This window comes from Triticum aestivum, chromosome 1B (assembly GCF_018294505.1).
Source record: "Triticum aestivum cultivar Chinese Spring chromosome 1B, IWGSC CS RefSeq v2.1, whole genome shotgun sequence".
Lineage (NCBI taxonomy): Eukaryota > Viridiplantae > Streptophyta > Magnoliopsida > Poales > Poaceae > Triticum > Triticum aestivum.
In genome coordinates this window covers 106,294,447-106,366,535 of record NC_057795.1, presented here as the reverse complement: position 1 = coordinate 106,366,535, position 72,089 = coordinate 106,294,447, and the positions used below count along the sequence as shown (strand labels likewise).

At 44.9% G+C, this 72,089-nt stretch overlaps 2 protein-coding genes and 1 pseudogene across 2 annotated transcripts; all 3 read right to left on the bottom strand.

The window, feature by feature from the left end:
• Positions 1 to 34,193: 34,193 nt before the first annotated feature.
• Positions 34,194 to 50,212, bottom strand: LOC123087628 (peroxidase 2-like; annotated as a pseudogene).
• A 6,690-nt stretch (positions 50,213 to 56,902) lies between these two features.
• Positions 56,903 to 58,202, bottom strand: LOC123087620 (cationic peroxidase 1-like). Its single transcript, XM_044509662.1, has 2 exons — positions 57,940 to 58,202; positions 56,903 to 57,821 (listed from the first exon to the last, which is right to left on the bottom strand). The coding sequence occupies exons 1-2, from the start codon at positions 58,159 to 58,161 to the stop codon at positions 57,000 to 57,002; spliced, it is 1,044 nt and encodes a 347-aa protein (XP_044365597.1). The 5' UTR covers positions 58,162 to 58,202; the 3' UTR covers positions 56,903 to 56,999.
• Positions 58,203 to 62,298: 4,096 nt separating this feature from the next.
• On the bottom strand, positions 62,299 to 63,700 carry LOC123087610 (cationic peroxidase 1). The gene is made up of 2 exons (XM_044509652.1): positions 63,426 to 63,700; positions 62,299 to 63,240 (listed from the first exon to the last, which is right to left on the bottom strand). The coding sequence occupies exons 1-2, from the start codon at positions 63,645 to 63,647 to the stop codon at positions 62,446 to 62,448; spliced, it is 1,017 nt and encodes a 338-aa protein (XP_044365587.1). The 5' UTR covers positions 63,648 to 63,700; the 3' UTR covers positions 62,299 to 62,445.
• Between the last annotated feature and the right edge of the window lie 8,389 nt (positions 63,701 to 72,089).

Below are 72,089 nucleotides of genomic sequence, written 5' to 3'. Positions count from 1 at the left end.
TGATTATTGTGCTGGAGAAGCCCGAGTTCCATACTTGAGAAGCTTCTCCTCGGGTTTGCTTGTTGAGAAAAATTCATTTCCGTCTGTCAGAAGCCTTTACCGAGGTATCTTGCTGAGAAAGGCTGGGTATCATGGGCTGGAAACTGTTCACATATCATGCTAAGGAAAATTGAGGAGCCTTGCATCATAAATTTCTTCCGATAGCATGTGGAAGAATATTGGGTTTCTTACATCCAAAACTTCATACTAATATGCAGACTGAAATCCATACACTCCCCCATAATATTCTGAGGCTGATTATTTGCATGAAAAAAATGGGTTGACTGTCTTCCTTGAGCATATCACATTCTGACTTTATTTCGGATGAAAACATATTTCAAGCATCATGCATTGCTGAGCAAAACTTTGTATATGATCCATACCTCTGTCTGAAAATATACTGTTGAGCTTGTACCTGACTTGTCTTGCTGCTGGCTGGATCATAACTGCTGCGAGGATTTGGTACCGATGGGGACTTGATGCTGATAATCAATCCAATACACCATTGCTATTCTAAGCAGATATTAATGCCATAATGCAGTTGACTGGGTATACCATAATGTTTAGCTGAGCTTCTTCCAAATATTCGAAATCCTAATTACTTCTTCGAGTTCGGTGTCGGTTGAGGAGCAACTCTTTATAGGGAAAAATAATGTAACACCGGGGCCCAAAAAGAAAGAAGCAAAGGAAAACTCAACTAAACAAAAGCACACAAGAACAAACAATTCACACACAATCAATGTCACATATTACTGCTAGTCACACATATGCATGCCTACTTAAGCACACAAATCTCGCGGGATCTTCGGTTCTACAATCTAGCATGCTGTGACGATGTGCACGAGGACGAATAAATGTGTGGAAGAATTCATGTAAACATCGCTACACCAAGTGCTAGCTTAGCCAGGTAGCAATCTTGACTAGCTCGGAGGCGAGGACACACTCGGTAATCATGTAGTGGGACATGAAGATCGCAACCACATTATTATCAAGCGGACAAAAAAATCCGTACTCGTCCAAGAAATAGGATAGCGGGGAAAAACTAAGGCTGCTGACATTGCCCTTTCTTGATAACTAAGATCATTAAGGGTTGCCAACACGACAAAATGAAAGAGCGATTCGGAATAGAAGCATGCCCATCACCGAAATGATAGACGGGACTGAAAGAAAGACATCGGCGCGATACCTGAGCACCATTTGTGCAAACAGTGTCGGGATCACTTGGCATCACTCTGCTGGGACACGAATGGCACCAAACACCGAAAGTAAAAGGAACTGGAGAAATGCAACGGTTGAGCTATAGTGGATCTGAACCGATGCCAGCTACACTCACTAGATAAACCGTTAGCAACAAATAATAATTCTATATGCATGCTATGCAACAAACAAATGCAGCAACCAAATGGAATAAACAAGCCAGACTCTATACTACCAATTTCTACCGGTTTCTACCGCTCGCGCTGACTAGGGCGTCCTACAGCTAGACCTGCTCTGATACCAAGCCTGTGGTACCCCGGCTCAGAGACACCGGAACGCCCTGTATTCCATCCCAGAGATCAAGGAGAAGTCTCTGGAATACGACACTGCTTGACATAGAACAAATCAGCTCTTATTACAAGAATAAGAATACAAGGGTCTGATGTTACAAAGAAGCACATCAACACGGTGACACTATGCCTGCGATACTACACTTGCTCTATACTAGCAGCGGAACAACTCGTAGCAGCGGAAATCTTCTAGCAGTGGAACAACGACGAAGGTAGTGAACTCCACTCCGCAGGGACTCTGGCTGGGACACGATCTAGCTCGCACGAACGGAAACCACGACAAGCAATCAAGCAATCACGGCATCACCTGCAATCTGGCATGACACGCCAGGTTAGTACATTGAATGTACTCTCAAGCTCACAACAACCAAAAACATCAAGGCAAGACAACAACATAACATTAAGCAGGATAATTAAATTAACAGCTACCATGATGAAGCAACTAATAATCACGATATGAACTACTAGAATACTGATAAGCCATCATCTCAGATCTCAAGTACCACATGAACCATCTCACACTTGGCTAACCATCCAATCAATATACCATCTCGATCACCTCGTGACCAAAACAAAACGGTGATCACTCATGGATCACAAACGGAACCACACCGGGTTCAATGGTTACCTCGTAACCGAACGATGATCATTCACATATCACAAACGGAACCACACCGGGTTCAACGGGTTACCTCATAACCGAACGGTGATCATTCACAGATCAAAAATGGAACATCCACATGATCACCTCGTGACCACATCACAAACTGAATGATCCTTCTCAAGATCATCCCAACATCATCATCATCATCATCCTGCCAAACTGTTACAGCTCACAATATTAACATATACATCACCTATAAGTCATTCCGTCATGTGAGTGTTGATCAAACGGTGTGACCTAGTAAGAACTTATGCCCATGACCGAGGACGTGGCTATCGGTAGATTAAACACACACACACACACACACTGCAGAGGTAGCGCACTTTACCCACACCACAGAACCCATGGCCTCGCACTCCCATTCGGGTGGACCAACGACGTTCCGACAAAACCGATCTACTGCCATGACACTCTCCCGGCCACTCCGACTCACTCCCCATTGGGCTAAGTCATGGGTGGCCCTGTGTCTACCAAAGACACGAATGGCCACCGTCGTGGCAAAACAAAACGGTCCCAAATGGGGACAAGAGATCTCAATACCAACTACGGGCACACAAGGTTATGTCTACTTACCGGGCCAGGGTACTGCACGCCCATAACCTTCCCTTGTTGGAGGCACCGGCGAGAGGCACGACAATAGCATCGCATTAGGGCCTTCCCATAAAAGGCAAATGTGGTTGCACTGGAAAAGCCCGGTTCGATGGCACCTGACCAACTTAATGACGGAATTTATCCCCAAAATTATGACTATGATTACTGATACTCCGACATCAACTATCAAACTGCAATCCAAGTCATAGCAATATCCAACAAATAATCTAGAGCATACCATTATCATATTAAAATACTCCAAGGGTAGCATAACATATCTATCATGATGAATCCGAAAACAATAATTCTACTACTCCAATAACAAGAACAAAGCTATCCAGCTAAGATCCACACATAAACATCATCTCCGAAATTAATACTCGAAGCAACAGTAACAGAACATCAACTAGCATCATGAAAATAGTCATACTAACCACTAATAATCCAAAGGCAGCATGACATCCAAAGTAATACTCCAAATTATAATAACAGATATCATCATGAAAATAATATCAACCACTAATACTCCAATGGCAACATGATACTCATCAACTACAACCATAACTCCTAGTAATCCAAACAATAGCATGGCAACAACAAGTTCAAATAGATTAAACCATGTCACTGCATTACAGTGATGCAAATGGAGGGTGTGGCTTGCCTGGGGTGGAAGAAATCACCGGGAGAAAGTGCGAGAAACTCGCGGAAAGAATCGCCAGAAATCTTTCTCTTTCGGACAGGGATGAATAAGGGCAGGGGCAAAATGGTCATTTTCAGAATGACAAAACATGGTGAAAAGGTGACCAATAGAACGGGCTCGACGAAACAAGAAGTTGGCTTTGGAATCACCTGATTTGGAGCTACGGTTGAAAAGATATAGCTATTTTTTTTGCCAGGGGCCTCTTTGTAAAGAAAAACTTCACAATCTGGGCCTAGACAGAAAAACTGAAAGCGCAGTTAGAGAAATACGCTTTCACTGAACTGAAAACGTATTCACGGCTGAAGAAGAAATGAAATGCACTTTCGGTGGAGGAAAACATACTCCGAGGAATACACCTTCACTTATCCACCTTAGCAGCTCGGGTCAACGCGTGAGACTTACAGGCAGGGTCCGCCACTTATCCATGTCGGTGAGTCCGAGTCAATGCCTCAGCGACTGACGAGCGGGGCCCATGGGCAGGTGGGGTCCTCGGGCGCGGTTGTCGTCTTTAACCGCTTGCCCGCCCATGGAGTAGAGGACGTGGCGAGCTCCGACCACGGTTGCCGGTGCTGTAGGCCACCGAATGCGGAGCCCGAACCACCCGCGTGCTCAGGGGAGCAATGCGGTCCCATCCAGACACTATGCAGGTGCACGGGATGGCTCGACTGAGCGAAACACCAGCCATGGTGGATGGAGGCGCCGGGCACCGGAGGGCTTGTGGCCATGGACCACCAGAGGAGGAGGGGGAGGGCTAGGTTGGCTCCGGGGTGGTGGGGGTGGTCTGCTAGAGGTAGAAGAGGGGAGAGAAGAGCTTGGGGAAGCACCAATTTAGGCGAGCCGAAGCGGCGGTCATGGTGATGGTTTGCGGCAAGGAGAGCTTCTGGAGCTCAAAGAAGAGGCTGCGCGGGGCTCTGGGAAGGAGAGGAAGAGGTTTGTGAGCTCGGAGGGCTCGGGGGAGGCCTTAAATAGGTAGAGGGGAGGAGTGCCAAGCTGGCATCGGTGCTGACGCGTGTCCGGTGCCTTGGATGCGTGTGCGCGTGCATGAGCTCGGGGTTAGGCGACGGAGGGTGCAAAGGGGGAGTCTCACGGGGAAGAGGAGGCCAAGGGAGCGCAGGGAGGAAGAAGACGGCGACGAGCAGAGCCAAATCTCCACTATACGTTTTTGGGCACACGGCGGTTTGCATCAGCGAGGAAGCAGATGGAGGGGGAGAGGGGTCCAGGGGAATGACAAGGATGAGATGCAGCCACTGGACATGCTCACGCGCGCGAAGACGACGAGTGGGGAGCGAACGAAGCAGAAACGGCGCCCTGGACGCGGCCACTGCGCACAAAGCACGCGCACAGGCACACCATCTTCGTAGTCACCACGTGAACAGGGGCATTCATTGCTCTACAACACCCAAAACGTTGTCTAGCTGATAGTCCTTCCAAGATAAAGCATTGTTGAGGCCATGGATGGAACTAGGGTGCTATGGTTAAATGGTAACTAAGCTCTGAAGTTTACTGCATCAATCTTGGCAAAGCACTGCTGATCAACAGGAAACTTATTGGGTCAAATGGTGTTGTCTGGGATGATTAAATACGGAAGGACTATGGTCCTGGAGGTTTTGGAGCATAATGGAGCACAAACTAATATAGTTGTTGTGTAACCCCAAAATTGGTCCAGAATCAAGATTTGGATGATGCACTCACTTGTAGTTATGGAATGGGATGCAACTTGGCAAATCCTCATGATATGGACATATAAAGATTCTGTAAAAAGCTCATACCAAATGGACAAGCCAAAACGGTACTTGGTTCACAAACATCATTTTTGTCCAGAAACTTGGAATAATTTTGGTGATCAAATGGCTCATTTAAATGATGCCAAACTGGGTGGAGACATGTTTTATGGATATAAGAATAATCTGGTAATTTATCAGGATTTTTGAAGCATATAAAATACACTTGCTTCACAACCTGAAAATATTGCCAGAACCAAAGATTTGCTCCTGTGCTCACATAGATGATTGGATAGGACTGCAAATGGGTGGAGGGGTTTAATATGAGCACATTAAGGAGTGTGCAAAATTACAACTCATTTGGATATTCCTAGCCAATACTTCCTTCACAATGGCTTTTGTTTGACAGAAACTTTGAAAAATTCCTGAGGAAGATTGGCTAGGCAAATAAATTTGATCTTGTGCATGAGACAATTATTTGGACATATAAGCATGCCCAAGGTGTTTTGGGAGCAATCAAGAAAAGATAGGCGGCACTTCCTTCACAGAAAACCACACTGGCCAGAAATAAAGAATAAATATTGGGGAACTATTTTTGAACTAGCCAAGGAAATGTTTGTGCATATTTGAGCTATATATGACCCAAAGGAATTATGAGAATTATTTGGGATTTTTTGGAAGGACAGAAATATAGGTTGCTTCACAACCTAGGGTAGATAGGGTTATTCCTTTAATGAAAAATGAATTTTCCCTAGAAAAGAATTTTAGGGTTTGGTCAAGGAGTGAATTGACATGATCTTTGCAAGGTTTTGAGAATGATGAGCCACTTGGGAGGGGGAATGAGGATGATTTCCCAGGTGGCAAGGCCACAGAACCACCCCAAAAAGAAAAACGTAGCAAAAACCAGACAAATCAAAAGAAAAAGAAAAGGGCCAAAATCCAGGCTGTTACACCACCTTCTTCTAGAAAACTGAGTATTGGGTATGGGCACTCCCCTTGTCTTTCGCCATGCTTGGGGGAGGTGCCCCGGTATCGTATCATCTACATTATCTTTTGCCTTTACTTTCTTAATTCGATCCATGGTTATCTTTTGCTATTAGATGAATAAAAGTTTAGTTTGATCCTTTCTTTTTGTGAGTTTGCTTAGTGATCAATCCTTGTAATCGTGTGTGAGATATATAATAAAGTTTAGTTTGAGTTTTGCCTTCTTTACTTTTCTTGATTCAATAGAAAGAAAGGAAATAAAAGAAAAAAATATCATATGCTAATCTTATGGTAAGTGATGACATTACATAAGGAAAAGTATAAGTAGAAAACTTTATTGTAGATTGACAAAGATAGCATTGGTCAATGATGTAACTCATGAAAGAATTAATAAGGAAAGAGAAGATTCACATATAAATATACTATCATGGAAATCTTTTATGATTGTGAGCACCCATCAAAATATTATATGCCAAAATTGTTGATGTTGGACAAGGAAGACAACTTAATGATTTATGTTTGTAAATATTCACATAGAAGTTATATTATCATAGATCCGTCAACATGTGGTGCTTGCCCCTATCTTTGCTAGCCAAAAATCCGCACTAAGTAGAGATACTACTTGTGCATCCAAAACCCTTAAACCCAAATCTCGTTTGAGTGTCCACCATACCTACTGATACATCTCCAACGTATCTATAATTTATGAAGCATTCATGCTATTTTATTATCCGTTTTGAATGATTACGGGCTTTATTATACACTTTTATATTACTTTTGGGACTAACCTATTAACCAGAGGCCCAGCCCATATTGTTGTTTTGTTGCCTGTTTCAGTATTTCGAAGAAAAGGAATATCAAACGGAGTCCAAACGGAATGAAACCTTCGGCAGCGTTATTTTTGGGAAGAATATCACCTAGGAGACTTGGAGTTCATGTCAGAAGAACCTCGAGGAGGCCAGGAGATAGGAGGGCACACCCCCCTGTCTCGTGGGCCCCTCGAGGATCTCCCGACCGACTTCTTTCGCCTATATAAGCCTACATACCCTTAAAACATTGAATATCAAGATAGATCGGGAGTTCCGCCGCCGCAAGCCTCTGTAGCCACCAAAAACCTCTCGGGATCCCTTCCCGGCACCCTGCCGGAGGGGGGATCCTTCACCGGTGGCCATCTTCATCATCCCGGGGCTATCCATGACGAGGAGGGAGTAGTTCACCCTCGAGGCTGAGGGTATGTACCAGTAGCTATGTGTTTGATCTCTCTCTCTCTCTCTCTCTCTCTCTCTCGTGTTCCCTCTATGGCACGATCTTGATGTATCCCGAGCTTTGCTATTATAGTTGGATCTTATGATGTTTCTCCCCCTCTACTCTCTTGTGATGAACTGAGTTTTCCCTTTGAAGTTATCTTATCGGATTGAGTCTTTTATGAGAACACTTGATGTATGTCTTGCCGTGCTTATCTGTGGTGACAATGGGATATCATGTGCCACTTGATGTATGTTTTGGTGACCAACTTGCGGGTTCTGCCCATGAACCTATGCATAGGGGTTGGCACACGTTCTTGACTCTCCGGTAGAAACTTTGGGGCACTCTTTGAAGTACTTTGTGTTGGTTGAATAGATGAATCTGAGATTGTGTGATGCATATCATATAATCATGCGCACGGATACTTGAGGTGACAATGGAGTATCTAGGTGACATTAGGGGTTTGGTTGATTTGTGTCTTAAGGTGTTATTCTAGTACGAACTCTTGAATAGATTGATCCGAAAGAATAACTTTGAGGTGGTTTTGTACCCTACCATAATCTCTTTGTTTGTTCTCCGCTATTAGTTGCTTTGGAGTGACTCTTTGTTGCATGTTGAGGGATTGTTATATGATCTATCTATGTTATTATTGTTGAGAGAACTTGCACTAGTGAAAGTATGAACCTTAAGCCTTGTTTCCTAGCATTGCAATACCGTTTACGCTCACTTTTATCATTAGTTACCTTGCTGTTTTTATAATTTCAGATTACAAATACCTTTATCTACTATCCATATTGCACTTGTATCACCATCTCTTCGCCGAACTAGTGCACCTATACAATTTACCATTGTATTGGGTGTGTTGGGGACACAAGAGACTCTTTGTTATTTGGTTGCAGGGTTGTTTGAGAGAGGCCATATTCATCCTACGCCTCCTACGGATTGATAAGCCTTAGGTCATCCACTTGAGGGAAATTTGCTACTGTCCTACAAAACTGTGCACTTGCAGGCCCAACAACGTCTACAAGAAGAAGGTTGCGCAGTAGACATCAAGCTCTTTTCTAGCGTCGTTGCCGGGGAGGCAAGGTAAACGACACTCACACCCCGTCAACTAAGCTCTTTTCTAGCGCCGTTGCCAGGGAGGTGAGTGCTTGAAGGTATATCTTTAGATCTTGCAATCGAATCTTTTTGTTTCTTGTTTTATCACTAGTTTAGTTTATAAAAGAAAACTAAAAAATGGAATTGAGTTTGTCTCATACGCTTCATCTTTTTAATATCTTTCGTGAGTATGATGAAAACCAAAATTGTGCTCAAGTGCTAGAAGAAGAATGCATTAGAATGTTTGGTACTAGATCTTTGTATGGTGAGAGTGATTGCAATGTTGTTAGTATGAATTCCTAGAATATTGATGATGCTAATTATATGCAAAGCCACAAGCTTGGGGAAGCTATGTTTGATGATTATGATATTTTTTGTCCCCCAAGTTTTGATGAGCACATTTATTATGATGAAAGCATGCCTCCTATTTATGATGATTATATTGATGAAAGTGGGTTTGGAAGAGTGTCAACTTTCGGAAGTAGTGATCCCACTATTTTGGAGGATGTTGAATCTTATTGTGATGAATATGAAAGTGGATTTGGAAGAGTGTCAACTTTATTTAGTGATGATTCCACTATTTCGGAAGAGGTTCCAATTGATTATGAGAACTAAGATGCTATCTATGATGATTATTGCGATGACTTGTATGCTATTAAGAATAATCATAACCATGAAACTTGTCATCATGATTTTAGTTTTCAATTGGATTATGCCTCACATGATAATTATTTTGTTGAGTTTGCTCCCACTACTATTCATGAGAAGAATTTTGCTTATGTGGAGAGTAGTAATTTTTCTATGCTTGTAGATCATGAAAAGAATGATTTAGGTGCTGGTTATATTGTTGAATTCATTCATGATGCTACTGAAAATTATTATGAGGGAGGAATATATGCTAGTAGGAATTGCAATAATATCAAGTTTCCTCCCTATGTGCTTAAAATCTTGAAGCTATGCTTGTTTTACCTTCCTATGCTAGTTGATTATTGTTCCCATAAGTTGTTTGCTCATAAAATCCCTATTCATAGGAAGTGGGTTAGGCTTAAATGTGCTAGTTCTATGCTTCATGATGCTCCCGTTATGTTTCAATTCTTATCTTCTATGTGAGCATAATTGTCATCATCATGCCTAGCTAGAAATGCATTAAAGAAAAGCGCTTGTTGGGAGACAACCCAATATTTATCCTTACTGTTTTTGTGTGTCCACATGATTATGATACTGTAGTAATCATATTTTATAGCTTTTGTTTCAATAAAGTGCCAAGTAGAACCTTTGGGAAGACTTGGGTGAAGTTTATGTGATCTTGCTGTAAAAAAACAGAAACTTTTGCGCTCACGAGATTAGCTGCCATTTTTTTACTGGGAGTGCTTTTAGGTTGATTCTTTTTGCATATGATTAATAGACAAATTACTCAGGCCCAGAAATTTATTTCAGAATTTTTTGAGTTCCAGAAGTATACGTTTGATACAGATTACTTCAGACTATTCTGTTTTTGACAGATTCTGTTTTCTATGTGTTGTTTGCTTATTTTGATGAATCTATGGCCAGTATGTAAGGGTATGAACCATAGAGAAGTTGGAATACAGTAGGTTTAACACCAATATGAATTTAGAATGAGTTCATTACAGTACCTAAGTGGTGTTTTTATTATCTTATACTAACAGAGCTTACGAGTTTTGTTTTGAGTTTTGTGTGGTTGAAGTTTTCAAGTTTTGGGTAAAAAGATTGAAAGTGCAACTATCCCTAGGTGGTTTTGGTAATTCATAACAACATATATCTCATTGAGCTAATGCTATTCCAAGACATATATTTCAGGAAAGCTCAATGAATGGCATGGCATGGATGATGAAAGTGGACCCCTCAAAATATTAAGGACAAAGGATTGGCTCAAGCTCAAAAGCTCAAGACTCTTCATTTTATATTTCAGTGATCCAAGATCACATTGAGTCTATAGGAAAAGCCAATACTATCAAGGAGGGATGAGGTGTTGCTTAATGAGCCTCTTGCTTCATGTGCTTAGTGATATGCTCCAAAACCCTCAACTATTTTCTCACATCCACATATGACCTAAACCTAAAGCCAAAATCGGTCTCACCAATTCTTTCTATCTGGCACCACCGAGTTCAGATGTCATAGCCACTGCCACAAACCCTAGGCAAATCGGTCTCACTGATAGGGATCTCGGTCTCACCGAGATGGGATTGTAATCTCTCTGTTTCCCTTCATAACGTTTCGGTCTAACCGAAGTGAGCGATCGGTCCCACCGAGATTGCAATGTAAACTCTCTGTTTCCCTTTGTAACATTTCGGTCTCACCGAAAAGAGCAAATCGGTCCCACCGAGTTTACCTGACCAACTCTCTGGTTAGCTAATTACCAAAATAGGTCCTACCGAGTTTGTGTAATCGGTCTCACCGAGATTACATTATGCCCTAACCCTAATCATATCGGTCTCACTGAGTTGCGTTTCGGTCCCACCGAAAATCCTAACGGTCACTAGGTTTACTAAATCGGTCTGACCGGGTTTATTGATTCGGTCCCACCGAGATTGGTAAATTGTGTGTAACGGTTAGATTTTGTGTGGAGGCTATATATACCCCTCCACCTCCTCTTCATTCGTGGAGAGAGCCATCAGAACAAACCTACACTTCCAACTTACCAGTTCTGAGAGAGAACCACCTACTCATGTGTTGAGCCCAAGATATTCCATTCCTACCATATGAATCTTGATCTCTAGCCTTCCCCAAGTTGCTTTCCACTCAAATCTTCTTTCCACCAGATCCAAATCCTATGAGAGAGAGTTGAGTGTTGGGGAGACTATCATTTGAAGCACAAGAGCAAGGAGTTCATCATCAACGCACCATTTGCTACTTCTTGGAGAGTGGTGTCTCCTAGATTGGCTAGGTGTCACTTGGGAGCCTCCGACAAAGATTGTGGAGTTGAACCAAGGAGTTTGTAAGGGCAAGGAGATCGCCTACTTCATGAAGATCTACCGCTAGTGAGGCAAGTCCTTCGTGGGCGACGACCATGGTGGGATAGACAAGGTTTCTTCTTCGTGGACCCTTCATGGGTGGAGCCCTCCATGGACTCGCGCAACTGTTACCCTTCATGGGTTGAAGTCTCTATCAACGTGGATGTACGATAGCACCACCTATCGGAACCACGCCAAAAACATCCGTGTCTCCAACTGCGTTTGAATCCTCCAAATCCTTCCCTTTACTTTCTTGCAAGTTGCATGCTTTAATTTCCGCTGCCTATATACTCTTTGCATGCTTGCTTGATTTGTGTGATGATTGCTTGACTTGTCCAAAGATGCTAAAATCTGCCAAACTCTAAAATTGGGAAAAGGTTAAGTTTTTAATTGGTCAAGTAGTCTAATCACCCCCCCTCTAGACATACTTCAAGGTCCTACAAGTGGTATCAGAGCCTTGGTCTCCATTTGCTTTGATTTCCATAGTTTTTGGTGGTCATAGCCTTGGTTTCACAACCTAGGAGAGTATGGCGTCTAGCGAGGGAAATTATCACCGTAGAGGTCCTTACTTTGATGGAACTAATTTTGCTAGTTGGAAGCATAAGATGAAAATGCATATTCTCGGACATAACCCCGCCGTTTGGGCTATTATTTGTATTGGCTTGCAAGGTGACGTCTTTGATGGGAGAGAGCCGAACCATGAAGCTAATGCGGAAGAATTGAAGATGCTGCAATACAACGCTCAAGCTTGTGATATCATCTTCAATGGATTGTGCCCTGAAGAATTCAACAAAATCAGCCGTCTTGAGAATGCAAAGGAAATTTGGGACACTTTGATTGATATGCATGAAGGTACCAACTCCGTCAAGGAATCCAATTGGATGTGCTCCAAAGTCAGCTTGACAAGTTCAAAATGAAGGATGGTGAAGGTGTCGCTGAAATGTACTCTAGGCTTTCTCTTATCACAAATGAGATTGCCGGCTTAGGGAGTGAAGAAATGATCAACAGATTCATCATCAAGAAGATCCTAAGAGCATTGGATGGAAAATATGATACCGTGTGCACATTGATTCAAATGATGCCCAATTACAAGAATCTCAAGCCAACAGAGGTCATTGGTAGAATTGTTGCTCATGAGATGTCACTCAAGGATAAGGAGGAACTTCACAACAAGTAAAGTGGTGCTTACAAAGCCTCATGTGAAGCCCCCACATCATCAAGTGAGAAACAAACCTTCAATGAAGAATTGAGCTTAATGGTGAAAAATTTCAAGAAATTCTACAAGAGTAGAAGCAAAGAAAGAAGCTCTAAGTCAAGGTCCTACAATGACAAAAGATCTTCCAGTCGAGAGCGCAACTGCTACAATTGTGGGAGACCCGGACACTATTCCAATGAGTGCACGACACCCTACAAAAGAAGAGAAGATTCTCCAAAAAGAAGAAGTAGAAGAGAAGGATCACCACCAAGAGAGAGAAGGAGTAGAGATGATCGTTATGAACGAAGACCCTCATGGAGAAGCAAAGATTCGGAAAGGAAGGACAAGTCATCAAAGAACTACACAAAACGAAGACATCAAGCCCATGTTGGTGAATGGGTATCCGGTTCCGAATCTGAACATCACTCCGAAAGAAGCTATCACTCCGACTCTGAACATACTCAAGATGAAGGTGTTGCCGGTCTAGTACTTGTGATGAAGGAATTGGAAGATGCTTCATGGCCAAAGGTCCAAAGGTAACACACCCTGAGTATGTTGATTTCAATAGTGATGAAGATGACTTGATAGGTGATGACGATTTACTTATTGACAACTCTAGTGATGAATACTATGATGAAACGTCAATTAATCATGCTAAAGAAGATAAAACGAATGACAATGATAAGGAGAAGATTGAGCCTCTAACTAAAGAACTAAACACTCTTAAGTTAGCTCATGAAACTATCTTCGAAAATCATCGAGAACTTTTAAGGGCTCATGAGAAGTTACACTTTGAAAAGCTCAATCTTGAGCAAGAGCATGAGTTCTTAAAGGCAATCAATGATGATCTTCGCAAGAAAATTTCTTCTTATATTGCCAAGCGTTTACTCTTATCTACTTACATGCCTCAAGTCAAGTCTAGTAACAAGAACAAGAAAGATTCTTCCTCTAGTAGTAACAATAACTATGCTAAATCCAATATTGTTGATTCTAGTAGTTCTCTTGATTCCACTAATGATTCTCTTAGCCAAGTTACACTTGAGCAAGAAAATAGCTTATTGAAGGGAATTATAGAGAAAGGTGTATACAAGAGCCTTGTCGGGAGTAAGCAATTCGAGGAAATTGTACGCAAGCAAGGAAGGCACCGGAAGAATCAAGGTGTTGGTTTTGAACGAAAGTTCAATGCCAATGGAGTTGAGTGGGAAGAAGATCAATACCCCAAGACGAAGTTTGTTCCTCAACAAGAGAAGTATGATCCTACTTCTTTCAAGGGAACACAAGCTCAAGATGATCTTCCACCACAAGACCATAAAGGCAAGGACAAGCTTCAAGAGGAGATTGATGCATTTGAAGAAGCACCTAAGGCCTTGGTCAAGTGGGTTCCCAAGACTATGTCAAGTTCTACTTCATCAAGTACAACTACAACTCCAAGGATTCACATCAAGATGATGTGGATCCCAAAGAACAAGAACTAGACAGTTCTTGAGGGTGACTCCACCAACATTCTTCACTCATATCTTTATGGCAAGAACAAGTGCAATCAACCTCCACATCTTGCACTAGTTCAAGGAGTCACAGACCCTCATGTTGGTAAGGCAAGGGACAAGGTAACCAAATGATTTCATGGACATCATCTTGTGTGTGCATCACTCTATGTCTATGGATATTCTTGTTTTGTTCCTTGTGGGACTAACCCGTGTAGGTATCGAAAGTGCAACTCACTCCAAAGGATTGCTCCAAAAGATCTACATCAACATTGAGCATCCACATCTTCAACACCTACATGAAGTCATCATCGACAAAACCCAAGGTTAGTTCATCCCTCTAAGGGGGGATCTCACATCTAGGGGGAGCTTAACTCTAAGAATTGAGTCAAAGCAACTCTAATGATGTGAACACATCAATGCATTATGTAAAAGTGGTAACCCCACTTGAGCTTAACCGATGAGTATGACCTATGATCAAATGTTCTCATTTGACTCCTAAGTCAACATACTCATATATAGATGACCTAGTCATCGCCAATTGTTTGATAGATGCTAGAATTGGTTGTGCATGCTTTGCCACATATTTAATTTGTCACTTTATTGTGTGAGCATGCTGGTTGCATATTTTACTCATTTGAGGACATCCACCTGTTGTTTGATTGATTGGTTTCCTTTTCTTTGACCAAGTGGATGGACAAGAATGCCTAAGAACCTTCTCTAGCTATCTATGCTTTTCTCGTCTCAAACTCTATTCATGCTACATCACAAAATTTGATCAAGTCAGATTCGAACCACTCTGTGTGAGGAGCACTTGGAGTCCCCGATTCGTCATAGACTTAAACTTCCAAAACTTCTTTGTGATTCTCGGTCTGATCGATTCCTCCATTTGGTCCCACCGAGATCACTAAGTCGATCTAAGCTTTCCATCTCGGTGCAACCGATATGAACTTTTCGGTCACACCGAGTTGCAGTAACTGTTAACAGTTATGCATCCCGGTGCCACCGAGTTATTCAACTCGGTCACACCGACAGTGTCGGGCTATATATAGACACGGGCAAAAATTTGGAAATTCCTCCACACCCCTTCGCCCGTGCGTAGCTCGCTCTGCCTACTAGGTCTACGGATCGTCGGCTTCGTCGCCAGCCGCCTCCTGTCGCTGGTCTCCGCCGCCGTCAACAGATTTCTTCTCCGCCGTTGCCTCCGTAGCGAGTTCACCACCGAACTAGGGTATGAACTCAATCACAGTGCTTTCCTCATCTGATTCTCAGCACATTGTGTTCGTAATGCATCTTGCCACGATTGAAACACTCCTATCCAGCCAATGTGATCCTTAGAATAGATGTGATTCGAAAATTTAGGGTTAGGTTTTCGGCGAAACCATCTCGGACCCACCGAGTTGAAAAACTCGGTCCCACCAATTTGGCTAACGCCATTGCACTAGTAAGTCTCGGTCTGACCGAGAATTACAAATCGGTGTGACCGATTTTAGAACTTTGTGAAACCCTAGCAGTCTCGGTGCCACCAAACTGTGACTCGGTCTGACCGAGATCACTAGTTTAGGTTCCAAAACTGCTTCGGTATCACCGAGCTTGAAAATCGGTAGATCCGAAATGCTTTCTGTGGAAACTAAAACTAAGTTTTTAAATCATTCTTTTGCAAAATCTCTGCATTTTGTGATGCTCATCCACTCTGTCTCAACTATAATTATTCACAGGGTCAGCAGTCAGTGATTTGCAGCATGTCAGACCTTAGTGACAGTCAGAACAGGGAAGAAGAGCAGATTCACATGAGTGAGGGCACTAGTCCCTCAAGTACTTCAGATGAAGGGAGCAGAAGCACTCCAAGCAACTTGCCCAAAGCAGCCACAAGAGCTAGAAGGAAGAGAACCTCAGACTCAGAGGATGAGGACTATGTGGCAGCAGAAGATGAGGCTACTTCCAAGAAGGTAGTGCTCAAGAAGGTGCTCAGTTCAACTGCAGTAAAGCCAGGCATGAAGATCAAAAGGCCAGCAGGGAGACAGCCAATGTCTAAAGCCAGAGGATTAACTCAAGTACCTGAGATGCTTGAAGATCCAGTTGTAGAAGGAAAGAAAAGGAAGGAAAGGGTCAAGAAGACCATGGCCAGAGTTGTTGGTCAACCTTCCATGATGGAAGAGGAAGAATAGGTTGCTGCACCAGCACCAAAGGCATAGAAGCTTATGTGTGATGCAATAAAGTCAGGGGCTGCAACATCAAAGCCCAAAGAAGCACCCAAAGCTGCCCCAAGCCCAAAATTGCACCAAAGAGAAACACCAGGAGTATACCAGCAGCTGAGAAGAACAAGGCCCCAATGCCTGAGGCTGCTGCTGAGGAAGATGAAGAAGGGCGGGTCCTAAGAAAGCTCAAACCCAAGATTCCAGACCACAATGATGCTCATCCTGTGGCTGAGAACATGAAGATCATGAAAGACTCAGGGTTGAGGCTATGGAGATTGTCTGATCCATATGCCACCAGGAGAAGGACTGCTGTAGATTACAGGTTCCACACCAAGGAGCAACAGGACTTCTATGAGACAATCTTGTTGGACAAGAAGCCTATAGTGTGTGATATGAGATGGGTCGACTGGACCTACATAAAGGAAAATGAAGAACACTATCCTGGAGTGCAAGACAGTTTCATTGCCTGTGGAGTTGCAGACTTTGTTGGGCAGAAGCTCACCAACTAGAATGATGAACTTATTATGCAATTCTACTCCACAGCACACTTCTATCCAGATGGCAGGATAGTTTGGATGTCTGAAGGAACAAGATATCAGTCAACCATAGAGGAATGGGCAAATCTAATCAATGCCCCAAAAGAGAGTGAAGATGATTTGGATATATATGCCAAGAAGAAGATGTGACACAATTCTATGTCACATATGTACAAAGAGATCCCAGATAAAGCCCTTGAGACTTTCTCATTTGGGTCAGTCCATTTTCTTCTGTCAGGGTTGCCTACGATCAACTGGATCTTAAGGCACACTCTTTTGCCCAAATCAGGTGACCACAACATGATAAGAGGGCATGCAATTAACATGCTTCACATTTTTTATGTGCCCCAAAAATTCAAGGTCATGAGCCTTATGGTAGAAACCATTAAGAGGACTGCAGCAGATCAGAAGAGAAGTTGTGGATATGCCCCACAGATTCAGGAGTTGATTAACTCAAAGATGGGCACATGAAAGTATCAGTTGGATAAGGAACATTTTCCTCTCTATCCAGACTTTGAGGACAATCAAGTTGTCATGAATGAGAATGATCCATCATCAGTGCAAGCTCAAGAGAAGAAAGAGAAAGCAAGGAAAGAGAAGGCTGCCAAGATGCCAACTCAAGAGGAGGCATCTAAGTATTTCTTGAAGACCAAACAAGAGCAGCTTGGTTACTTGATAGCATCAACACTGAGGATTGAGAAGGGGTTGGCCACCCTAACTCAAAACCAGGAGAGCCTGGAAAGAATCATGGAACAAAAATTCTATGATCTTGATGTCAAAGTAACTGAGATTCAGTCAGTTGTGGAACAGCTGCAGGATGACATGCAGGAGAGGAACGGCAAGACAACCACAGATGCATTTGCCAGAGTGCCTAGAGCTCAGAGGTCAGCTACAGTGCCTGTGTCAGACACAAGAGCTACATCATCTGCACCAGCTACAGCTCCTACAGCTCCAAGGCAACCAGCTCCAGCACCAACTCCTCCAGCTCCCTCTACATCAACTGAAGCCTTCATTCTTGGAGTTATCCGGACACCACCACCCACTGAATACCAAGCCCGAGAGACGATCTAGTACTATGCATTTTCTATGAACTTTTTGGTAACTTGTTGCCAAAGGGGGAGAAAAATGTATAGATCATAGGCTTCGAGAGAGAGAGATTTGCTGTTTTTTTGTTCTCTCTTGTCTTCTTGGTTAAACTTGTTTTCTTTTGATTGCTTGAGATACTATGCATTACCTGTGAGACATTGTTGATCATGTGTTTGATCATAAGCTACACTTATGCTTGATTATATGTTATTATCTTACTTATCCTTATATGATCATTCACTTTGCTTGGTGATGAGTGCATGTATTCAATCTTTATCATTTTGAGCGCTCCACCAAGATGTATGTGACATGGAAGAGTAACCCATGAGCCTAATTCCTTGTGCATTTGCAGTCCAAAGAAAATCTTAAACTATGCACAAATTTAGGGGCAGCTCTTGCTTATCACATACTTCTCAAAGCGACGATGGTTTTCAATCTTATTATCATATGTCAAAGCTTTGATCTATATGTTGCCATCAATTACCAAAAAGGGGGAGATTGAAAGTGCAACTATCCCTAGGTGGTTTTGGTAATTCATAACAACATATAGCTCATTGAGCTAATGCTATTCCAAGACATATATTTCAGGAAAGCTCAATGAATGGCATGGCATGGATGATGAAAGTGGATCCCTCAAAATATCAAGGACAAAGGATTGGCTCAAGCTCAAAAGCTCAAGACTCTTCATTTTATATTTTAGTGATCCAAGATCACATTGAGTCTATAGGAAAAGCCAATACTATCAAGGAGGGATGAGGTGTTGCTTAATGATCCTCTTGCTTCATGTGCTTAGTGATATGCTCCAAAACCCTCAACTATTTTCTCACATCCACATATGACCTAAACCTAAAGCCAAAATCGGTCTCACCGATTCTTTCTATCTGGCGCCACCAAGTTCAGATGTCATAGCCACTGCCACAAACCCTAGGCAAATCGGTCTCACCGATAGGGATCTTGGTCTCACCAAGATGGGATTGTAATCTCTCTGTTTCCCTTTGTAACGTTTCGGTCTAACCAAAGTGAGCGATCGGTCCCACCGAGATTGCAATATAAACTCTCTGTTTCCCTTTTGTAACATTTCGGTCTCACCAAAAAGAGCAAATCGGTCCCACCAAGTTTACCTGACCAACTCTCTGGTTAGCTAATTACCAAAATCGGTCCTACCGAGTTTGTGTAATCGGTCTCACCGAGATTACGTTATGCCCTAACCCTAACCATATCGGTCTCACCGAGTTGCGTTTCGGTCCCACCGAAAATCCTAACGGTCACTAGTTTTACTAAATCAGTCTGACCGAATTTATTGATTCGGTCCCACCGAGATTGGTAAATTGTGTGTAACGGTTAGATTTTGTGTGGAGGCTATATATACCCCTCCACCTCCTCTTCATTCATGGAGAGAGCCATCAGAACAAACCTACACTTCCAACTTACCAGTTCTGAGAGAGAACCACCTACTCATGTGTTGAGGCCAAGATATTCCATTCCTACCAAATGAATCTTGATCTCTAGCCTTCCCCAAGTTGCTTTCCACTCAAATCTTCTTTCCACCAGATCCAAATCCTATGAGAGAGAGTTGAGTGTTGGGGAGACTATCATTTGAAGCACAAGAGCAAGGAGTTCATCATCAATGCACCATTTGTTACTTCTTGGAGAGTGGTGTCTCCTAGATTGGCTAGGTGTCACTTGGGAGCCTCCGACAAAGATTGTGGAGTTGAACCAAGGAGTTTGTAAGGGCAAGGAGATCGCCTACTTCGTGAAGATCTACCGCTAGTGAGGCAAGTCCTTCATGGGCGACGGCCATGGTGGGATAGACAAGGTTGCTTCTTCGTGGACCCTTCATGGGTGGAGCCCTCCGTGGACTCGCGCAACCGTTACCCTTCGTGGGTTGAAGTCTCCATCAACGTGGATGTACGATAGCACCACCTATCGGAACCACGCCAAAAACATCCGTGTCTCCAACTGCGTTTGAATCCTCCAAACCCTTCCCTTTACTTTCTTGCAAGTTGCATGCTTTAATTTCCGCTGCCTATATACTCTTTGCATGCTTGCTTGATTTGTGTGACGATTGCTTGACTTGTCCAAAGATGCTAAAATCTGTCAAACTCTAAAATTGGGAAAAGGTTAAGTTTTTAATTGGTCAAGTAGTCTAATCACCCCCTCTCTAGACATACTTCAAGGTCCTACAAAGATTCGATGGACTATGGAATAAGGAGTGGCAAGAGCCTAAGCTTGGGGATTCCCAAGGCACCCCATGGTAATATCCAAGGACAACCAAGAGCCTAAGCTTGGGGATGCTCCGGAAGGCATCCCCTCTTTCGTCTTCGTTCATCGGTAACTTTACTTGGAGCTATATTTTTATTCACCACATGATATGTGTTTTGCTTGGAGCGTCATTTTATTTTGTTAGTATTTGCTTTCTGTTATTTAGAATAATGTTTTGCATCTTTATTTTCAATAAAAATGTCAAGGATAGCCTTTACCATGCTTATTTTGCTAGTATACATGTTGCTGTTTGAAAACAGAAAGTTTACCGCTATTGCAAAAATTCCCTAGAAAATTCAGAGAGTGATATAATGTTGAATCTTTTTGCATATTGAGATCTGATAAATCTTATACATCGTAGTATTTTTCTTATAATTTTTGGAGTGAGGGAAGTATTGATACTCTTGCATTCTTTACAGACTGTACTATTTTGGCAGATTGCTGTTATGTTTGCATTGTTTGCGTATGTTTGCTTGTTTAATGATTCTATTTTAGGATAGGAGTATTAAATATGCAGAGGCATTGAGTATGCAATGTTGAACAATTATTTTAGTGATTTGTTACAGTAAAAAATGATAAGGTTTTGCATTGGTTTATACTAACCTATCTCACGAGTTCCTGTTGAGTTTGTTGTGAATGAAGCTTTTGATAAAAAGAGAAACCATGATATGAGAGGAATTAAGGAGACACAAAAGCTCAAGCTTGGGGATGCCCAAGGCACCCCAAGATAATATTTCAAGAAGTCTCAAGCATCTAAGCTTGGGGATGCCCCGGTAGGCATCCCACCTTTCTTCTTCAACAACTATCGGTTAGTATCGGTTGAGCCTAAGTTTTTGCTTCTTCACATGAGTTGTTCTATTCTTGCAATATCATTTTATTTTGTTTTGCTTGCTGCTTGAATACAATACCAAGATTTGAAATTCCTTAATGTTAGAGAGTCTTCACATAGTTGCACAATTATTTAGCTACTCATTGATCTTCACTTATATCTTTTTGGAGTAGTTTTTCATTTACTCTTGTGCTTCAGTTATATCCTATGAGTAAATGGTTGAATGAGTTGAATGTCATAAATCGTAAATTATATATGTCTCTTTTGCTTATCCCATGGGGAGTAATGATTTCACATCTAAGAAGTATAGGTTGTAAATTTATTGACGGTTAGCAAGCATTGTATTGGTCATTTGAACAATTCATGAAAGAATATTGAAGGAAGAGAGATTTCACATATAAATATACTATCTTAGACATCTTTTATAATTGTGAGCACTCATTAAGTATGACATGCTAAATAGTTGATGTTGTACAAGGAAGACAACGTAATGGGTTATGTTTTCTCGCATCTCAGTTAAAGTATATTGTCATGGATCATTCAAACATGTTGAGCTTGCCTTTCCCCCTCATGCTAGCCAAAAATTCCTAGCACCAAGTAGAGATACTACTTGTGCTTCCAAATATCCTTAAACCCAGTTTTGCCATGAGAGTCCACCATACCTACCTATGGATTGAGTAAGATCCTTCAAGTAAGTTGTCATCGGTGCAAAAAGGGCAATAAAAATTGCTTCTAAAAGTGTGAGATCATTTAGTGTAAGGGAAAATTGAGCATTGTACGAACTTGTGATGGTGAAGAATAAAAGCGACAGACTGCATAATAAAGGTTACCATCACAATAACATGACATTCTCTTGCACTAAGGGGTTGAGCATACAAACAAAAAGTGCATGGCAACCTCTGCTTCCCTTTGCGAAGGGCCTATATTTTACTTTCATGTATTTACTTTTATGCAAGAGTCAAAGTTTTCTCTCTCTATTCATTTTATTTTTCTCCTTTGGCAAGCATCACGTGGCAAGGAAAGATCTAGGCACATATGTCCAGTTGAATATGGGTGGCATGAGTTATTATTGTTGACATCACCCTTGAGGTGAGTGTGTTGGGAGGCGAAACTATAAGCCCCTATCTTTCTATGTGTCCGGTTGAAACATTTTGCTTATGTGTACGCGGTGAGTGTTAGCAATCATAGAAGACTAAATGATGGTTGAGTATGTGAACTTGCCTAAAGGCTCCGATACGCGACCCTTCCTGAAAAGACGATGAATTGTAGTTGCAAAGTTGACTGAGAACATAGTTTGTCAGTTTCCAATAGAGTATATGCTTTATACTTCGATGTTGTGATGAATTGTCACTTGTTCATGAGAAGTCTATGATAAAAGTTTTATGTTAAAGTTTGTTGTTGTTATAATAAGTCACATGGTGCTGCTATGTCTGTATTTTTGTTTTTATCGACACCTCTCTCTCTCTAAGCATGTGGACATGTTTTTCGATTTCGGTTTTCACTTGAGGACAAGCGAGGTCTAAGCTTGGGGGAGTTGATACGTCCATTTTTCATCATGTTTCCTACTATTATTTATGTTGTTTTATTGCATAATAATGCTTTTTGGAGTAATTCTAATGTCTTTTCTCTCATAATATGCAAGGTATGCACCAAGGGGAAGAATTCCGACAACTGGAAATCTGGACCTGAAAAAGCTACGTCAAGCTACCTATTCTGCACAACTCCAAATGAGCTGAAACTTCCGGAGGATTTTTTATGGAATATTTAATAAATATTGGAGCAAATAAGTACCAAAGGGGGTCCACCAGGTGGGCACAATCCACCTGGGTGCACCAGGAGGCCCAGGCGCGCCCTGGTGGGTGCTGCCCTCCTCGGCCCACCTCCGGTGCCCATCTTCTGGTATATAAGTCATTTTGACCTAGAAAAAATCAGAGGAGGACATTCGGGACGAAGCGCCGCCGCCTCGAGGTGGAACTTGGGCAGGAGCAGTTTTGCCCTCCAGCGGAGTGATTTCGCCGGGGGAACTTCCCTCCCGGAGGGGGAAATCATCGTCATCATCATCACCAACAACTCTCCCATCTTGGGGAGAGCTATCTTCATCAACATCTTCACAACACCAACTCCTCTCAAACCCTCATCTCTTGTGTCCAATCTTTGTATCAAAACTATAGATTGGTGCTTGTGGGTGACTAGTAGTGTTGATTACATCTTGTAGTTGATTACTATATGGTTTATTTGGTGGAAGATTATACATTCAGATCCATTATGCTATTTAATACCCCTCTGATCTTGAGCATGTTTATAATTTGTGAGTAGTTACATTCATTCTTGAGGTCACGGGAGAAATCATGTTGCAAGTAATCATGTGAACTTGATATGTGTTCGATATTTTGATGGTATGTATGTTGTCATTCTCTTAGTGGTGTCATGTGAACGTCGACTACATGACACTTCACCATATTTGGGCCTAAGGGAATGCATTGTGGAGTATTTATTAGATGGTGGGTTACAAGAGTGACAGAAGCTTAAACCCCAGTTTATGCGCTATTCTGTAAGGGACCGATTGGATCCAAAAGTTTAATGCTATGGTTAGAACTTATTCTTAATACTTTTCTCGTAGTTGCGGATGCTTGCGAGAGGGTTAATCATAAGTAGGAGGCTTGTTCAAGTAAGAACAACACCTAAGCACCGGTCCACCCACATATCAAATTATCAATGTACCGAACACGAATCAAGCTAACATGATGAAAGTGACTAGATGAAATTCCCGTGTACCTTCAAGAACACTTTACTTATCATAAAAAACCGTTTTGGCCTGTCCTTTGCCTCAAAAGGATTGGGCTACCTTGCTGCACTTTTGTTACTACTATTGTTACTTGCTCGTTACAAATTATCTTGCTATCAAACTACTCCGCTACTTACAATTTTAGCACTTGAAGACATTACCTTGCAGAAAACCACTTGTCATTTCCTTATGCTCCTCGTTGGGTTCGACACTCTTACTTATCGAAAAGGCTACAATTAACCTATACTTGTGGGTCATCAGTACGGCGGTAGCATTATAAGATGATCCCTTCACTAAATTTCAAGGTAAATGTGTTCTCCATGAGTATGCACCGTTGCTACAGTTCGTTGTTTTGAGACACCACGTGATGATCGGGTGTGATAGACTCTATGTTCACATACAATGGGTGTAAGAAAGTTTTACACATGCAGAATACTTGGGTTAAACTTGACGAGCCTAGCATGTACAGACATGGCCTCGGAACACTACAGACCGAAAGGCCGAATGTGAATCATATAGTAGATATGATCAACATAGAGATGTTCACCATTGATGACTACCCCATCTCACGTGATGATCAGACATGGGTTAGTTGATTTGGATCACGTATCACTTAGATGACTTGAGGGATGTCTATTTAAGTGGGAGTTCTTTATTAATTTGATCAATTAAACTTAATTTATCATGAACTTAGACCTGATAGTATTTGCAAATTTATGTTATAGGTCAATAGCTCACGATGTAGCTCCCCTATTTTTGATATATTCCTAGAGAAAACTAAGTTGAAATATGATAGTAGCAATAATGCGGACTGGGTTCGTGATACGAGGATTATCCTCATTGCTACACAAAAGAATTATGTCCTTGATGCACCGCTAGGTGCAGACCTATTGCAGGAGCATATACAGACGTTATGAACATTTGGCAAGCTCGATATGATGAATACTTAATAGTTTAGTGCACCATGCTTTACGTCTTAGAACCGAGACTTCAAAAATGTTTTGAACACAACGAGGCATATGAGATGTTCTAAGAGCTGAAATTGGTATTTCAGACTCATGCCCGTGTCGGGAGGTATGAGACCTCTGACAAGTACTTTGCCTACAAGATGGAGGAGAATAGCTCAGCCAGTGAGCATGTGCTCAGAATATCTGGGTACTACAATTGCTTGAATCAAGTGGGAGTTAATCTTCTAGATAAGATAGTGATTGACAGAGTTCTCTAGTCACTATCACCAAGCTACTAGAATTTCGTGATGAACTATAATATGCAAGGGATGACAAAACTGATTCCCGAGCTCTTCGCGATGCTGAAATTGGTGAAGGTAGAAATCAAGAAAGAGCTTCAAGTGCTGATGGTTAACAACACCACTAGTTTCAAGAAAAAAGGCAAGGGAAAGAAAGGGAACTTCAAGAAGAATGGAAGAAAGTTGTCGCTCCTGGGAAGAAGCCCAAAGCTAGACCCAAGCCTGAAACTGAGTGCCTCTACTGCAAAGGGAATGGTCACTAGAAGCGGACCTGCCCCAAATACTTGGCGGATAAGAAGGATGGTAAAGTGAACAAAGGTATATTTGATATACATATTATTGATGTGTACCTTACTAGTATTCGTAGTAGCCCTTGGGTATTTGATACTGGTTCAGTTGCTAAGATTAGTAACTTGAAATGGGAGTTATAGAATAAACATAGACTAGTTAAGGGCAAGGTGACAATGCGTGTTGGAAATGATTCCAAGGTTGATACGATCACCAACACACACTCCCTCTACCTTCAGGATTAGTATTGAACCTAAATAAATGTTATTTGGTGTTTGCGTTGAGCATGAATATGATTTGATCATGTTTATTGCAATACGATTATTCAATTAAGTTAGAGAATAATTGTTGTTTTGTTTACATGAATAAAACCTTCTATGGTCATACACCCAATGTAAATGGTTTATGGAATCTCGACTGTAGTGATACACATATTCATAATATTGATGCCAAAAGATGCAAAGTTAATAATGATAGTGCAACATATTTTTGGCACTACCGTTTAGGTCATATTGTTGTAAAATGCATGAAGAAACTCCATGCGGATGGACTTTTGGAATCACTCGGTTATGAATCAATTGATACTTGCGAACCATGCCTCATGGGCAAGATGACTAAAACTTCGTTCTTCGGAACAATGGAGCGAGCTAATGACTTATTGGAAATAATACATATCGATGTATGCGGTCCGATGAGTGTTGAGGCAAGCGGCGGGTATCGTTATTTTCTGACCTTCACAGATGATTTGAGTAGGTATATGGGTATATCTACTTGATGAAGCACAAGTCTAAAACATTTGAAAAGTTCAAGGAATTTCTGAGTGAAGTGGAGAATCATCGTAACAAGAAAATAAAGTTTTGATGATCTGATCGTGGAGGCGAATATTTGAGTTACGAGTTTGGCCTTCATTTAAAACAATGTGGAATAGTTTCACAGCACACGCCACCTGGAGCACCACAACGTAACGGTGTGTCCGAACATCGTAACTGTACTTTATTAGATATGGTGCGTTCTATGATGTCTCTTACCAATTTACCATTATTGTTTTGGGATTATGCATTAGAGATAGATGCATTCACATTAAATAGGGCACCATCTAAATCCGTTGAGACGACACCATATGAACTGTGGTTTGGCAAAAAACCTAAGATGTCGTTTGTTAAAGTTTGGGGATGAGACGTTTATGTCAAAAGGCTTCAGCCTGATCAGCTCAATTCCAAATCGGAGAAGTGCGTCGTCATAGGATACCCTAAGGAAACAATTGGGTATACCTTCTACCACAGATCCGAAGGCAAGATCTTTGTTGCCAAGAATGGATCCTTTCTAGAGAAGGAGTTTCTCTCGAAAGAAGTGAGTGGGAGGAAAGTAGAACTTGATGAGGTGACTGTACCTTCTCTCGAATTGGAAAGTAGCACATCAGAGAAAACCGTACCCGTGATGCCTACACCAACTAGAGATGAAGCTAATGATGATGATCATAAAACTTCAGATCTAGTTACTACTGGACCACGTAGGTCGACCAGAACACGTTCCGCACCAGAGTGGTACAATAATCCTGTCCTGGAAGTCATGTTGTTAGACAATAGCGAACCTACGAACTATGAAGAAGTTATGATGAGCCCAGATTCCAGAAAATGGCTTGAGGCCATGAAATTCGAGATAGGATCCATGTAGGAGAACAAAGTGTGGACTTTGGTGGATTTGCCCGATGATCGGCAAGCCATAAAAATAAATTGATCTTTAAGATGAAGAAGGACGTTGATGGTAATATAACTATCTATAAACCTCGACTTGTCGCAAAAGTTTTCTGACAAGTTCAAGGGGTTGACTATGATGAGACTTTCTCACCCATAGCGATGCTTAAGCCCGTCCGAATCATGTTAGCAATTGCCGCATTTTATGAAATTTGGCAAATGGATGTCAGAACTGCATTCCTTAATGGAACCTTAAAGAAGAGTTGTATATGATGCAACCAGAAGTTTTTGTCGATCCTAAAGGTGCTACCAAAGTGTGCAAGCTCTAGTGATCCATCTATGGACTAGTGCAAGCATCTCGGAGTTGGAATATACGCTTTGATGAGGTGATCAAAGCATATGGTTTTATACAGACTTATGGTGAAGCCTGTATTTACAAGAAAGTGAGTGGGAGCTGTGTAGCATTTCTGATATTATATGTGGATGAAATATTATTGATTGGAAATGATATAGAATTTCTAGATAGCATAAAAGGATACTTGAATAAGAATTTTTCAATGAAATACCTTGGTGAAGCTGCTTATGTATTGGGCATCAAGATCTATAGAGATAGATCAAGACGCTTAATAGGACTTTCACAAAGCACATACCTTGATAAAGTTTAGAAGAAGTTCAAAATGGACCAGTCGAAGAAAGGGTTCTTGCCTGTGTTACAAGGTGTGAAGTTGAGTAAGCGTCAAAGCCCGACCATGGAAAAAGATAGAGAGAGAATGAAAATCATTCCCTATGCCTCAGCCATAGGTTCTATAAAGTATGACATGCTGTATACCAGACCTATTGTGTGCCTTGCCATGAGTTTGTCAAGGGGGTACAGTGGTGATCCAGGAGTATATCACTGGACATCGATCAAAATTATCCTTAGTTACCTAAGAAGGACTAAGGAGATATTTCTCGGTTATGGAGGTGATAAAGAGTTTTTCGTAAAGGGGTACGTCGATGCAAGCTTTAACACCGATTCGGATGACTCTGAGTCTCGATCTAGATACATATTGAAAATGGGAGCAATTAGCTGGAGTAGCTCCATACAGAGCATTGTAGACATAGAAATTTGCAAAATACATACAGATCTGAATATGGCAGACCCGTTGACTAAACTTCTCTCACAAGAAAAATATGATCACACCTTAGTACTCTTTGGGTGTTAATCACATGATGATGTGAACTAGATTGTTAACTCTAGTAAACTCTTTGGGTGTTGATCACATGGCGATGTGAACTATGGGTGTTAATCACATGGCAATGTGAACTAGATTATTGACTCTAGTGCAAGTGGGAGACTGAAGGAAATATGGCTTAGAGGCAATAATAAAGTTGTTATTTTATATTTCCTTATTCATGATAAAGTTTTATTATTCATGCTAGAATTGTATTGATTGGAAACTTAAATACATGTATGAATACATAAAATAACAACTTTATTATTGTTAAAGTTTCCTAACCATGGACATGTGTTGTCATTTGATAACGGGATCACATCATTAGGAGAAAGATGTGATGTACAAGACCCATCTGTTAGCTTAGCATTATGATCGTTCAGTTTATTGCTATTGCTTTCTTCTTGTCAAATACATATTCCTTCGACTATGAGATTATGCTACTCCTGGATACTGAGGAATGACTTGTGTGCTATCAAACGTCACAACGTAACTGGGTGATTGTAAAGATGCTCTACAACTATCTCTGAAGGTGTTTGTTGAGTTGGCATAGATCGAGATTTGGATTTGTCACTCCGAGTATCGGAGAGGTATGTCTAGGCCCTCTCGGTAATACACATCATAAGCTTGCAAGCAAACGACTAAGGAGTTAGTCATGAGGTGATGTATTACGGAATGAGTAAAGAGACTTTTCGATAATGAGATTGAACTAGGTATGAAGATACTGACAACCGAATCTCGGGCAAGTAACATACCGATGGACAAAGGGAATTACATATGTTGTCATAAAAGTTCGACCGATAAAGATCTTCGTAGAATATGTAGGAGCCAATATGGGCATCTAGGTTCCGCTATTGGTTATTGACCGGAGAGGTGTCTCGGTCATGTCTACATAGTTCTCGAACCCGTAGGGTCTGCACGCTTAATGTTCGATGACGATTTAGTATTAAATGAGTTATGTGATTTGGTGACCGAATGTTGTTCGGGAGTCCCGGATGAGATCACGGATATGACGAGGAGTATCGAAATGGTCGAGAGGTAAAGATTGATATATAGGACGATAGTATTCGGACACCGAAAGTGTTTCGGGGGTATCGGGTACTTATCGGGTTACCGGAAGGGTTCCGGGCACCCCCGGCAAAAGATATGGGCCTTATGAGCCAAGAGGGGAACACACCATCCCCAAGGGGCTGGTGAGCCCCCATATGGGCCGGCCTAAGGAGGGGAAGGAAAGGGGAGAAGGGAAAGGAAAGTGTGGATTAGGTTCCCACTTCCTTCCCTCTCCCCCCTCTTTCCTTCTCCCCCGGTTATATATGGCAGGGGGCGCAGCTTGGGAGGGACTCCAAGTAGGATTCCTCCTACTTGGGCGCCTCCTATGGCTGCTCCTCCCTCCCTCCCACCTATATATATGTGAGAGGGGGGCGCCTAGCACAGACCAGGCTATTGCATAGCCATGTGCGGCGCCCCTCCACCGTTTACACACCCGGTCATATTTTCATAGTGCTTAGGCGAAGCCCTGCGGAGATCACTTCACCATCACCGTCACCACGTCGTCGTGATGACGGAACTCATCTACTACCGCGACGTTTTGCTGGGTCAAGAAGGCGAGGGATGTCATCGAGCTGAACGTGTGCAGAACGAGAAGGTGTTGTGCGTTCGGTTCTTCATCGTTTGGAGCGCGAAGAAGTTCGACTACATCAACCGCATTGTAAAACGCTTTCGCTTATGGTCTACGAGGGTACGTAGACCCCCCCCCCCCCCCCCCCCCGCGTTGCTATGCATCTCCATGGATAGATCATTGCGTGTGCGTAGATTTTTTTTTTGTTTTCCATACAAAGATTCCCAACAGATAACTCCAAAGGTAAGGTACTTGGCCTTGGTAAGGTGGTCATATCCAATGATAGCTCCATTCAAAATGTTATGCTCATTAAATCTCATAGTTATAATTTTCTTTCTATATCTAGACTAGCCGACTTTGATTTCAATGTTCTATTTACCGAAGTTGATTGCCAAATGTTTCGTCGAGACAATCATAATATGGTCTGGCCCACACAATGGTTCATGCGTGCGTCGCTCGGCTATTTGATGCAAAACACGTCAAATAGGAGCTCCCGTTATGAGTTAGCTTTTCTTTAAACCTATTTTTCCGAATTTTTTAATAGTGGTCTTAAGCTCTTTTGTTCCTATTTATTTCCTTTTTCAGTTTCTGATTTTATTTTCATGTTTCTTATTTTTGTTATTTTTTTCATGTCTCCTTATTTTATTTTGATAAAGATCCAAATATTTTAAAATGTGTGAACACTTTCTGAATGACATGTATGGATTTTTTTTTCAAAATTTAAAATTACACATTTGTTTGTTTTAATTTTTACATTCCATCGTTGCGCCAGAGTACCGAGGCGCGCTTGCTACAAGGACCACAAATGGGCTGGCCCAGTATGGGGTCCGTCTGAGCATTGCGATGCTAACTTTTTTCAAAATAGTTTTTCCCGGTATTTACTCATTCATTTTTATTTAGTCCGCATATTAGCTTTGGTCAAAGTCAAGCTTTGTAAATTTTGACCAAGTTATAAACAAAAATATTAAGATATACAATAACAAATCAATACCATTAGATTTATTACTGAATGCACTTTAACATCATATATATATTTGTTATGATAAATATTTATATTGTTTTTTATAAACTTAGTCAAACTTTACAAAGTTTGACTTCAGTCAACTCTAATACGCAGAGTAAATAAAAACGGAGGGAATACAATGATCTTCGCGTCATTTTTTTCTTCTTTGTTATATTTTCTTTCTATTTTTGTATTTCTACTTTGATTTTTTCATGTTTCTCATTTCTGTTACTTTTGTCAGGTTTCTTTAATATATTTTGGACAAATATGCAAATATTTTTGAAATGTGTGAACACATTTTAAATGACATTTATGATTCTTCCAAATTTTAAAATTACACAAAGTTTTTAAAAAGCATAAACACTTCTTAGATTTAGAAAATATTTCCTATAAATGTGCCGACACTTCCCTATAAACGCAGGTGGTTTGGCTCGAATCAGGAGACCACCTATTCGACACTCACCAAATAGTAGAGGAAACATCTTTTTTTTAGGGGTAGTAGAGGAAAGGCCTGAACCACGTTATATCACATGGGCCGGTCATGGCGCGATCCATTGAGATGCTTAGTTTCCTGGAAAATATACTTAGATTGACAGGTCCAAAAAATATAGTACAAATAGAAAAATATACAGAAAACTAAACCAATATTCACCTACATACATATGAATGTTCATACCTGTGAAAAAGAAATGTTCACCATGTATTTGACATGTATATATAAAATTATATTAGTGCATTGAAAAATTCATGTGCTTTAGAAAAAAGGTTCGTAGATTATAAAAGTTGTTCATACAACGCGGAAAAAAATATTGAAAAGGAAGAGAATTTTTTTTAGAAAATGTCTTAACATAAAATGGGAGGGAAAATTAAAAAGAATTGAAAAGTAAATGAAAACCCATAGTGCTCGGCCCAGGACACACACATTCCACGTGTTTGTCCAATATTTTGACACCTTGAGCGTAAAATAGGAATCACCTTGAGCGTCGAAATCACTAGTTAAGGGGTACCCCTTACAAAACTCACTCTCACTTTCTCTATGCTGACAAGTGGTGCACTGCATGTGTGCCACTAGTCGCAACTTGTTTTTTTTCTTTTCTTGTATATTCATTTTTAATTATTTTTTAATCATGCGTGCAAATCACAATCTGTTTTCACCCTTGAATTTCTTGCAGTGAGATATTCGAAGATAGATCCCATGTTAATAGGTTTCAACAAAAAATCATGAAAAAACGAAAAATCAGAAAAATAAAACAATAAAAAATAAAAAGAAACTGGAGAAGACTAAAAACCGAGAAAACCATGAAGAACAGTTGTGCTTTTTAACCTTTTCGTTTCTAGCACAGTTGTGCTTTTTATATCATAAGAATAGTGTAACTAGCTATGATACATAGGCGGCCGGTGGGGGGGGGGGGGGGGGGGGGGGGAGGGGGGCTCTCCATTTTCAGAAACCATCTGATTTTTATATGCCATTTGACGAAACTCATCCTAGTTCTGTCAAGTTTTCAATGAGATGGACCGCAGGTAATATTGATAAAAGTACAAGGTTGTATGTTAGAAAATCATAACAGCCAAAAACTGAATGAGCTAAGGTACAATTTTTTTTAGAACGAAGACGCTGGGCGCGTTCGGCTTTAAATTAATAAAGCCCACAACTAGGCAGCGTATCTGACATAGACTCGAAACATACGGACGAGCGCGGAGGCTCACGACCGGCGCCAACACATAGTTCACGGCAGTTTTGGACCGGACCAAACGAAGTTCGCATCTAAATGATTACATGGCACGAAGCCAGAGCTCAGAGCACGCAGGCTCGCGCGAGCACGTCAAAAGGGCCACTATCCAGGCGCGGATGTGGCGAGAGGCTCCCTAGCCAAAACGTAGACTTGACGCAGACGGTCTTGGGCATGCTTCAGCTTCTCAGCATCCTTGCGCCTCGCCAACGGACTCCACTGCTGCAGGAAAATGTTGCATTTATAGATGATGTTAGCCGGGTGCGTTGGGAAGATTCCTTCAATCGCTAGCTTGTTCCTGGTTAGCCAGAGAGACCAAGCCAAGGCTCCGAGACAACTCCACAGCACGCGGTTGTTGCCACCTTTAGTGGCCGCGACGATGGCCACAAGATCAGTGGCAGAACGCGGGTTCCAGGAAGTGTTAGCTGCAGTGCGGACCGCGCTCCAAGCGAAGCAAGCTAACGGACAGCGGAAGAAAACGTGGTTCGCATCCTCCATGACATTACAAACCACACATAGACCGGACGACGGACCGTTGCGTTTAGCCACATTAGCCGAAGTGGGCAGTCTGTTGCGAAACAGCTGCCAAAAGAACACCTTAATTTTAAGCGGGAGGCGAGCAGTCCATAGACCGTTCGGCACTAAACAGGCCTGGCACTCGCACAACTTCCGGTACAAAGACTTGACCGAAAACTTGCCGGAAGGGGTCAGAGACCAGTGCATGGTGGCATCGGACGATGAAAGCGAAACCGGCGCGATGAGGCTAAGCAGCTCCGCAAGGTGAGCTTGTTCGGTGCCCGAAAGCTCGCGCCGGAAGCAGATCGCTGGTGGAGAGGAGGCAAGCGCCGAAGCAACGCTCATCTCTGGGTTGACCGCCTGAACGTAGAGATCCTGGAATTCCGACCAAAGGGATTGGGATCCCACCCAGTGGTCCAACCAAAACCGGGCCGACCGACCATTGCCGATGGAGAACTTGGCTCCCAGGCGAAGGCCGGCCGCACCGCTTGGAGGTCATTCCAGAAGGGGGAACCTCTCGCCACTCCTTCGAAAAAATTCCCAGGGAGGGTGTAAAGTAAAAGGTTTTTGCTGCAAGTATGCTATACTCTAGCTTATGAAAATCTGGCCCGCAGAAACTGGGTGCACTTCCCCGCCAAAAAAACAGACAATGCGTCATGCGTGCATTGATACGTTACCCTCTACTAGGGCATTGGGTTGTTATTTATGTTTGATTAAATTTCTTTGGTTGGTAATTTCATGCATTTTTGTTGAACCAAAGATGAAATCATAATGTGGTTAACAAAAGAAGTAGACCAGCTCCAGTCCAGGAACGGCGACAGAGCTGTGTGGTTGTTTGATAGTCCATGAACTTCAATGTAATTTTTATTACGTTTGAAGTGAGTTATATTTCAGTGTATCTTTATAATAAATCTGACCCCTTTTAGGAAAGAAAGTACATAGGTAATCTCTGGTTAAAAAATAGTACATATGCAATTAGAATGAAACCGATATAACAAGGATTAAACCAACTAAGTCCACCGGCTATGCCCAGGGTACTTTTGTTTAAGTATCATCATGCATGCAGCTCCGCCGATTCTAGCTCGCGTTGTTGGTGGCGAAGCAGACCTTTCTGACTTCGCCGGGGTCGGTCCCAGTGAGCACCTTAATGCCTCCCATCTTCACCAAAGCCGCCGCAAACCTGACCATCCACGCGATAGGGTTGGCGGCGTTGTCGGCCATCATGGCCGCTGTCTTGTTGCCGGTCGTCGGCGTCTCATCCAGTAGCGTCTGGTCTGACGTGAACAACATTTGCCCAGAGGCCACGTTTTTGTAGAACTGGTTGCTCAGCTTGTTCGGGTCCGTCACACGGTTGTTGCTCACGGAGATGAACCCCCGCCGTTCCTCGGAGGCGGGCACACCTTCTTTAGCGCCGCCGCAAAGGTGGCGTTCATACTGGAGTCGACAGTGGGGTACAACCGTGGGGTGACGAAGTTGCAGTGCGTGAGGCCGAAGGAGTGCGCGCCGGAGAGGACCACTAGGTCCTCAGCGTTGAGGCCCTTGGCGGTGAAGCTATCAAGAAGTTCTTGGAGCTGAAACGCGGGGATGGGATGCCCTGGAAGACCTCGTCGGCGATTGACTGGAAGCCGTCCAGGCGCCCGGATGGCATGTGGAAGGTGAACCCGCCTGAGGCACAGGTGGAGTCACGTGCCGCAAAGGCCAGGATGTCGGCACAGGAGACAACACCCGGGCAGACGGCCTCCACGGCGTCCTTGATCTTGTTCACGGCATCGTATCCGCATAGGGGGATTGTTGTTTTCTCAGTCTCTGGCTTGCTGGTCGTCGGGTCCAGCAGAATGGAGGCATCGCAACCCTGTAAAAGGTCATTTAATTTTAAATATACGTTTCCAATTTGTGCATATTTATGTTAGGAAAAGTAGACGGAACAAATATATTGCATAAACATGAAAAATCAAGAAAAGTCTGATTGTACTATTTCCACCTAGACAGTTTTATTCTATTCTTGAATGTTAGTAGTTGTTAGACTAAGTATATATTAGATATACGTGTTGTAACATAACTTGTATTTGTACTCAGCTTCGGTACTACTCCGAGACACTGTAGCTTGCTTGCGAGCTTGCCAGGCGATCAAGTTAGGCCCAAAGAACACACCATGTCCCCCCGTGGATCGTCAATCATCAGGACTACCAGCCCAATCGACATCAGAAAATGCTGAGATCAGTCTAGAACGTGCAGGCTGAAGATGGAGACCATATGAACCAGTGTGACGAACATAGCGCAAGATGCGCTTAACAGCTGACCAGTGAGAATCACGTGGTGCATGAAGATACTGGCACACACAGTTAACTGCAAATGATATGTCTGGTCGAGTAATGAGCAAGTACTACAGACCACCCACAATGTTGCGGTACTCAGTGGCATCCTCAGGAGAGAGCATGTCACCAGCAAGAGCTGTCAGTTTGTCTGCGGCAGACATGGGAGTCGTAGCAGACTTGCACTGCAACATACCTGCACGACGCAGGAGATCCTGAGAGTACTTCTTTTGAGTAAGAGTCAAGCCACTATCAGAATGAAGAACCTCTAGGCCCAGAAAATAATGCAGTCTCCCAAGATCCTTAGCAGCAAACTCAGCACCAAGAGAGGACACAAGCCGATCCGTAGCAGAAGCAGATGAACTGACAAGGATGATGTCATCAACATAGACCAGAATGTACATAGTCACCTTAGGTCACTGAATAATAAACAGAGACGTGTCTGCTGTAGAAGGAGCAAACCCATGTGCACGAAGAGCAGCGCCAAGACGGGCATGCCACACACGCGGGGCCTGCTTCAAACCATAGAGAGCTTTGACAAGGCGACACAAATGATGTGGCTGAGAAGGATCGGCAAAACCTGGCGGCTGACGCATAAAAACCTCTTCTTTCAAAACTCCATGGAGAAAGGCATTATGAACGTCAAGCTGTCGAAGCGACCATCCGCGAGTAACGGCCAAAGAGAGAAGAACACGAGTAGTAGTTGGTTTAATAACAGGACTGAATGTGTCTTCGTAATCAATGCCGTACCGTTGTTTAAATCCCTTGGCAACCAGGCGTGCCTTGTACCTCTCAATGGAGCCATCAGCATGCTTCTTCATCTTGAATACCCATTTAGAGTCAATGATATTGACATCAGATGGAGGTGGAACAAGATGCCAAGTGTTGTTTCTCTGAAGAGCATGAATCTCCTGCTCCATCGCAACACGCCAATGTGGGATGCCAAGCGCTGCTCGAAAATGTCGTGGTTCAGTCGTAGGATCAGCCTCAGCATGCGCCACACAGGCCGCAAGCCATGCGACAGTGCCGTCAGTGCGCTTCTTTGGTTGGAAGATGCCACTTTTGCTGGGAGTATGGGGACGCATGACGACAGGCGGAGATGGCGCTGGAGCTGCCACACCAGAGGAGCCACTGCCCATCAGTGGCGAGGAGGACGCGCCGGCGAGCGAGTCAACAAGCGCATCCGGTGGCACGGTCAGGGTCGGCGAAGACAGACCGGGCGTGACCGGCGTTGACGGACCAGGCGACGATGACTCGATGACCTGCGAGACCCCCGGCCTAGGGGATAGACCCGCAGGTCCAGCCGGCCCGGCCGACAGCTCCGCAGGTTCGACCGGCCCAGGCGACAGTGAGGCCGCTGGCCCAGGCGACTCGGGCACCCCATTGGATCCACGTGCATGGGACATGCAGCGTGATCGACGTCGGGGTCAGGCGGGGTAGTGGCGGGGCAGCCTCGTCGAGCACCTCATCCGGCGTAGCAGCAGCTGGCGCAGGTGTGGTTGTTGTTGGAAATATGCCCTAGAGGCAATAATAAAATGGTTATTATTATATTTCTTTGTTCATGGTAATAGTCTATTATTCATGCTATAATTGTGTTATCCGGAAATCGTAATACACGTGTGAATACATAGACCACAACGTGTCCCTAGTGAGCCTCTAGTTGACTAGCTCGTTGATCAACAGATAGTCATGGTTTCCTGACTATGGGCATTGGATGTCATTGATAACGGGATCACATCATTAGGAGAACGATGTGATGGACAAGACCCAATCCTAAGCATAGCTCAAAGATCGTGTAGTTTGTTTAGCTAGAGCTTTTCCAAATGTCAAGTATCATTTCCTTAGACCATGAGATTGTGCAACTCCCGGATACCGTAGGAGTGCTTTGGGTGTGCCAAACGTCATAACGTAACTGGGTGACTATAAAGGTGCACTACGGGTATCTCCGAAAGTGTCTGTTGGGTTGGCACGAATCGAGACTGGGATTTGTCACTCTGTATGACGGAGAGGTATCTCTGGGCCCACTTGGTAATGCATCATCATAATGAGCTCAATGTTACCAAGTGTCTGGTCACGGGATCATGCATTACGGTACGAGTAAAGTGACTTGCCGGGTAACGAGATTAAACGAGGTATTGGGATACCGACGATCGAGTCTCGGGCAAGTAACGTACCGATTGATAAAGGGAATTGTTACGGGGTTGCTTAAATCCTCGACATCGTGGTTCATCTGATGAGATCATCGAGGAGCATGTGGGAGCCAACATGAGTATCCAGATCCCGCTATTGGTTATTGACCGGAGAGGCGTCTCGGTCATGTCTGCATGTCTCCCGAACCCGTAGGGTCTACACACTTAAGGTTCGGTGACGCTAGGGTTGTAGAGATATGAGTATGCAGTAAACCGAAAGTTGTTAGGAGTCCCGTATGAGATCCCAGACGTCACGAGGAGTTCCTGAATGGTCTGGAGGTAAAGAATTATATATAGGAAGTCAGGTTTCGGCCATCGGGAAAGTTTCGGGGGTCACCGGTATTGTACCGGGACCACCGGAAGGGTCCTGGGGGTCCACCGGGTGGGGCCACCTATCTCGGAGGGCCCCATGAGCTGAAGTGGGAGGGGAACCAGCCCCTGGTGGGCTGGTGCGCCCCCCCTTGGGCCCTCCTGCGCCTAGGGTTGGAAACCCAAAGGTGGGGGGCGCCTCCACTTGCCTTGGGGGCAAGGCACTCCCTTGGCCGCCCCCCAGGAGATCCCATCTCCTAGGGCCGGCGCCCCCCCAAGGGGACCTATATAAAGAGGGGGGAGGGAAGGAGGGCAGCCGCACCTTTGCACTTGGCACCTCCCTTTCCCCTTTGCTACACCTCTCCCTCCCGCAGACGCTTGGCGAAGCCCTGCCGGGATCCCTGCTGCATCCACCACCACGTCGTCGTGCTGCTGGATCTTCATCAACCTCTCCTTCCCCCTTGCTGGATCAAGAAGAAGGAGACGTCTCGCTGACCGTACGTGTGTTCAACGCGGAGGTGCCGTCCGTTCGGCGCTAGGATCTCTGGTGATTTGGATCATGACGAGTACGACTCCCTCAACCCCGTTCTTTTGAACGCTTCCGCTCGATCTACAAGGGTATGTAGATGCACTCCTCTCTCTCGTTGCTAGATAAACTCATAGATTGATCTTGGTGAAACCGGTAGGAATTTTTTTGTTTTCTGCAACGTTCGCCAACAGCTGTATCATCATCCAGAAGCTCAAATCGAGCGCCTCGTCCAGTCCCTGCACCATGGTTAGGCAACAACAGAGAAGAATATGCAGCATCCACAAATTGATCAGGCAAAACTGGAAAAGAGTGCAACTCGGTGACGGGAGTATCTATGGGTGATGTGAGCGTGGAAAACGGGAAGACAGTCTCATCGAACACAACATCACGAGAAATATAAACACGATTTGTCGGAATGTGAAGACACTTGTAACCTTTATGGAGAGGACTGTACCCAAGAAACACACATTGTTTGGATCAATACTCAAGTTTATGCTTATTGTACGGACGAAGATGCGGCCAACACGCACAGCCGAACACTTTGAGGAGGGAGTAATCTGGAGTTTCATTAAGCAACACTTCTAGCGGAGACATCATGTGAAGACGTCGTGTGGGAATCTTGTTTATCAAAGCAGTAACAAAAGCATTGCTACAGAACCGAAACGGGACAGAGGCATATGCAAGAAGTGTCAGGATAGTTTCAAGTATGTGACGGTGCTTGCGTTCAGCTGCACCATTCTGTTGATGTGTATGAGGACAAGACACATGGTGTGAGATGCCAAGCTTCTGAAAGAAGGTGTTAAGGTTACGATACTCACCCCCCCAGTCTGACTAAACCTGGATAATTTTGTGCTTAAGCAATCGTTCAACATGTGCTTGAAATTGCATAAAGACATGAAACACATCAGATTTGCGCTTAATAAGATAAATCCAAGTAAAAAGACTGAAAGCATCGATGAAACTGACATAATAGTTGTGACCACTAACAGAAGTTTGGGCATAGCCCCACACGTCTGAAAACACAAGTTCAAGAGGAGCCGTGACAACACGACTTGATACAGAAAAAGGCAACTGATGACTCTTGCCTTGTTGGCAGGCATCACACACTAGAAACTCCTTATTACTCGACTCAAACAGAAAGATGATGACGATGAAGCACATGGCACACAATGGGAGTAGCGGGGTGGCCAAGGCGAGAGTGCCACTGCGACGATGACACCCGAACACCACTGAAAACTTGAGAGACTCATGGCACATCAAGCGCGTATAAGCCGTCGCGAGCTCGACCACTAAGAAAAAACGTCCCTCGTGTCCCGGTCCTTAAAAAAATGGAAAGGGTGAAACTCAACAAACACATTGTTGTCACGAGTTAATTTAGGAACCGAGAGTAAACTACGTGTGACTGAAGGAACACGAAGGACATCAAGCAGACACAAGGTTTTAGTGGTACGTGAAAGGAGAGATGCCTGACCAACATGTGAGATGGGCATACCTGATCCATTGGCCATGCGGACCTGATCGTGACCGGTGTAGGGCTGGCGAGTGGCCAGCTTGTCAAGCTGGCTCATTAAATGGTCTGTAGCGCCAGTGTCCATGTACCAGGCAGGATCCACCAAGTATGAAGGAGTGAACCCGGGATCCGGTGTAGCTAGAGCAGCTTGCTTCTCATTGCCCTTCCCATTGTTCCCAATGCCAAGAAAATCTCGTTTAAAGCGACGATGGTAGCGAGACGCCAAGTGCCCCTCAATGCCGCAGAATTGGCACTCAACCCCACCACCACATGCATCCCAGTGGAGCCGCTTGCGGCCAGCCGTCAGAGGTGGAGCGGGCGGACGGGGCTGGTTGCCCGAGGTCGGCGACACTTTCTGCTTGGCACCGCGGGCGCCCCCGCGAAGAGTAGCGTTCGCAGAAGGACCCTCAGTGTAGACACCAACGAAGCGACGAGCAGCGAGCCTCTGTTCAGTGTTGAGGAGACGTGCATAGAGATCGTGAGGCGGCATCGGCGTGTCACGCCCATTGATGTTTTCAATGAGAGAATCATAGTCCTCATCAAGCCCATTGAGAATGAATGAAGTGAACTCCTCATCACAGAGAGGCTTCCCAATGGATGACAATGTATGAGCCAGGGTTTTGACCTTGTTGAAGAAGGCCGTGACGGAGAGCTCATTTTTCTTGACCTCACCCAACTGATTACGGATGGCAGAAGAACGAGCCAGCGACTGTGAGGAGAAGCTGGAGTCGAGTGTGGCCCATGCGTCCCTCAACGCCGCGGCAAAGACCACCATGCCGGCCACGAAGGGAGTGAGCGAGGATTGAATGGCAGCCAGAATAGCCTGATCCTGAGCAATCCACCGACGATGAGCAGGGTTGGACACCATGATCGAGGGCACCGGAACCATGGCCGGAGGACACGGCAAAGTACCATCAACATACCCCTCAAGATAGTGACTACACATCAGTGGCAACACCTGAGCGCGCCACAGGAGATAGTTATCGGCAGAGAGTTTCACGGTCACCAGATGAGCGAAGTGAAACGGTCCTGGTTCAGCCACCGATGCGGAGAGCTGCGAGTCGTACGTCGGAGGAGCACTATATGGGATCAGCGCATCGGCATGGAGGCGCACGGTAGTGTTGGTGATGACCGTAAAGCGCCGTAGGAGATACACCGTAGGGCTGCAGGGGCGGCGTGACGTACGTCCCAGAAGCGGCGTAGGGCGCTCCATACGGCGCATCGTAGGGCACCGCGGAGGACAAAGCAGACAACACCAACGATGGCGCGATGTACGGCGCGGGATACGGCCCGCCGTAGGGCACCTGGACGGGGGCACCACGGGGGCCTTTAGCGGGCGGCGCATCGCGAGACTGAGGCCCGCCATAGGGCAGTTGCGCAGAGGCGCCGTAGAGCTGCGGCGCGAGAGACGCATCACGGGACAGCTGCGCGTTGGCGCCGTAGGTTGCTGCCAGGAACGCATCGCGGGGGCCTGATGCATGCACGCTGTAGGGCATCTGTGTAGAGGCGACGTAGGGCAGCTGTGTAGAGTTTGCCGCCAGAGAAGCATCACGCAAGATCGATGCATCATTGGCAAGCGATGGATGGATCGGGGGCGATCGGGGCGCTGGAGGACGCGAGCCCGATGCAGCCGGACGAGCCCAGGCGAGCGGGGTTGATGCCATGAACGGCGATTCCGTCGTCAGGGTTGACGGAGGCGGCACGGCCGCGGAGGCCGACGCGGCGGCGGCAGAGGAGGCGGAAGCACGGCGCAGATCGAACGCGTCGTCTGATACCATGTTAAACATATTAGGATTTGGAACAATGCTCGATACCATTGGTGGGTACGACTGTCATATATTTATAAGAGGGAACCGTATAAATATAGGTTATGTTATAACACGTATATCTAATATATACTTAGTCTAACATTTCATGCCCGAACGAAGCACATTGAAGTTGACTATCATTTTGTGAGGGAACGTGTTGCTCAGAAGCTCCTTTAGATTAAGTTTGTTTCTTCTAAGGATCAGCTTGCTGATATTTTCATTAAACCCTTGCCCTTGCTTTCTTTTGAAGGATATCGTTGCAATATTAACCTTCTGAGTGTTTCAGGACATCGTTAAGATTGAGGAAGCGTTGAGGCCCTTGGCGGTGAAGCTATCAAGAAGTTCTTGGAGCTGAAACGCGGGGATGGGATGCCCTGGAAGACCTCGTCGGCGATTGACTGGAAGTCGTCCAGGCGCCCGGATGGCATGTGGAAGGTGAACCCGCCTGAGGCACAGGTGGAGTCACGTGCCGCAAAGGCCAGGATGTCGGCACAGGAGACAACACCCGGGCAGACGGCCTCCACGGCGTCCTTGATCTTGTTCACGGCATCGTATCCGCGTAGGGGGATTGTTGTTTTCTCAGTCTCTGGCTTGCTGGTCGTCGGGTCCAGCAGAATGGAGGCATCGCAACCCTGTAAAAGGTCATTTAATTTTAAATATACGTTTCCAATTTGTGCATATTTATGTTAGGAAAAGTAGACGGAACAAATATATTGCATAAACATGAAAAATCAAGAAAAGTCTGATTGTACTATTTCCACCTAGACAGTTTTATTCTATTCTTGAATGTTAGTAGTTGTTAGACTAAGTATATATTAGATATACGTGTTGTAACATAACTTGTATTTGTACTCAGCTTCGGTACTACTCCGAGACACCGTAGCTTGCTTGCGAGCTTGCCAGGCGATCAAGTTAGGCCCAAAGAACACACCATGTCCCCCCGTGGATCGTCAATCATCAGGACTACCAGCCCAATCGACATCAGAAAATGCTGAGATCAGTCTAGAACGTGCAGGCTGAAGATGGAGACCATATGAACCAGTGTGACGAACATAGCGCAAGATGCGCTTAACAGCTGACCAGTGAGAATCACGTGGTGCATGAAGATACTGGCACACACGGTTAACTGCAAATGATATGTCTGGTCGAGTAATGAGCAAGTACTACAGACCACCCACAATGTTGCGGTACTCAGTGGCATCCTCAGGAGAGAGCATGTCACCAGCAAGAGCTGTCAGTTTGTCTGCGGCAGACATGGGAGTCGTAGCAGACTTGCACTGCAACATACCTGCACGACGCAGGAGATCCTGAGAGTACTTCTTTTGAGTAAGAGTCAAGCCACTATCAGAATGAAGAACCTCTAGGCCCAGAAAATAATGCAGTCTCCCAAGATCCTTAGCAGCAAACTCAGCACCAAGAGAGGACACAAGCCGATCCGTAGCAGAAGCAGATGGACTGACAAGGATGATGTCATCAACATAGACCAGAATGTACATAGTCACCTTAGGTCACTGAATAATAAACAGAGACGTGTCTGCTGTAGAAGGAGCAAACCCATGTGCACGAAGAGCAGCGCCAAGACGGGCATGCCACACACGCGGGGCCTGCTTCAAACCATAGAGAGCTTTGACAAGGCGACACAAATGATGTGGCTGAGAAGGATCGGCAAAACCTGGCGGCTGACGCATAAAAACCTCTTCTTTCAAAACTCCATGGAGAAAGGCATTATGAACGTCAAGCTGTCGAAGCGACCATCCGCGAGTAACGGCCAAAGAGAGAAGAACACGAGTAGTAGTTGGTTTAATAACAGGACTGAATGTGTCTTCGTAATCAATGCCGTACCGTTGTTTAAATCCCTTGGCAACCAGGCGTGCCTTGTACCTCTCAATGGAGCCATCAGCATGCTTCTTCATCTTGAATACCCATTTAGAGTCAATGATATTGACATCAGATGGAGGTGGAACAAGATGCCAAGTGTTGTTTCTCTGAAGAGCATGAATCTCCTGCTCCATCGCAACACGCCAATGTGGGATGCCAAGCGCTGCTCGAAAATGTCGTGGTTCAGTCGTAGGATCAGCCTCAGCATGCGCCACACAGGCCGCAAGCCATGCGACAGTGCCGTCAGTGCGCTTCTTTGGTTGGAAGATGCCACTTTTGCTGGGAGTATGGGACGCATGACGACAGGCGGAGATGGCGCTGGAGCTGCCACACCAGAGGAGCCACTGCCCATCAGTGGCGAGGAGGACGCGCCGGCGAGCGAGTCAACAAGCGCATCCGGTGGCACGGTCAGGGTCGGCGAAGACAGACCGGGCGTGACCGGCGTTGACGGACCAGGCGACGATGACTCGATGACCTGCGAGACCCCCGGCCCAGGGGATAGACCCGCAGGTCCAGCCGGCCCGGCCGACAGCTCCGCAGGTTCGACCGGCCCAGGCGACAGTGAGGCCGCTGGCCCAGGCGACTCGGGCACCCCATTGGATCCACGTGCATGGGACATGCACGCGTGATCGACGTCGGGGTCAGGCGGGGTAGTGGCGGGGCAGCCTCGTCGAGCGCCTCATCCGGCATAGCAGCAGCTGGCGCAGGTGTGGTTGTTGTTGGAAATATGCCCTAGAGGCAATAATAAAATGGTTATTATTATATTTCTTTGTTCATGGTAATAGTCTATTATTCATGCTATAATTGTGTTATCCGGAAATCGTAATACACGTGTGAATACATAGACCACAACGTGTCCCTAGTGAGCCTCTAGTTGACTAGCTCGTTGATCAACAGATAGTCATGGTTTCCTGACTATGGGCATTGGATGTCATTGATAACGGGATCACATCATTAGGAGAACGATGTGATGGACAAGACCCAATCCTAAGCATAGCTCAAAGATCGTGTAGTTTGTTTAGCTAGAGCTTTTCCAAATGTCAAGTATCATTTCCTTAGACCATGAGATTGTGCAACTCCCGGATACCGTAGGAGTGCTTTGGGTGTGCCAAACGTCATAACGTAACTGGGTGACTATAAAGGTGCACTACGGGTATCTCCGAAAGTGTCTGTTGGGTTGGCACGAATCGAGACTGGGATTTGTCACTCTGTATGACGGAGAGGTATCTCTGGGCCCACTTGGTAATGCATCATCATAATGAGCTCAATGTTACCAAGTGTCTGGTCACGGGATCATGCATTACGGTACGAGTAAAGTGACTTGCCGGTAACGAGATTAAACGAGGTATTGGGATACCGACGATCGAGTCTCGGGCAAGTAACGTACCGATTGATAAAGGGAATTGTTACGGGGTTGCTTAAATCCTCGACATCGTGGTTCATCTGATGAGATCATCGAGGAGCATGTGGGAGCCAACATGAGTATCCAGATCCCGCTATTGGTTATTGACCGGAGAGGCGTCTCGGTCATGTCTGCATGTCTCCCGAACCCGTAGGGTCTACACACTTAAGGTTCGGTGACGCTAGGGTTGTAGAGATATGAGTATGCAGTAAACCGAAAGTTGTTAGGAGTCCCGTATGAGATCCCGGACGTCACGAGGAGTTCCTGAATGGTCTGGAGGTAAAGAATTATATATAGGAAGTCAGGTTTCGGCCATCGGGAAAGTTTCGGGGGTCACCGGTATTGTACCGGGACCACCGGAAGGGTCCTGGGGGTCCACCGGGTGGGGCCACCTATCTCGGAGGGCCCCATGAGCTGAAGTGGGAGGGGAACCAGCCCCTGGTGGGCTGGTGCGCCCCCCCTTGGGCCCTCCTGCGCCTAGGGTTGGAAACCCAAAGGTGGGGGGCGCCTCCACTTGCCTTGGGGGCAAGGCACTCCCTTGGCCGCCCCCCCAGGAGATCCCATCTCCTAGGGCCGGCGCCCCCCCAAGGGGACCTATATAAAGAGGGGGGAGGGAAGGAGGGCAGCCGCACCTTTGCACTTGGCACCTCCCTTTCCCCTTTGCTACACCTCTCCCTCCCGCAGACGCTTGGCGAAGCCCTGCCGGGATCCCTGCTGCATCCACCACCACGTCGTCGTGCTGCTGGATCTTCATCAACCTCTCCTTCCCCCTTGCTGGATCAAGAAGAAGGAGACGTCTCGCTGACCGTACGTGTGTTCAACGCGGAGGTGCCGTCCGTTCGGCGCTAGGATCTCCGGTGATTTGGATCATGACGAGTACGACTCCCTCAACCCCGTTCTTTTGAACGCTTCCGCTCGATCTACAAGGGTATGTAGATGCACTCCTCTCTCTCGTTGCTAGATAAACTCATAGATTGATCTTGGTGAAACCGGTAGGAATTTTTTTGTTTTCTGCAACGTTCGCCAACAGCTGTATCATCATCCAGAAGCTCAAATCGAGCGCCTCGTCCAGTCCCTGCACCATGGTTAGGCAACAACAGAGAAGAATATGCAGCATCCACAAATTGATCAGGCAAAACTGGAAAAGAGTGCAACTCGGTGACGGGAGTATCTATGGGTGATGTGAGCGTGGAAAACGGGAAGACAGTCTCATCGAACACAACATCACGAGAAATATAAACACGATTTGTCGGAATGTGAAGACACTTGTAACCTTTATGGAGAGGACTGTACCCAAGAAACACACATTGTTTGGATCAATACTCAAGTTTATGCTTATTGTACGGACGAAGATGCGGCCAACACGCACAGCCGAACACTTTGAGGAGGGAGTAATCTGGAGTTTCATTAAGCAACACTTCTAGCGGAGACTTCATGTGAAGACGTCGTGTGGGAATCTTGTTTATCAAAGCAGTAACAAAAGCATTGCTACAGAACCGAAACGGGACAGAGGCATGTGCAAGAAGTGTCAGGATAGTTTCAAGTATGTGACGGTGCTTGCGTTCAGCTGCACCATTCTGTTGATGTGTATGAGGACAAGACACATGGTGTGAGATGCCAAGCTTCTGAAAGAAGGTGTTAAGGTTACGATACTCACCCCCCCCCCCCCAGTCTGACTAAACCTGGATAATTTTGTGCTTAAGCAATCGTTCAACATGTGCTTGAAATTGCATAAAGACATGAAACACATCAGATTTGCGCTTAATAAGATAAATCCAAGTAAAAAGACTGAAAGCATCGATGAAACTGACATAATAGTTGTGACCACTAACAGAAGTTTGGGCATAGCCCCACACGTCTGAAAACACAAGTTCAAGAGGAGCCGTGACAACACGACTTGATACAGAAAAAGGCAACTGATGACTCTTGCCTTGTTGGCAGGCATCACACACTAGAAACTCCTTATTACTCGACTCAAACAGAAAGATGATGACGATGAAGCACATGGCACACAATGGGAGTAGCGGGGTGGCCAAGGCGAGAGTGCCACTGCGACGATGACACCCGAACACCACTGAAAACTTGAGAGACTCATGGCACATCAAGCGCGTATAAGCCGTCGCGAGCTCGACCACTAAGAAAAAACGTCCCTCGTGTCCCGGTCCTTAAAAAAAATGGAAAGGGTGAAACTCAACAAACACATTGTTGTCACGAGTTAATTTAGGAACCGAGAGTAAACTACGTGTGACTGAAGGAACACGAAGGACATCAAGCAGACACAAGGTTTTAGTGGTACGTGAAAGGAGAGATGCCTGACCAACATGTGAGATGGGCATACCTGATCCATTGGCCATGCGGACCTGATCGTGACCGGTGTAGGGCTGGCGAGTGGCCAGCTTGTCAAGCTGGCTCATTAAATGGTCTGTAGCGCCAGTGTCCATGTACCAGGCAGGATCCACCAAGTATGAAGGAGTGAACCCGGGATCCGGTGTAGCTAGAGCAGCTTGCTTCTCATTGCCCTTCCCATTGTTCCCAATGCCAAGAAAATCTCGTTTAAAGCGACGATGGTAGCGAGACGCCAAGTGCCCCTCAATGCCGCAGAATTGGCACTCAACCCCACCACCACATGCATCCCAGTGGAGCCGCTTGCGGCCAGCCGTCAGAGGTGGAGCGGGCGGACGGGGCTGGTTGCCCGAGGTCGGCGACACTTTCTGCTTGGCACCGCGGGCGCCCCCGCGAAGAGTAGCGTTCGCAGAAGGACCCTCAGTGTAGACACCAACGAAGCGACGAGCAGCGAGCCTCTGTTCAGTGTTGAGGAGACGTGCATAGAGATCGTGAGGCGGCATCGGCGTGTCACGCCCATTGATGTTTCAATGAGAGAATCATAGTCCTCATCAAGCCCATTGAGAATGAATGAAGTGAACTCCTCATCACAGAGAGGCTTCCCAATGGATGACAATGTATGAGCCAGGGTTTTGACCTTGTTGAAGAAGGCCGTGACGGAGAGCTCATTTTTCTTGACCTCACCCAACTGATTACGGATGGCAGAAGAACGAGCCAGCGACTGTGAGGAGAAGCTGGAGTCGAGTGTGGCCCATGCGTTCCTCAACGCCGCGGCAAAGACCACCATGCCGGCCACGAAGGGAGTGAGCGAGGATTGAATGGCAGCCAGAATAGCCTGATCCTGAGCAATCCACCGACGATGAGCAGGGTTGGACACCATGATCGAGGGCACCGGAACCATGGCCGGAGGACACGGCAAAGTACCATCAACATACCCCTCAAGATAGTGACTACACATCAGTGGCAACACCTGAGCGCGCCACAGGAGATAGTTATCGGCAGAGAGTTTCACGGTCACCAGATGAGCGAAGTGAAACGGTCCTGGTTCAGCCACCGATGCGGAGAGCTGCGAGTCGTACGTCGGAGGAGCACTATATGGGATCAGCGCATCGGCATGGAGGCGCACGGTAGTGTTGGTGATGACCGTAAAGCGCCGTAGGAGATACACCGTAGGGCTGCAGGGGCGGCGTGACGTACGTCCCAGAAGCGGCGTAGGGCGCTCCATACGGCGCATCGTAGGGCACCGCGGAGGACAAAGCAGACAACACCAACGATGGCGCGATGTACGGCGCGGGATACGGCCCGCCGTAGGGCACCTGGACGGGGGCACCACGGGGGCCTTTAGCGGGCGGCGCATCGCGAGACTGAGGCCCGCCATAGGGCAGTTGCGCAGAGGCGCCGTAGAGCTGCGGCGCGAGAGACGCATCACGGGACAGCTGCGCGTTGGCGCCGTAGGTTGCTGCCAGGAACGCATCGCGGGGGCCTGATGCATGCACGCTGTAGGGCATCTGTGTAGAGGCGACGTAGGGCAGCTGTGTAGAGTTTGCCGCCAGAGAAGCATCACGCAAGATCGATGCATCATTGGCAAGCGATGGATGGATCGGGGGCGATCGGGGCGCTGGAGGACGCGAGCCCGATGCAGCCGGACGAGCCCAGGCGAGCGGGGTTGATGCCATGAACGGCGATTCCGTCGTCAGGGTTAACGGAGGCGGCACGGCCGCGGAGGCCGACGCGGCGGCGGCAGAGGAGGCGGAAGCACGGCGCAGATCGAACGCGTCGTCTGATACCATGTTAAACATATTAGGATTTGGAACAATGCTCGATACCATTGGTGGGTACGACTGTCATATATTTATAAGAGGGAACCGTATAAATATAGGTTATGTTATAACACGTATATCTAATATATACTTAGTCTAACATTTCATGCCCGAACGAAGCACATTGAAGTTGACTATCATTTTGTGAGGGAACGTGTTGCTCAGAAGCTCCTTTAGATTAAGTTTGTTTCTTCTAAGGATCAGCTTGCTGATATTTTCATTAAACCCTTGCCCTTGCTTTCTTTTGAAGGATATCGTTGCAATCTTAACCTTCTGAGTGTTTCAGGACATCGTTAAGATTGAGGAAGGGTGTTAGACTAAGTATATATTAGATATACGTATTGTAACATAACCTGTATTTGTACGGTTCCCTCTTATAAATATATGGCAGCCGTATCCATCAGGGGTATCGAGCATTGTTCCAAACCCTAATATGTTTAACAGTAGTTAAAATCAGAAATTTCAATGCATGCTTTCCAGATGGTCTCCCATATGCATGATTGTATAGAATCAACATGTCATGTCTGAAATTTATTTAGATTTCAAATGAAATCCAAAGTGTTTCAAACTGCCGTGGCATGTGTTTCGATAAAGGTACATACCCTGACCAAGCAATCGTGGAAGAAGAGGCGAACAAAGGCGGCGCCCATGGTGGGGTCGTTGCGGATCATGCCTTGGACAACGTTCCTCACCGTGTCCTCGGCTTTTGGGCACGACGAGTTGTAGAAACCGTGCTGCAGCCCGGCGGGCCCAGCGGTCATCGACACAGAGCTCAGCGCAGCGGCCATGAACGCCATGAGCACCACAACCTTGCTTGGTGCCGTCGCCATCGCCTTGTTCACGTACTATTTGCGTGTGTGTTTAAGGAAAGACACTTGCAGGGAGTGCTCGATGGTGACAATACTGTGGTCTCGACGAGTATTTATAGGTCACGAATAATCATGATAAGACGTGGACGAACACGTATACATGACCATATTAGCTGGTGTGTCCACTGGGTACAAAGAATATGTTCGAATGATTAGGAGGTTACCGTACCACACAGGTAGTTGAATTATTTGCAGCTATAGACGCGTTGACAATGCAACATGACATGGTACTTCTCCATGGAGGATTAGGAAAATCACAACTATACATTCTTTTTTGAAAGAACACAACTATACAGTTAATATGGATGATTAGTTTGTTACAGCATGTGGACTTTTTTTTTTGGCGGGGACACCATGTTGACTCTTGCGGTTGAACTATGTTTATATGATACTCAAACGTGCTACAAAGCCTAGCTAGGTTGGCTGGAGAATAATCCTAGCTAGGTTGATGAGTTTGGGGATAATTCCAGCTTAGTTAATGACTTTGTTTACACCCCCACTGGCAGTTAGGGATAACACATTGCGTCTTCTCAGTGATTGAAGTCTGTCCCTCAGTTTGGCATGCAAAGGATAATCACCGACTTTCACTTCTTTTAAACCGGGGTCACGAAGACAATGAACTCCACATAAAATAGAGACACTCTCTATGGACATTCTCTCCCGATAATCAAGGCAGTGTTTGTTCGTTGACACGAACGTCAACTTGAATTAAAGGGTGGTTAGCAGAGCATATAAAAAAGGCACATCAACTCCTGCATTCAAGCCAGCAGCGCACTTACAAAATCAATTAAGGATCCTGAACAAAAACAATGAGTGAACCTGGTTCATCTCACATAGGAACGTTCGTGGAGACCAACGAACAAAAGCCAGCTTAATTTGGCGGTGGTGGTGGAGACCAACGAACGTTGGGGTTGAGGTTGAGTCGAGTAGATCCCAACGAATAAAGCAAAAACTAAATAACAAAAAGCAGGGGCGTCACGACCGGCGCATGGACCTAGGCCGCGTTCGGATTCCCACTGCTCCGCGGTTCCGCGCCGGAGCGGAGCGGCAATCCAGGTATAATTTTCAGAGTTGACTAAAGGCCGCTCCGCGCGCTCCGCTCCGCGGAGGACTGCCGAACAGGCGCCTAACCCCGGTCTCGTGCGTTGAAGACTAGCGCGACTGGGGCCTTACCCACTGCGCTGCTTGTGTGCTTGAGTAATGTGAGTGTATTAGCGTATATAAGAATCAAATCTGGGCGGCGTTTTTTGAAAGAAAAAAATGAATAGTCTTCTTCACTTATAGGTGGTATAGTGGGTAATTTAGGGCAACTTTGAGGGCAATTTTTATGACGGACGACTAGAAATAATAGCCCTTTTATTATTAGGGGTAGATTTGTTTTGTTGGAAAATAGTGGAACATTTTTATCAATGTATACGAGCACATACATAAATGTTGGTAATTTTTTTAAACCGTGACCAGATTTGTGAAAATACATGCTTTTTTGCATAGAGAACATTATCCAAATATTAAATTAGTACGTATATATGAGGTACATGGACATTTTCCCTTTTGGCAATATGGATTTTTCATTTTATAAATAATAGTTGCAATAAACAAATATATTAAATACATATTTCAGGACGGCGGTTTGGGACATCTAGGTGCTGAGGCTTCTTGCCTAGATGTGTTTAAATTTTGCATGCATACCTGCATTAGTACTTCCCTATTTGCTTGCATGACGTTACTGCTATGGAAGGTAATAGCTTTTGTCTAATTAATACCTGTCATTATTTGTCCCTTCTTGATAAAAAATTATAATTAATTATTTATCGTACATTTTGGTATGTATGGTAGATGCAAGATAATTAATTAAAAAAATAATACGCAACATTTTTAGCACGTACACCAACATGTACACATTTTTATCAGATATAACAGCAACACGTATATATTTTTATTGGGTATAATATCAATACATACATACTTTCATTAGGTATAATACCAACAAGTGCATATTTTTATTAGGTATAATACTCACTAATTGGTATCACGGTCTAATAAAATGTACATGTGCGCATCTCGGGTACATGCACCGCTTATTAAAATGTGTGAAATTTGTGGGTACATACAAATTAAATTCGCATCGAGTTATATATATTTATGTGAATATTTTCATTGGGTATAACAGTAACGCGTACATATTCATGTGTATATTAACATCAAGGTATGTATATTCATGTGTATATTCACATCGAGGTATGTATATATATGTGTATATTTCTATTGAATATAACACTAACACATACTTATTAAAATGTATGACATTTATGTGTATATTTTCATTGTGTATAAAACAACACATACATATTTTTGTTAGGTATAATACCCACTAACTGATATCATGGTCAAATAACATGTACACATGGTTATATCTTGGGTAAATGCACGTATATACAAATCCAAGTACGAGTGTTCAGATTGTTTTTTTGTAAAGAAATCATTCCATTTAGGAATACTAGTGCTTGCAAACGAAATATGAAAAACTATTATTTTGTTCAATTTATGCCATGCACTAATGAATATGAATTACCATAACAGACCTAGGTGCCCAGGCACCTAGGTGTCCCAAACAATTTACCTATATATATATATATATACTAGAACAATGCCCGTGCGTTGCAAAGGATATAAATAATAACACGATTGTGTAAATAAATGTTCATCAAATTCTGACCATGAATTATCTTATATTTTGATAAGGAATTTGGTAAGTAAATTAAAATGGAGTTGGTTCAGAAGGTAAGTAAATTAACGGAATTCTGTAAATAAATATTCATCAAATTCTGACCATGAATTATCTTACATTTTGATGAGGAATTTGGTAAGTAAAAAATTAAAGTGCAATTGGTTCAGAAGGTAAGTAAATTAAGGTGATTGATTATCATATACATGAAAGGTTGGACGAAAGGGGTGGGAAGAAAAGTGAAATGGGAACCTTACGTTCTTTTTAAGTAGTATAAATGTTCATCAAATTCTGACCATGAATTATCTTATATTTTGATAAGGAATTTGGTAAGTAAATTAAAATGGAGTTGGTTCAGAAGGTAAGTAAATTAACGCAATTCTGTAAATAAATGTTCATCAAATTCTGACCATGAATTATCTTATATTTTGATGAGGAATTTGGTAAGTGAAAAATTAAAGTGCAATTGATTCAGAAGATAAGTAAATTAAGGTGATTGATTATCATATACATGAAAGGTTGGACAAAAGGGGTGAGAAGAAAGGTGAAATAGGAACCTTACGTTCTTTTTAGGTAGTATAAGTAGAAAGTAGTAGAGAGTAGTAGAGATTATGAAGATTATTGAGCCATACTAGTATTTGTAAAACCAGCACTCACGCGCCCCGCGAATCTGTGCCGGCGCAATTAAAAGCGATCACTCACATGCCCCGCTTCACGCTTTCCCTCGCTCGGTCACTTTGGTTCGTTACGTACTTCGGTAGACAATTGACATCTAATCAATTGACCTTGTCTAAACAAAAAGCTAACCGGTTGACCAATAACTACTGACCTTTGACCGGTTGACTCTAAAAAATAATCACGGGTTCAAAAAAAGTTCATGAATTTAAAAAATTTCAAAAAAAAATTTATTGAATTTAAAAAAAATCGTGAGTTTAAATAAGAATCACGAATTTAAAAAAATCATGAATTTGGAAAAAGTTAAAACTGTAAAAAATAATTAAATTCTAAAAACTTCACAAATTTTAGAAAGAGTTCATGGGTTTGAAAAATTTAAGAATAAGAAGTTCACAAATTTGAAAAAATGTTGACGAACTTGAAAAAGATTTTTTTTATGAAAAAGAAAATAAAAAAGATAAAACGAAAAAGACCAAAACCTGCATAAAATGTAGAGAAACTGTTGAGTATATTGATTATTAGAAAAGACGCGATAAAATAAAATTTGTTCCTGCCTTGTCTTGTACTCCAAGTTAGTCATTGTACTCATATATATATATGCGCATGAGGCTCAACCAATACATAATCGATTCCACCAATCTCTCTCTATCCCTTCTATCATGGTATCAGATTAACCGATCCAACCCTAGCCGTCGCTCGTAGCTTCCGCCCCGCGCGCCGCCCCTGTGGCGGTCGGCCTCCATGACCGCCGCCGGGGGCCGCATCGTCCGTACCTAGGGTTCGTCCGCAGGCCATGTTGGCTAGCTGCCCTAGAGAGTTTTTTTCCCGAGCCCTTGCTCCGGGTTTTCTCTTTCCCGCCGGTCATCTTGATCGGCGTTTTCTTTTTCGTTTTTTGACCTAAGATTGGTTTGCGACGCCCGCGCCTCTACTCCGACATCGGCGTCGACTCTACACCGTCCACTTCATCATCAACCGCGCAGCCAGGTTGGACGCGCCGCCCAAGGGACGCCTTCGTGCATCGCTACCAGCCGCTCGTCCGTGCGGTCTCCATCGCCGGTCCGTCTTCGCCATCATTGCCCGGGACATCATCGACCACGTCTCCAACGTATCTATAATTTTTATTGTTCCATATTATTATAGTATCAATCTTGGATGTTTAATATACCTTTACAAGTAACTTTATATATTTTTTGGGACTAACCTACTAACTCAGTTCCAAGTGTCAGTTGCTGTTTTTTGCTTGTTTTTTACTTTGCAGAATATCAATACCAAACAAAATCCAAATGCCACAAAACTTTTTAGAGATTTTTTTCTTGCAATAAGAGACCCTGGAAGCTTCAGGAAGGAACGAGAAGACAGAGGAGTGGCCCACTAGGCACCAGGGCATGCCACAGTCCCCTTGCGTGCCCTGGTACCTAGTGGGGACCACAAGCCTCTGTTTGACCTAACTCCGCCTTTGTAAATACTCTAAAATCAGGAAACCTACCAGGGAGTCCACGAAATAATTTTTCCGTGCCGCAAGCCTTTGTTCTCGAGAGATCCCATCTGGAGGCCTTCTTCGGTACTCCACTGGAGGAGGAAATGATCACAGAGGGGTTCTTCATCATCCTTACTGCCCCTCCGATGATGCATGAATGGTTTACCATGGACCTATGGGTCCATAGTTAGTATCTAGATAACCGTTTCTCTCCCGACGTTCTTGGATGTGATGCCTATGTACGATCATTGCCTTGTATATCATCATAATTATTTGTTTTTTTATCAATTGCCCAACAGTAATTTGTTACCCACCGTATGCTATTTTTTCGAGAGAAGCCTCTAGGAAAAATTATGCCCCCCGGATCTACCTTTTATCATATATTAAATCCAAAAATACCCTGCTGCAATTTTTTAAATTTAATTTTGTATTTTTGTCAGATCTATCAATCAAAAATTATACAATTTAATCTTGCTCGTAATCGTTGAGAGATTGACAACCCCATTATGAGAATTTTGTATATGAAAACTAAAATGAATGAAAAAGAAAAAAGGAAAAAGGAAAAAAAGAAAAAAAAAGACCAGAACCTGCCCAAAACATACAGAAACAAAACAAAACAAAAACATCCATGAAAAAAACGAGTGGAACCGACTACCGCTACTGTACCAAATGTGACAGCCCATTTCGAACGCGGGGGGGGGGGGGGGGGGGGGAGTGGCTGACGAGAAGGATAAACACTATGGTTTGTGGGGCTCGTAGGTCGCTTGGTTGTACTCTTTATTTAACTAGATGATACCCCACACGTTGTTGCGGGAAGTTTTGGCAATATATTTAGTTAGAATTGGTTGTATGAAACATGAATAATTAGAGCTAATATCACTAAAATTGAACATAAATATGATTTATGCTATTTGATTAATGTATAATGTAAATAACATAATAGAGTGTAAATTCTCATGCATGTTTGCATGTTGAGGTGGTTTTTATTACGCGTGATTGCATGTTGTTGTGTTGGACCTTTTCGTCAGGCATGTTAAATGATGAGATGTCATACTTGCATGTTGAGAGAAATATACTAGTGGGGGCTAGCTATTTAGATATAGTAGAAGATTATTTATAATATAAGAACCAATTTCTCCTCCTCCTCCTCCTCCAAGAAAGAAAGTTAGGATTCGTGCTTCTCGCCGGCGCCGGTGCAGGTCCGCCTCGTCTCCGATGGCCCTAGGGCCATGGAGGCACGGTGGATCCTGGCAAGGGCCGGCGGGAGGGCTCCATTTTTAGTCGTTTGTTTCAATCTTGTTAGGGTTTGTGTCCTACTCAGGAAGGCGAGACGACGACGGCTCCCTGAAGATGGAATAAAGGTCTCCCCACCTAGCCCCCTTCCGGCGGTGCGTCTAGTATCGTTGGTGGGCGTGTGGAGGTGTGTCTCCGGCAGATCTATCTTTGGTGGATTTGCTCGGATCTCGTTGTTGTTCGTCTACGTTCGTGTGGCTTCGGTTTGGATCCTTCCGATCTACGTTATTTTTCATCGGCGGCGGTTGCTGTTCTTGGATGCTGGTCCTATGGGGCCTTAGCACGACGACTTCCCGACTGTCTACTACAACAAGTTGTGCCCGACTCCGGCGATGGAGGGGCGATGACGGCGGCACGCCTTCGGCTCGCTTCGGTGCTTGTAGTCGTCGCTAGGTGGTCTACGATTCTGGATGTAATTTTTATTTCTAGTATTCATTGTACTGCCATAATTGAAGATGAATAGATTGAAAGTTTTTCCTAAAAGAAAAGATTATTTATAGTTTTATTTGCGGTGAATATCGGAGTAGTAGTACAACTTAGGCAGAGGACAAACTTTTGAACGATTACTATACGCTGCACATGACCGAATTTTGGACGCCGTATGTCGTGGCAGTTTCAGTTGGTGGTTCTGCAGTCCTTCCTGATCTCGAAGCGGGTGCCCTCGGCGGGGATCTCGCTGAGCTTGGCCATGGCCTTGCCGAATAGCAGGTACCACGTGGCGGCGTTGTCTCTGAACTCCCTCATGTCCCTCCCGGCGGCGCCGGTGGTGTCGTTGCGCAGCTCCCAGTCGGACCTGAAGAGCACCTTGTTCTGGAGGTTGGCGTGGTAGTAGCTGTTGTCCAGGACCCCCCTCGCCGCCCTGGACGTGTCCACCCCAGTGGCGTTGTACCCGGAGGCGTTCCGGAAGGCCAACTCCATGTCGCGGATGTTGTTCGTCTCCGTCGGGTCGGGCACCGCCTCCGTCGTCTTGTCCTCGACATGGTCGCGGAGCGCGTTCTGGTACCTGACGCTGATCGGGGTGGCGGTGGCGTTGTCGAGCCGGTCGCGGAACGACGAGAGGTGGGCGACGCCGACGGCGTGCGCGCCGGAGAGGACGACCAGCTCCGTCTGGGTGAAGTTCCTGGCGGCGAAGTTGGCCTTGAGCTGCGTGAAGTTGAACGTGGAAGGAGGGAGGACGGCGTCGGCGTCGTGCGCCGATGAGACCACGCCGTCCATGCGGCCCATCGTGACGTTGTAGGCGATGTTGCCACGGCTGAGGATGAAGGCCGCGTCCCGGGCGGCCAGCACGACGATGTCGGCACAGGAGACGCTTTCGCCGAGCTTGCCTTTTATCCTGTCGATCAGGTCGAAGCCCTCCAGGCCGATGTTGTTTATCGCGTCCTTCTCCGTGCTGCCGCCGTCCGGCGTCCTGTCTAAGAGCACCGATCCATCGCAGCCCTGCACGTACATCGTTTATTACTACGCAAAAGTGCATGCATGGATAGATAGTCCTACATCTGTCATCGACGGCAATACGGCATGCAAATTTGTCGGATCATGCCTTGCTTATACTTACGTGGACCCAGCAGTCGTGAAAGAGCAACCGGACGAGGGCGGCGCCGACACGATCGTTTTTGTCCATGGCCTTGGCTACTTCCTTCTTAACCGTGTCCGCAACGTCATCGTGCTTCTTGCCAGCGCCACCGTCGGCCAGCACGGGCTGCCCGTGCCCGACGAAGAAGACGAGCGACAGGCAGACAAACACCCCGATGGCGCCGGCGCCGAGCTTGATCACCATCGTAGATCGATCTGGAGATGGATATTGCTAACCTTATTTTTTTCCTGGAATACAAGATGAATTGTTGTGTGTGTGTTGAGATCGAGCGGTATATATAGCGGCTCTATAGCATGCACACTGACGTTGATCACGACGGAGCAAAGAGCTGCATTGAATGCATGGGCGCACGCCGGAGATCTCGCTGGGCTTCGATAGCTTGCATGCACCTGACGCACTTGTCTATCCTGCTGCTGCTTGTCGTTCAAGCATTTGGCGTAACGCGTGCTTAATTAATTAACTGTTTGGATACAGTCGATGCCAGAAATGCAGGCCAAGCAAGCATGCATCATGGTGCTTAGCACAGCCACAGCTAGCTTATCATAATCTCTGGATAATCAGCTGGACCGCGCGCGTGGTGTCGTTACGCCACCAAAATATGTATTGGTCAACGTACGCGCGTGTGCAAGTTGCCACGATCAACTTGCATCGTTTTGCAATTAATCTCGCGGATTCGCTGATTCCCGGTTTTCCTCCCTTAAATCTTAGTAATCTGAATTGCGCGTTACTGGTTCAAAAATGCCCTCGCGAAAATATTCAATTGTAATCAAAGCTTTCCTGCAGTCGTTAGTTTTTCCTTTTTCCATTTTAGCAATCACGGGAGGGAACGGGAAGTCCCCACCTGAACTGAATGCATTACTCAAACAACCATCAGGCTAGTTTTATAGAACTAGGTCATTGCCCGTTGCAACGTAGGCCTAATTCTAGTGGTTTAACATTGATTATATCCTCATGCATATCAGATGCATTGTCAAATTTTCATTACAACAGTCTTCTTCCTGCACTTACTAACTTAACAAGACTGTGTTCCTAATGGCAAGCCCTTTGCATCGTGTGTCTTGCCATAAAAGACACAAGCATTCCTCGAGTCCCAAATGTTCGAAAGGATAGAGAGAGCCACATTAAGACAGTTGTTATTGTTGAGCCTATGCAGAGAGGATACATCCCAAATAAGGTCGATGGAGATGAGGGTGGCAAACCCAAGTTGAGCCAAACTTGATTTGCACAACGACATGGAATGAAAAGGTGTAACGCATTCTCGTAGGGCATGGCGGCAGGGGTAGAGGATGCAGAGCGATGTTCTTGTGGAAGAGGTTGTTCCTAGTGTTTGGCCGATAGGCATTGAAGTCCTCGCCATGCACAACCGTGAGGAGGGAGTAGGATTGCTTGCTGGAGAAGGAGGCCCCATGTCCATGTAACACCCCAAGCATTGGGGATCAGAGGAGGTAGTAAGTGAGAGGGGAGGAATGAGCGGGTGAGAATGAAACAACACCAGTGGGTGAGAGCAAGTGGCCGTAATTCTCATTCGATAACCCCTAAGAGTACTCTCGCTAGGCGTAAGTAGTTATATGCCCCTTGGGCTCTCGCGGTTTACAAGGCCCGCGACACAAATCCGGTCGCTACACGCAAGTGCACTTTCAGTCCGATGTAGGTTCAGGTTCCTGAACCTGAACTGCATATATGACAGTTGCCTCTACTTGAGGTGCTGCTTCTTCCCAGATGACGGCATTGGGGTAGCGCAAGCATAACATATTATAATCTTCCCACGTTGTGGCATCCATCTGTAGCGTGGACCATTGGACACGAATTTGGGTAATCGCCACGTCTTCTTCACCATGCAGTGCTCTAGGGTGGCGATCGGAGCGAGCGGCGCGTCCGTTAGGTCAAAAATCTTGGATAGCTCAGACAAGACCAGCGAGTAGTTGGGAGTGAATGGCTTGAGCTGCAAAACATGGAAAACGGGGTGGATCATGCTGTCTTGCGCGAGGTCGAGTTTGTGTGAGAGGGCGTTGTTGCACTTAGTCAGGGCCGTCTCCAGGAATTCGCGGGCCCGGTGCGAAATGCAAATGATGCCTTAAAATATGGAAAACTCTTGTAACTAAAAATATTAATATGACTAAAGGATACTCTCATTTAAGTCCTATTAACTTAAATAGATGGATTTCGTACAAGATTATGAAATATATCTAATACACCAACTATCTTCTATAAAGATTACATCGGTTGAACAATAAACATATAGCAATTTATTAGCTAATTAACTTAAGAACTGATCCACCTATACAATGTACTCATTAGCCATTAAATAACTGAATAGAAAAATAACCAAATTAAATCTGCTTGGTCTTGGGCGCACCTGATTAATCTGCAAATTGATCTGGCCTAGGCTCGGGTGTTTGACCGCCGGCTAGCAGCGGCTGCCTTCTGCTTTTCTTGGTGGCGTTAGCCCTTGCTCGCGCTGGTTTATATTTGAATTTTTGGGGCGAATTCTGCTGCATGCCCTTGCCATCCTGCTTCTCGCCGTCGTGCCTCGACAAGCAGATTAGATCGAGTCATCGGGCAGAGAGAGCTGAGGGAGTTAGGAAGAGGCTTCAGGGCATGCGATCAATCGCGATTGGGAGGGAGCGCTCGAGCGGTCAGACCAGGCCACAGGCCCAAAACAGTGCAGAGAAATTACATAGGCTAACAAAAAATATACAACGTCGGCCCAAAATTGGGGGCCCCTGGGATATGGGGGCCCTGTGCGGTCGCACCTCTCGCACAGGCCTCTGGACGGCCCTGCACTTAGTGACCGTGAATGGACCGAAGTACTTGTACGCACGTTTGCGGCAGGGCCTACTGGCGACGGAGACTTGCAAGTATGGCTAGACCTTGAGGAGGACTTGCTCATCAACGGTGAAGATGTTCTCAATGCGGTGTCGATCGGCTTGCTTCTTGAATTCCTATGTGCGCTAGAGCCAGCTGGCGCGCGGCAGTTTGATGTGCGTGACCCAATCCAAGTCACCACTCGCCGCGTCAGTGGGCAGCTGATCTCTGAGGAAAGGCAGGACGCGCAAATTTCGCTCTTTGCTGTAGAGAGCCTTGAACGGTGAACATTGGAGTGAAGAGTGATGCGTCGAATTTTACCAGAATTTTGCTACCGCAAGCCACTTGCGCCACCGCTCGGGTCGATCTTGCACGACGCAATGGAGATATATTTTGTGGCATTGGTTCACGCGCTTGCTCTGGCCGTCGGTTTGGGGGTGGTACACCGTGGAGTAAAGGAGCTTGGTGCCGACGGCAGCGAGTAGTTAGTGCCACATGGTACAATGTAAATTACCCAGCATGCTAGGTACATTCACGGCCATAATAGTGATGTAGTTATATGAATACTGATGTAGTTATTTGGTCGCTTTGGCTATGTAGAAATGATAAGGTTTTTAATGATAAACGTATTTCTCTGATGCAGGTTATCTACAGATGCATCGGTACTCTTCGTTTATGGTCCTCTCTACAACGTGTGGAGAATCGAAACTTGTTTACGGAGGTGCGTACACTTTTACCCAACATGGGTGGCAACATGATCTCAGGATCACCCCCCCCCCCTCCCCCAACGCTTTAGGCGTTACACGGACTCTACATGTTTCTTTGTATTTCGCCTTTTAAATTTTTTATTTGTGTGAGAGGACTTTTTTTGACTGTGTATATATTAGTTATGCAGAGACCGGGTGTAATACTTAAATCTTTTAAGTAATATAAAAAGCGCCCCTTTAGAAAAAAAAACATGAACAATTGCAGTGAGGTCTAGTTTTGTAATCAATAACTATCGCTAGTAAACGCACATAATGTTATCGGTAACGAACAATAGTGATAACTCTTATACTACAGGATCATAACTCCCAACCTATAAAAATGATTGAAATGTTGCACACACAAAATTATTTGTCATGCTTGTGTGGATAGGTTGACAACTTGTATATTGCAGCTGGGTAACTCTTTACCCGAAATAAAATCATCGGAATATACAAATATTGAGTCTAGTTTCGAAAGTCTTGTCGTGATGAATTTTAATGATGAAAACAAATCTTTAATTGGACTGATGATTTGAGCTATCAAAATATTTTGAATTTTTGAAAGTTCACAAAATAGTCCACTCAATTAGTTTTTTTTAGGGAAGTCAACATGCAATCAATTAGTTAATTGTCATAGTTATTACAGTAGGATAACTGGGTGGACGATTACAGAACCACACCTATATCCGGAGACACGTATATAAATAAGTAATCCCTCCGTAAACTAATATAAAAGCGTTTAGATCACTAAAACGGAGGAGCATGTGTCAAACCAAAGGAAATAAACACCGGTGCCCATGTTTTCTTTTGACAATAATATACCGTCCGACATAATAATATATAAGTAAATCAACAAACATAATAATGAATAAAGGCGATCATGTTTTGCCTCGTTTCAAATTTTCTCGAGGAGCCTCTAGTTGGTCTTACTGCACACGTTCCTGATCTCGATCTTGGAAGGGTCGCTCGTGGCGCGGAGCTTGCTGAGCTTTTCCATGGCGCTGCCGAAGTCGTTGTTCCACGTGCCGGCATTATTCATGTACTCCCTCACCTTGGTCACCGCGTTCACCCCCAGCACCCTGTCGGATGGGAAAAGCGCCATCTTCTGGAGGACGGCGTTGTAGAAGCTGTTGTCCAGGACGCCCTTCGCCGCCATTCTCTCCTTGTTGTCGTCTTTGTAACCGGAGGAGATCTTCAGCGGGCCGCCGTCGTACTCGCGGACGTTGTTCTTAACTGCATTTGGATCCTTGAATGTTTCCCAGCCGACGGCCGTTTGGTACATTTCAGGGGTACCAGTGACGTTAATGGTCGTGCTGTGAGCGACGCCCACTGCGTGCGCGCCGGAGAGGGCGACGACATCCTTCTCAGTGAAGACGACCTTGTCGGTGAACTTTTTCACGAGGACCGCGAAGTCGGAGCTGGGGGTTGGAAGGTATTTTTCCGGGTCCTCTGATCTGGAGATGACGCCGTCCTTGCGGCCCGGCCCGTCGACGTTGTAGGCGATTTTGCCGTTGCTCAGCAGGTAGACTGCCTCGCGCGCCGCGTAGATGACGGCGTCGGTGCAGGTGACCTTGTAGTCGGCGAGCTTCTCCTTGATCTTGTCGATCACCTCGAAGCCACGGAGGCCGATGTTGAAGCCCGAGTCCTTCTCCGTCGTCCCATCGGCGCTGCTTTCGCGCGAGGTCATCAGCAGCACGGATCCATCACAACCCTGACATACCGACGTGATATTATGGCTTAGTTTACGCTCTAAGTTCGGTACGTAGAATTCTGTTGTTACATCAACAAAAGAGTTTTTCAAATATCCACGGTACGTATATTCCAAAAGTATCATTTTTTCGCGAGAAATTGCAAAAAGTATCTTCTTTTTGCGGCGAAGTATCTTCAATTACTTACATTGACAAAGCAGTCGTGGAACATGAGCCGGATGAGGCCGGGGCGGGCGTCGTTTCCGGTGAAGTTAACGGCATTCACTTGTTCCCTCACAACTTTCATCATGGCCTCGGTGTACTCGCCGGCCGCCACCACCGACTTCACCTGGACGGCGAGAACGACCATGACGACCACCATGGCCACGAGCACCAAGAGAGACGCCTCCTTCTGGTCACGCTTTGCCATGATCGACCTCTTCTGCTTTTGGACTCGCAAAAACTGGGCTAGCTATATTACTTCTTGCAAGCTGTGGATGATTTAGTTGTGGTGAACAACAGGTGTATTTATACAGCTGAATAACGTAAGCACAGCAGTTGTTTATGCGCCTTGTGATCCGTGCTGCTGATAGTTAACTAAGATACGGATTGATATCGGTCGAACGTGCACAACAATTATGCACTTAGTGGTGCTAAACTTCTTCAGCTCCGATAAACCGAATTAACATGGTGAGCTGCCGCCGCCTATGCTTTTGCTTGGTCGTCTCAACGTGTCCAAGCTGTCTGGAATTCCAGCCAGGCATTTCGCATCAACTTGCATACTCATGTCAACCTCTCTTGTTTCTCCCATTTATGCTGGATGTTTATCATCCAAGCTGATGCACATGGTTAGACATCCCAATAATCATGGAGTCCTATTGCAGAAGTTTAGCTCAGGCGAAAAGAAGACAAATATATCGAGGCCAGGCATCTGAAGGAAGTTGGAGAGTCGGATGATTCAATGGGGACTAGCAAAATAATGATCAAAAAATTTAATTAGCCATGCGATGTTTTCATAAAATAAAATAGATTTGCTAAAAAAATGACTAAGGAAGCTTTAATCAATTCTATTGTTTCATCAGGCTTTTTCGACTAGGGGTGGATTTTATTAATGTGAAATGGGACATCAAGAGGATGCAAACACACTGCATAGCTAGGATGCACACAACCGATCAAAGTTATGCATAGGCGAATAAAAAAGAAAAACTCAAAGCGATCTGATCTACAATCAGCAAACTACAACAATGACCATATCCGCAACAACCATCTCATGACACCAAACAGACTCCAAGGAGCCCTTTAGTTTTGAAAAATTCAAAATTCAAACTTTCTAGTTTTAAAAAAATCTGAAAAAAATGCAAGTATAAAAGGATGAAATGTATATGTGTGTAAGAATTCAAGATGAAATTACCTTGAAATGCGGCCTGTACAAAAAAGATAAATTTCTGGACTTTGAGGATGAATAATATCATGTGTTGAAAAGTCCTAGATTTGTTTTTTTACACAGCCATCATTTCAACGTAATTTGTACTGAAAATTTACACACATGTACATGTACATTATGTCTTCATGTATATCTTTATTTTTCTCCATATTTTTTTGAAATGTAAAAATATGAATTTTGAATTTTGTGAAAGGAGGCCTCCATGGAGTTCGGCCTCCAAAAGCAATTTTTGGGAACGCAGTGAGTATATGTTTAATCAGTATATCAAAGAAGGTATTTACTTGGGAAAGGCATAACTTGAACTCAAGACTTTGGGCTCTGATACCATTTTTTTCAAAAGGGGAGACTCCCCGGCCTCTGCATCAGAACGATGCATACGGCCAACTTATTAAAAAGATAAATAGGTCCAACAAGATCTTATTGTCTCAAAACAAAAATAAAGGAGAGCTCACAAAGAGCCAAAAGGGCCAAAAACAAACTGGCCAAGAAAAGCCACAACCAGCTGGCATAAGAGAGACAGGTAAACTAATTGCCTATCCTATTACATGACTAACATCCAAACCGGTTGAAGATATCCCGTGCTATCATCTCCCAGCGGGTAGATCCAGTAACCAAACGCTCCCTGGCCTCCGTCGGAGTGAGTAGCGACAACATACTGATCAATGCAGTGGCTCGGAAAATAACCTGCAAAAAATGAATATTTGTTGTTCTGTTAAAGACCAAATCATTTCTGCAGTTCCAGACTGCCCACGATAAAGCACAAACTCCTACTCGAATATGTCTCGCTGTTTCGGTGTCCATCCTGTTAAGCCACGTTCCAAATAATGTGTTGACAGAACTCGGTGGAGTAATATTAAATGCAATATGGACAGTCCGCCATAAGACTTTTGCTAACGGGCAATCAAGAAAAAGGTGTTTGATGGTTTCATCCCGATCACAGAAACTACAACTAGTAGATCCTGTCTAGTTACATTTTGCCAAATTATCTTTGTTAATATTACTTGTTTATGGACAAACCACATAAACACTTTGAGTTTCAAAGGGACTTTAACATCCCAAACATTGTTTGGAACTAGGAATCGAGCTTGAATTAATAACATCAACATACATTGATTTAACAATAAACTCTCCAGACCTAGTAAGCTTCCAGCGTAATTTATCCGGTTGTTGGTTTAGCTGAATCTCCATCAGTCTACTTACTAGATGGAGCCATTCTTCCCAACGATTGCCAATTAGCGTCCTTCTAACTCAATATTAAGGGGGTGGATTGAAGTACCGTTGCAACGAATGCCTCACGTCATTGAACAATACGATACAGAGACGGGTATTGAATGGCAAGGGGGTCTCTCCGAGCCAAGTATCCTCCCAAAATCGTGTACTAGCACCGTTGCCAATAATAAACTTTTTCCTATTAAACAAGGTTAATTTGACTTTCATAAGCCCTTTCCAAAAAGGTGAGTCAGTCGGCCTTGCTGTCACCCGTGACAAAGTTTTGGAGTGAAGATACTTGCTACGGAGGATCTGCGCCCAAGTGGCATCAGTCTCCATCGATAACTTCCACAACCACTTGCTGAGAAGACATCTGTTCTTGACCTCAAGATTCTCAATACCAAGACCCCCTTGGTCTTTCGGTCAACAGATGATATCCCATTTGGCTAGTCGGTATTTTCTTTTTAACTCATCACTCTGCCAAAAAAATCGTGATCGATAGAAGTCCAGTCTTTTCCTAACTCCAACTGGGACTTTGAAGAACGAAAAAAGAAACATAGGCATACTCGTGAGAACCGAGTTAATCAAAATTAATCGGCCTCCGTATGACATGAGCTTGCCCTTCCAGCAACTCAGTTTCTTTTCAAATCGGTCCTCGATGCACTTCCATTATCTATTTGTTAGCTTACGATGGTGGATTAGTAATACCTAAATACATAAAAAGGTAAAGTCCCCAATTCGCACCCAAACAATTGCCTATAGGCCTCTTGTTCGTCGTTGGCTCTACCAAAGAAGAACAATTCGCTTTTGTGAAAGTTCATCTTTAACCCGGCCAATTGTTCAAATAAGCATAACACCAGCTTCATATTTCTTGCTTTGGCCAAGTCATGCTCCATAAAGATGATCGTATCATCGGCGTACTGAAGGATAGACACACCTCCATCAACTAGATGAGGTACCAAGCCACCCACCTGGCCAGCCTCCTTAGCCCTTTCTATCAAAATTGCCAACATATCAACTACAATATTGAACAGGATAGGAGACAACGGATCCCCTTGTCTCAGGCCCTTATGTGTCTGGAAATAATGACCTATGTCGTCATTCACTTTAATTCCAACACTCCCTTTTTGCGTGAACGATTCTACCTGGCGTCGCCACACTTCATCAAAACCTTTCATACGCAAGGCCTGTTGAAGGATTGGCCATTTGAGTTTATCATACGCTTTCTCGAAATCCACCTTAAAAACAACTCCATCTAATTTTTTGTGTGAATTTCGTGGAGTGTTTCATGAAGAGCCACCACCCCTTTTAGGATGTTTCTGTCCGGCATGAAAGCAGTTTGGGAATGCTGCACCACAGAATGCACAATTTGTGTGAGCCTATTAGTCCCAACCTTGATGAAGATTTTGAAACTAACATTGAGGAGGTAGATCGGCCTGAACTGCTCAATTCTCACAACTTCCATTTTCTTAGGAAGCAGTGTTATTTTTCCAAAATTTAGATGAAATAACTGAAGTTGTCCAGAGAATAGATCATGGAACATTGGTAACAAACCCCCCTTAATAATATGCCAACACTTTTTATAGAACTCCGCCGGAAATCCATCTGGCCCTGGAGCCTTATTGTTCTTCATCTGCACAATAGCTTCAAACACCTCTTTCTTCGAGAACGAGGCAACCAAAATATCATTTTCATCAGCAGTGAGTTGAGGCACATCCTCCAACCTAGACTCATCCAGGGACACCGAACTATCCTCCGGAGGTCCAAACAACTGCTTATAGTACTCAGTTATGTATAGTTTGAGGTTATCCTGTCCTAAAATAGTTCCTTCATCTTGTTCAAGCTGAAAGATTCTCTTCTTTCTGTGCTTGCCATTAGCAATCAAGTGAAAGAATTGAGTGTTCGCGTCCCCCTGGACAACCTTCCGAACCTTAGCCCGCAACGTCCACTTTAATTCCTCCTCAAGGAGAAGCTCTTTCAACCTCATCTCTGCTTGAAGTTTAGCATGAAGCTCCGTGGCTTGCAAAATCGTGGATTCGGCTTTTAAATATAGGGACTAAATAAGTGAAAGGAGCCTTTCCTTTTCAACCTTATAAATCCCACTAAGGTGCTTAGCCCACCCCCGTAAGAAACTTCTAAAATGCCTTATTTTATTATGCCAACGCTCAACAGAAGTCCTACCTCTTGCATCCTTATCCCATTCCCTGGCTATTAGATACAATAAGCCTTCACGTGCAAACCATGCCAGTTCGAATGAAAAAGAATTTTTGTTTCCTACGTGGTTTGGCTCACCCGAGTCCACGAGTAAAGGCGTGTGATCAGAAATTCCGCGCGAGAGAGCCTGGACCGTTGCCAAAGGGAATTTTTGTTCCCACTTGACGCTCGCTAGGACTCGGTCCAGCTTCTCAAACGTCGGGTTTGGCAAATTATTAGCCCAAGTAAACTTTCTACCAAAAAGCTCTATCTCTCTCAGATCCAAGCTTTCAATAATGGTGTTGAACATAAACGACCATCTGTCGTCAAAATTATCATTATTCTTTTCCTCTCTCCTTTTAATGATATTGAAGTCACCCCCAACTAAAATTGGGAGCTGCTCAGAGCCGCAAATTCGGAAAAGATCCGCCAAAAACTCTGGTTTAAACTCGGGCTGCGCTGCACCATAAACCGCCACCCGAGCCCAGTTAAACCCATCAGCTTTGGACCTAACCCGAAACTTAACCGCGAAGTCACCCATCACTACACTTCGAACTTCTAGCGAATCACATCTCACTCCAAGTAAGATCCCACCCCATCTTCCTCGCGGAGGCAGGCAGTGCCAACCGAAATCGACACCGCCCGATAAGGTATTGAGAAACTGGGGCGCAAAATTATCTCTACCAGTTTCTGAAAGAGCAATAAAATCCAATCTATGCTCGATAGACGCATCTGCAAGAAACCTTCTTTTAGCCAAGTCTTTCAGACCTCTGCTATTCCAAAAGATTCCTCTCATATTTCGTCATGAATTTTTTTAGAAGTATGGATCCTATCACTCCTGCGCACCGCCGATGCCAGGTAAATTTTCCGCTTCCACTTGCGTTTAGGTTTGTTTTGATCCTCCACCAGGTCCTCACAACCGGGCTCCCTGGATCTAACTACTTCACCCTCGATAGTATCATCCTCTTCCTCTGACTCAGGAAAGGATGGTGCAAGGTCCGGACAAAAGTTATCCAGTACCCTAACTCCCAAGGCCTCTATATCAGAGTCCTTCATGGGTTTGACCGCTACTAAGTTTCGAATCATTTCTAAAGCGTGTTCCACTTCGAAATCCAGTAAATCATTTATAGAATTAGAGATTTCACTATCATTACTACCTAGTGAAACACCTAATTGATTTGCATTATTAATAATCTCACTATCAGAAAAATGCAAAATTGAATTAGCAGTGTTGACCGACATACCAGTTGTGACCTTAATGTCACCAAGCTTGGCCGCCCGCATGGCGCACCTCTGCTGCATGTCGTCAACCTCCGGAAGATCCTGGAGCCGGCAACTCATCCGCCGCCCCTGAGATACTGGATCCGGAATCCCTTCAAACGCGTGTTGGGGAACGTTGCAAAAAATAAAAAAAATCCTACGGTTTCACCAAGATCAATCTATGAGTTCATCTAGCAACGAGAGAGAGGAGTGCATCTACATACCCTTGTAGATCGTGAGCGGAAGCGTTCAAGAGAACAGGGTTGAGGGAGTCGTACTCGTCGTGATCCAAATCACCAGAGATCCTAGCGCCGAGCGGATGGCACCTCCGCGTTCAACACACGTACGGTTGGCAAGATGTCTCCTCCTTCTTGATCCAGCAAGGGGGAAGGAGAGGTTGATGAAGATCCAGCAGCACGACGGCGTGGTGGTGGATGCAGCAGCTATCTCGGCAGGGCTTCGCCAAGCTTCTGCGAGAGGGAGAGGTGTAGCAAGGGGAGAGGGAGGCGCCAAGAGCATGGGTGCGGCTGCCCTCCCTCCCCCTCTTTATATAGGGCCCCTAGGGGGGACCGGCCCTAGGAGATGCAATCTCCCAGGGGGGGCGGCGGCCAAGGGGGTGGCTTGCCCCCCAAGGCAAGTGGAGGCGCCCCCCACCCCTAGGGTTTCCAACCCTAGGCGCAGGGGGGGCAAGGAGGGCGCACCAGCCCACCAGGGGCTGGTTCCCCTCCCACTTCAGCCCATGGGGCCCTCCGGGATAGGTGGCCCCACCTGGTGGACCCTCGGGACCCTTTCGGTGGTCCCAGTACAATACCGGTGACCCCCGAAACTTTCCCGATGGCTGAAACTTGACTTCCCATATATAATTCTTTACCCCCGGACCATTCCGGAACTTCTCGTGACGTCTAGGATCTCATCCGAGACTCCGAACAACTTTCGCTTTACTGCATACTCATATCTCTACAACCCTAGCATCACCGAACCTTAAGTGTGTAGACCCTACGGGTTCGGGAGACATGCAGACATGACCGAGACGCCTCTCCGGTCAATAACCAACAGCGGGATCTGGATACCCATGTTGGCTCCCACATGCTTGTCGATGATCTCATCGGATGAACCACGATGTCAAGGATTCAATCAATCCCGTATACAATTCCCTTTGTCAATCGATACGTTACTTGCCCGAGACTCGATCATCGGTATCCCAATACCTCGTTTAATCTCGTTACCGGCAAGTCACGTTACTCGTACCGTAATGCATGATCCCGTGACCAGACACTTGGTCACATTGAGCTTATTATGATGATGCATTACCGAGTGGGCCCAGAGATACCTCTCCATCATACGGAGTGACAAATCCCAGTCTCGATTCGTGCCAACCCAACAGACACTTTCGGAGATACATGTAGTGCACCTTTATAGTCACCCAGTTACGTTGTGACGTTTGGCACACCCAAAGCACTCCTACGGTATCCGGGAGTTGCACAATCTCATGGTCTAAGGAAATGATACTTGACATTTGGAAAAGCTCTAGCTAAACGAACTACACGATCTTTGAGCTATGCTTAGGATTGGGTCTTGTCCATCACATCATTCTCCTAATGATGTGATCCCGTTATCAATGACATCCCATGTCCATAGTCAGGAAACCATGACTATCTGTTGATCAACGAGCTAGTCAACTAGAGGCTCACTAGGGACATGTTGTGGTCTATGTATTCACACGTGTATTACAATTTCTGGATAATATAATTATAGCGTGAACAACAGACAATTATCATGAACAAAGAAATATAATAATAACCATTTTATTATCGCCTCTAGGGCATATTTCCAACAGTCTCCCACTTGCACTAGAGTTCAATAATCTAGTTACATTGTGATGAATCGAACACCCATGGAATTCTGGTGTTGATCATGTTTTGCCCTAGGGAGAGGTTTAGTCAACGGATCTGCCACATTCAGGTCCGTATGTACTTTACAAATATCTATGTCTCCATCTTGAACATTTTCACGAATGGATTTGAAGCGACGCTGGATGTGCCTGGTCTTCTTCTGAAACCTGGGCTCCTTGGCAAGTGCAATAGCTCTAGTGTTGTCACACAAGAGTTTGATCGGCCCCGACGCATTTGGTATGACTCCTAGGTCGGTGATGAACTCCTTCACCCAGATTGCTTCATGCGCTGCCTCCGAGGCTGCCAGTACTCCGCTTCACATGTAGATCCCGCCACGATGCTTTGCTTGCAACTGCACCAGCTTACTGCCCCACCATTCAAAATATACACGTATCCGGTTTTTGACTTCGAGTCATCCAGATCTGTGTCGAAGCTAGCATCGATGTAACCCTTTACGACGAGCTCTTCGTCACCTCCTAAAACGAGAAACATATCCTTAGTCCTCTTCAGGTACTTCAGGATATTCTTAACCGCTGTCCAGTGTTCCTTGCCGGGATTACTTTGGTACTTTCCTACCAAACTTACGACAAGGCTTACATCAGGTCTGGTACACAACATGGCATACATAATAGACCCTATGGCTGAGGCATAGGGGATGACGCTCATCTCTTCTATATCTTCTACCGTGGTCGGGCATTGAGCCGAGCTCAATCTCACAACTTGCAATACAAGCAAGAACCTTTTCTTGGACTGATCCATATTGAACTTCTTCAATATCTTATCAAGGTATGTGCTTTGTGAAAGACCTATGAGGCGTCTTGATCTATCCCTATAGATCTTGATGCCTAGTATGTAAGCAGCTTCTCCAAGGTCC

What these genes read in the sequence shown, in the direction of transcription:
- LOC123087620 (XM_044509662.1), bottom strand. Translation starts at nt 58,161, where the DNA reads ATGGTGATCAAGCTCGGCGCCGGCGCCATCGGGGTGTTTGTCTGCCTG. An exon ending in TTCACGACTGCTGGGTCCAC is followed by an intron (nt 57,822 to 57,939) that starts GTAAGTATAAGC and finishes ATGTACGTGCAG; the next exon opens with GGCTGCGATGGATCGGTGCT.
- LOC123087610 (XM_044509652.1), bottom strand. Translation starts at nt 63,647, where the DNA reads ATGGCAAAGCGTGACCAGAAGGAGGCGTCTCTCTTGGTGCTCGTGGCC. An exon ending in TCCACGACTGCTTTGTCAAT is followed by an intron (nt 63,241 to 63,425) that starts GTAAGTAATTGA and finishes TCGGTATGTCAG; the next exon opens with GGTTGTGATGGATCCGTGCT.